The 70,865-nt window shown below is 48.2% G+C and overlaps 1 protein-coding gene, 1 long non-coding RNA gene and 1 pseudogene across 7 annotated transcripts; 1 reads left to right on the top strand and 2 right to left on the bottom strand.

Annotated features, from left to right (window-relative positions):
- Nucleotides 1-33,290: 33,290 nt before the first annotated feature.
- Cd70 (CD70 molecule) lies at nt 33,291-47,702 on the bottom strand. 4 transcript variants are annotated; one of them, XM_085692340.2, is made up of 5 exons: nt 47,628-47,702; nt 47,349-47,510; nt 38,043-43,316; nt 37,319-37,352; nt 33,291-35,148 (listed from the first exon to the last, which is right to left on the bottom strand). In XM_085692340.2, the coding sequence occupies exons 3-5, from the start codon at nt 38,226-38,228 to the stop codon at nt 34,763-34,765; spliced, it is 606 nt and encodes a 201-aa protein (XP_085548466.1). In that variant the 5' UTR covers nt 38,229-43,316; nt 47,349-47,510; nt 47,628-47,702; the 3' UTR covers nt 33,291-34,762. The 4 variants fall into 4 exon arrangements, with proteins under 4 accessions (XP_085548466.1, XP_085548468.1, XP_085548467.1 ...); XM_085692342.2 differs by adding an exon at nt 46,145-46,522 and having other exon boundaries at nt 47,349-47,686; XM_085692341.2 differs by having other exon boundaries at nt 47,590-47,686.
- A 52-nt stretch (nt 47,703-47,754) lies between these two features.
- On the top strand, nt 47,755-61,256 carry LOC125395780 (uncharacterized). Of its 3 annotated transcripts, none has more exons than XR_007230651.3 (5): nt 47,755-47,906; nt 50,663-50,748; nt 51,165-51,271; nt 59,290-60,400; nt 60,945-61,256. It is a non-coding gene; the product is annotated as an uncharacterized LOC125395780 (long non-coding RNA). The 3 variants fall into 3 exon arrangements; XR_007230647.3 differs by lacking the exons at nt 59,290-60,400; nt 60,945-61,256 and adding exons at nt 51,883-51,968; nt 52,115-53,160; XR_007230648.3 differs by lacking the exon at nt 59,290-60,400.
- On the bottom strand, nt 53,223-54,239 carry LOC148121233 (rRNA 2'-O-methyltransferase fibrillarin-like; annotated as a pseudogene).
- Nucleotides 61,257-70,865: the final 9,609 nt, after the last annotated feature.

The following is a 70,865-nucleotide window of genomic DNA, read 5'->3' as shown; positions in this document are numbered from 1 at the left end:
GAACAATGGCAACACCAACGGACAGGCTAACACAGAACGTGGAAAATCTCAAGGGGGCCCTACCCCTAGACAAACAGCTATGGACAAATAGTGACAGCTGAGAGAAGGAGAATTAGCCTCTCCCAAATGCTCAACTCGGAAGTCATATAAAACACAAACAGCACGAACAGAGCAGGCTGTGTTCATGGACCTGATAGCTACAATACACATATGTAACGGTAATGAAAGAAAAAAGAAGCTGTCAGTTTGAGAGGGAGACAGGTGGGGAACATGCAAGGTGATGGAAGGAACAAGGGAAGGGGGTAAAGGATGTAATTATATTTTAGCTCAAATTATATTAAAGCTTAAAAGCATGCGCATGCATGTGCAGTCCCCACGGAGGTCAGAAGAGAGTGCCAGATCCCCTGGAGCTGGAGTTATTGATAGTTGTGAGCCACCGTGCGGGTTCTGGGAATCGAAGTTGGGTGTCCTGTGAGAGCAGCTGGTGTCATTAACTGTTGAGCTGTCTCTCCATCTTCTTAACCTTTCCATAACCTCATGCTTGTATTTGATCCGATGCTCTGCCAGAACCTTCTCTTAGCCCCTCCCACTCATGCCTTCTTTCCATGTAGCCCCTCCTCATGTCTTACATTCTTGTGCAGGTCTTGTGTGGGTGTCTGAAGCTGCTTTGAGCTTATGAGTACAAACAATGGTTGTGTCTACCCAGAAGCCGGTGCTTCCAGGCTGACCACCCACAATCCCTTCTCAGAACTTTGACAAATTGTGAGTCTCTGCATTAGTGCCCACCATGAAAAGAAATATCCGTGACAGGCAGAGGGTAGCAGAACTCTCTAGGGATGAATAAGAACACCTAGAGAATATATTCATGCCTCTTTTTTTAAAACTGAGACTGTGGTTTCCCACTAGGGTCTGTGACTTCCCTAGCCATAGGGTTTTGGATACATTCATAACAGCAGGTAGGTCCTGTCTCCCATGGAGCAGGCCTGAAATGCACTCAGAAAGCACTTGGTTATCCCCATAGCAGCCATGCTCGTATTGCTCCAGTAGAGTTTCCTGTTTTGCATCCACTTGGTCCCAAATACCCAGCAGCTACTTCCCAAATTATCACACAGAGGTTTAATATTACTTATAAATGTTCAACCAATAGCTCAGGCTTCTTATTAACTAGCTTTTACATTGTATGCCCAGCCACATGGCAGTACCTTTTCTCAGTATGATAGACCCATCTTGCTCTCTCTGTGTCTGACCAGTGTCTCCCAACTCCACCCTTCTCCTTTTCATCATCTTTAATTTGGTCACCCCACCTATATATCCTACCTTGCTACTGGCCAGTCAGTGGTGCGGTACAGTTGTCTATATTATGTCAATTATGTTTTAAATAAATTCTGATTGGCCAGTAGCCAGGCAGGAAGTAAAGGTGGGACAACCAGACAGGAAGTAGAGACAGGGCAATGAGAACAAGAGAATTCTGGAAAGGAGGAAGCCCATTCCTCTGCAGTCCTGCCCAGACACCAAAGAAGGAAAATATGACTGCCTCGCTTAAAAAGGTACTGAGCCATGTGACTAACATAAACAAGAATAATGGGCTAATACAAGTTATAAGAGTTAATAAGAAGCCTGAGCGAATGAACCAATCAGTTTATAATTAATACAGACCTTTGTGTGATTTCTTTGGGGCTAAACGGCTGTGGGACCTGGTGGAAGGACAGAAACCAGGCAGGACTGAAAACTCAGACAAGTCAGCATTTTATTAAACCAATTCAAGTGACAAATCTTTACAGTATACAATAGGATTATTTCACACACAGGTTGGAGTTGTCACATGCAGGAGCCAAAGCTGCGTAAGACCATTGTTGTCTTATCCAAAATGGGTGCTGTCGTCAACAGTAAGGCCTTAACTATCTACCTTTGGTGGGCAACCAAGAGTACTGGGTTGTTTTATTTTTGGGATCTTTGGAACCTTGTTGGTCAACAACTCATTGGAAGGTGTCCTGTTGTGGAACATTGTAGGATGAATAATAAAAACCTAGAAACATAATTGGGGTTCAACCTGAAGATTAGAAAATCAAAGCAGCCAAGCCACTAGAGAGCTCTTACCTCTATGAAATCTTCAGACTGAAAGAGAGTGAGGTCCTGTCTCATCCGACCTTGTATTCCTTTCTAGTGCTGGAATTAAAGGTGTGTGCCACCACTGCCTTCCCTGCATGACTGACTAGTGTGACTATTTTGCATTCTGATATTCAGGCAAGCTTTATCTATTAAAATGCAATTTTTGTCTAAAATAAAAGAAAAGGTTATAACTAATATAAGAAAACTATTTACAATAAGTACAATAACTATATACAACATATACAGGCAACAAATACATCAAGAATGTCTAGTCCATTTGCATTTGACAAATTCAGAGAAAATGCTCCATTATCTATCCTGTCTTGGTGAGTCCAAAGTCTTGTACCTAATTTGCTTTCTATCATAACTTGCTTTCTGTGTCTGGTAAACAAGGAAAACTTTAACTATTTAGTCTTCAACTTCCCCAGAGACCCAAGAAGGAAATAACATTAACTGAGTAAGCAGGAAGTATAAGCAAGTGACTTCCAAAGAATATGAGAAATGACCGAAACAGCTGATTGCTTGGACAGTCACCCAAAGTTCCTCTGCCATGTTGGGGCATCTATGTTTGGCCTATAAGCCTAGCATATCCCACAGACCCTTCTGTGAAGCACGATGTCCCGAAGAGCTGTGCTGCCTTGGTTGGTAGTCACTTTCTTTTGTGTCCTGCTTGTCCAGTTAGGACACCTACTGTCAGCAGTTGAGGTAAAGACATTTTCTTACCCAGTGGCTTACCTTCGCCACAAAGGAAGTAAACTCCATGTGGAGTTGCTTCAGTTATCTTCTCTGAAGTAGATTGGTGATGTCAGGAACAGACATGTTTCATTGTCATAAAAAAAGGAACCTATGTTATTAAAACATCTTAAATATCATATTCTGTAGATCTCTGAAGTGTTTCAAAATGGTCTGTCTTCCTAAAATATATCATTTGACTTTGAAAATATACCTGAGCCAGGCAGTGGTGGTGCACACCTTTAATCCCAGCACTTGGGAGGCAGAGTCAGAGGCAGAGGCAGATGAATCTCTGTGAGTTTGAGCCCTGCCTGGTCTACAGAGCAAGTTCCAGGACATGTTCCAAAGCTACAGAGAAACCATATCTCGAATATATATATATTTAAGACTAGTAGTTTTTTTTTAAAAGTAGATTAAGAAATCTACCTTTTGGAGCTGGAGAGATGGCTCAGAGGTTAAGAGCACTGACTGCTTTATCAGAGGTCCTGAGTTCAATTCCCGGCAACCACATGGTGGCTCACAACCATCTGTAATGAGATCTGATGCCCTCTTCTGGTGCGCAGGAAAACATGTTGTATATAACCAATAAATAAATCTTTAAAAAAAAAGAAATCTACCGTTTTATCTCATCATATCTATATCTTCCCTTTTTCTTTTCAGAATAGATTCAATAATCTACCCTTTCATTCTAGCATATATGTATCCCATTTTTTTTCAAAACAAGAATTCTGTTCCTAATCTTCTTTGTTCAACTTTTCTCCTGACCATTACCAGTAACAACTTGTAACCAACTCCCTAAACAATGACAAATATCCAAAATCCAATGAAAGATCCAAAACCAACCAACCTACCTCTTGGGAATGTGGGTGTCATGTTCTTAAATTTACTTCCTGCTGCTTGGGGTGATGGAATATTTAGGGGGTCCTTAATAGAAATGGTGTGGGACCTTGTGGTGTAGAGGGTTCTTCTATATTTGTGTTGCTTTCATTGGTTATTAAAGAAATTGCCTTGACCTAGTTGATAGGGCAGAATTTAGGTAGGCAGAGAAGGCAAAACTGAAGGCTGGGAGGAGGAAGGCAGAAAGGGAGAGCCACCATGGAGCCAGCTGCCAGGTCCGATATACTAAATCTTTCCCAGTAAGCCATGACCTCATGGTAAAATACAGATTATTAGAAATGAGTTAAATCAAGATGTGAGAGTTAGCCAATAAGAGGCTATAGCTAATGGCCAGGTAGTGATTTAAATGAATACAGTTTCTGTGTGGTTATTTTGGGTGTAAACTAGCCAGGTGGGATGAAACAAAGGGGCCCCATGCTCCCTACAACAGTCATGGTCTCTATTCTGTCAATTATATGTTAAATTAATGCTGATTGGCCAGTAGCCAGGCAGGAAGTATAGGTGGGACAACCAGACAGGAGTAGAAGCAGGTCAAGGAGAACAGGAGAATTCTGGGACGAGGACACAGTTGTGGGGCCAGACACAGAAGAAGAAAGATGTGACCACCTCACTACAAAAGGTACTGAGCCATGTGGCTAACATATACTAGAATAATGGGCTAATACAAGTTATAAGAGTTAATAAGAAGCCTGAGCTAATGGGCCAATACGTTTATAATGAATGTAGACCTCTGTGTGATTTCTTTGGGACTTAACGATTATGGGAACTGGACAGGACAGAAACCCCAACAACAAATGGTGCCCATGTGGACAACTTCATCCACATAAATTACTTGGGAAGTAATTCTAGACAAAAAGAATAGATTTAAGCTTGGCTTATTGATAGCAGCATTTTCTCAGGTGTGCTCTGCTTGGTAGAGGCAAGTGCTCTCATTTAAGAGAGGCTTCCTACTCAGCTTTAGCTGCAAAACCTTGCAGCTCTTTAAAGAGGTCCTGCCAAGAAACTCTTAAATAGTGTCGATGAAAAACTGACCACATGTCTTTTGGTTTTCAGCCTTAGTCAAAAAAAAGTCATGCCATTTTAAAATGCTGGCTTTCTGGGCCGTCCTGCCAGCATAAACTCTGAATCTTTCAGGCAGGAGGTCTGGCTACAGAGTATTTGAGTGTGGTTTGTGAGCAGACTGATAATAGCTTGCTTGCTGGTAGGGACCTTGAAATGCCATAGAGTTGTGGTAATAAACAAGGCTACAGCCAGTACCTCTTCCATGAGGCTGGAATCTCAGAAAGCTAAAGAATGGGCTGGATCCAGCCGTCAAAGCCATGGCTTTAATCCTCTCCATATTGCTTAGCAAATTAAAGACTCATGTGGTCAGAAAAAGAGAGATATACAGTAAAGAGAAATTCAAGGATCAAGAAAACCTCTAAATGGTTTACAATGTGTTAAAAATATATGCAGGCTTGGGAGAGAAAAGAAAAAAGTTAAACTCCTTAAAATAAGAAGATAGAAAGAGAGTAGTTGGAAGTGATGGCACATGCCTTTAATCCTACACTTGGGAGACAGAGGCAGGCAGACCTCTGTGAATTCAAGGTGTGGTGGCACACACCCGTAATCCCAGCACTAGGGAGGCAGAGATAGGTGGATCTCTGTGAGTTCAAGGACAGCCTAGTCTACAGAGGGAGTTCCAGGACAAAGATACACAGAAACCCTGTCTCAAAAAGCCAAAAAGTAGAGATATAAGAAATAGAGGTTAAAATAAAGTCATGTAAAGATGAAAAATACACAGCGAATCTCTATACTGTATGTTACTATGCTCTCTCTGAATTGTTTGAATGCTGAGGAAGGAGCAACAGCTGCTAAAAGATATTTGTTTATAAATGCTGCTGAATTAATCCAAGATAGATATTTTGAAAATAACTTGACTTCAAAATTGAAGTCAAAAGGTATGTTACTTTGGAGAAGAAGATTTGCTTTTGTTTCCACAGGAAATGAGAAGCTGTGGATTCTTTCTGAGTTAAGAAAAATCAAGTTTGATCAAGGAAGACCACCTGAGAATCTCTGGTAGGAGCAGATGGCCTGGATGTCTGAGTTCTACATCCATTCAAGATGCTGCCTGAGATGATTAAGTATCACAGGATACTCCAGTCAGGAGTCAGGACTTGATCATAACTCTAAATTTTCTTTAGGTCCCCATAAGATTATCATTGCCCCAACCAGCAGGAAGTAGTCTGAAAAACTATACCCACATTCCCAAAAAATGGACTATAGATGTTCTTGGTTTTTTTTTTGTCAGGGTTTCTCTGTAGCTTTGGAATGGAGCTTGTCCTGGAACTAGCTCTGTAGACCAGGCTGGCCTTGAACTCTTGAACTCACAGAGATCTGCTTGCCTCTGCCTCCCAAGTATTGGGACTAAAGGCATGCCGCCACCACCACCCAGCCCAGGCCGGTCTTTGAATTCTCCAGTGTAACAGAGAGTCCTGCTGGGCTAGCGCTAGAGGATTAACAAGCTTCTTTTTCTAGCCAGTAGCCACATCCCTGGTGGACCACAGCTGGTTTAGCTCTGAAGTCAGCACCCAGCCCTAATTCATCTTTTGTGCTACAGATACCTATGTGAATCCTGTCTGGGAGTTTTCCCTGTGGGAACAAACCCAATGCAAAACTTGGTTTAGAGGAATCCTGGGAAACCATGGTACCTCATGAATCAGGTATTTGCACTTGGCATTGTATTTTTGGAAGCTTCATTCAGTCTGTTTTGAGATATGGAAATCAACTAGCTAAAGTGTAAACACAGGAAAAAATAAAAATGCTATAAGGCTAGGAAAGCCTTCAGTCCACAGAGGTTGAGCCTCTGCGGCCAAGAGGCTAAGTTCATGCTCAAGTGTCTCTGGTCTTTTTCACAGACCCCCATGAAGGCACACACCCAGGCCGAGTTAATGAAAAACAAGTGTCCTCCAGCCAGCAGTGGGAGTTTTATTTAAAAGTTTGTGCTAGGGGCTGGAGAGATGACTCAGCAGTTAAGAGCATTGCCTGTTTTTCCAAAGGTCCTGAGTTCAATTCCCAGCAACCACATGGTGGCCCACAACCATCTGTAATGAGGTCTGGTGCCCTCTTCTGGATAACTGTATACATAATAAATATACTTAAAAAAAAAAAAAAAGCTTGTGCTATCTGGAAGCCCCTGGACTGAAATTCTTGTTTCTTAGCTGGTTAAAGGGTTCAACCAGTGAGGTGGGAAAAAAGGCTTCCCTTTGTTTTCTGGCCTCCACCTCCCCAGTGCTGTGATTACAAGGACCACTGCCATCACTGGGTACAGGGATAGGTTGCTTTTATTTGCTGTGAATTAACAGATGCTGGGCGGTGGTGGTGTATGCCTGTAATCCCAGCATCCAGGAGGCAGAGGCAGGCAGGTCTACAGAGTGAGTTCCAGGGCAGCCAGGGCTACACAGAGAGACCCTATCTCAAAAGAAAGAAAGAAAGAAAGAAAGAAAGAAAGAAAGAAAGAAAGAAAGAAAGAAAGAAAGAAGGAAGGAAGGAAGGAAGGAAGGAAGGAAGGAAGGAAGGAAGGAAGGAAAGAAGAAAGAAAAGAGTTAACAGACAAGAGAGTGTGAAACTCAAGCAAAGCAAAGCTGGCATTTATTCATAGTGAAAGTCACAACACAAGCAAGAGCAAAGTCCTTAGAGAGGACTAGGAGCTGGAGTCAGAGACAGAGTCACAGAAGGACAGAGGGAGAAGGAGCGAGAGACAGAGATAGAGACAGAGACACAGACAGAAGGAGAGAGAGAAACAGAGAGAGACAGAGAGAGAAAGAGAGAGGCACAGAGAAACAGAGAGAGTGAGACACACACACAGAGAGAGAGAGAGAGCGAGAGAATGCACTTGGGGCCTGCTCTGGTCTCTCAGAGTGACCGCTGTCACATCAGAGCCGGCCCCACTCTAACACCTCACTGTGCCGGTGGATAACAACTGGTCCAACAGAGACAGGTGCCGGAGAGTCTTGCTACCGCCGAATCTATTACAACAGCGAACCCGTTAGGATGGGCCCTCCTCAAGTGGGCCCTGAGGCTAATTTCAGCAGAATAAAGAGTTTATCAGAAGAGCTATCCGTGCTGTGGACAGACAGAATGACCACAGAATGGTGGAAACTTTGAGTAGAGTTCAGTCCCTAGCACTGCAGACAGACAGTGGGGCAGGGTTCATGACAGAGGAGAGAGCCTCTCATCACTGAGGAGGGTCACAGAGCGAAGGGGTGGGAAGCAGGGACAAGCTATCTGGACCCCTCCAATTTACTCACTTCTCCAGTGAGGGATCCTGGCACCAGGAACTCACAGGGTCCGTTAGGAGTTTGTGGGAACCCCTGAGAGGCTGCTGGCAGATGCTATGGGCCTAACAGAAGCTAGATTATATTATAGACCTTATAGACTCCAGGAAATTTGAGTTTTCCTAGAAAAGCTTGAATGGACCAGTGATCAGGAAAGGGGTTGGTGTGGCTGTGGGGGGAGGGGGAAGTGTGTGTGGTGGGGGTGAGCTGGGCGTGGGGGTGGGGTGTGAATCTTCTTTTCTCTCCAGGAGTGGAGTTTACAGATCTACAAAGACAGTGACTGGTCAGGGACTCCACCTTGGCGTGGACCGCTTTACCCTCATTTCAGGAGCCTGTAGATGCTATTGAGGAGGGAGTCTCCTGGATCTCTCTTCCCTCTTCTGGATAGCCTTGGCTGTTCTCTCTGTAGGCCAGGCTGACCTCGAACTCAGAGACCCACCTGCCTCTGCCTCCCAAGTGCTGGGATCAAAGGTGTCTGCTGCCCACCGCTTGGCTAGTCTTTTACTATTAAGTTGGCTGTTTAAATTAGCATCTTGAGAATGGGTGGCCCGATCTGGCTGCCGGGTAATAAACTGTGCCCCCACATTCACTAATAGGTGTCAGGTACTTTCACTGTGTCTGAGACCAGATGGCCTGAGACACCAAGGAAGTGGGTGGGTTTGCCAGGGCTCATTTGCATAACGACAATGATTTGGGGTACATTCTGAGAAAGGCTTTCCGAAAGTGGTGGGAGGGCAGGCGCCTTTCCCAGGCCCTGGGGGGCGGACTCCTAACATGCAGTTGGCCCTGCCACTAAGTGGCTGGTGAGACAGCTCAGTGGGTAGAACACTGGCTGGTCTTGCTGAGGACCAGGGTTCTCAGGGGGCTCACAGCCACCTGTAACTTCAACACTTACACTCACATGTGTGCACAGATACATAATGAGAAAGAAAAAATAGTTTCAACAAACAACAGACAAAGCAGGCTAAAATGGCCTCTGCCAGGCAAGGGCTGGCAACTGCTAGGTCATATGATAAAGTGTGCCGGGGGTCCCCGAGTCTGGGTGCTGTGTGGAAACGGGGGAGCTCTACTCCCCTCTACAGGCATGGTTCTCGGATGTCAGTTCATCACTGTTGAGCTTCCCAGGAGGGTGAATGGTTGGATATGTGAAGCCTGCAAGGCCAAGTCCACGGTGGTACCAGGCCAAGTCCACGGTGGTACCAGGTCAAGTCCACGGCGGTACCAGGCCAAGTCCATGGTGGTACCAGGCTAGATCCATGGTGGTACCAGGCCCATCAACCACAAAGTGCAGATGTTACTAGAGTTGAAGGCAGACCTCCCGCGTCTGGGAATTTCCAAAGGCTATGCTGCCCAGGGCAATATGCCAGTTAAAAACAGGGGAAATGACAGGAAACTGAGAGAAAAAGATATACTACCCTCCCCCCGCAATGCTGGAACAAACCCTTAGAACAAGAGACTTAAAAACAGAATGTTTTGATATTTTGTGTGTATGTGTGTGTGTGTGGGGGGTGGGGCTTTCAAGACAATGTTTCTCTGTGTAGCTCTGGTTATCCTGGAACTCACTATTTAGACCAGGATAGACTTGAACTCACAGAGATCTGTCTGCCACCACCTTCCGGCTAAGGAAAGATTTCTTCTGACTCACAGTTGCAGCTACAGCTCCCATGGGAGAAATCGAGGCCACAGGATAGTGAGCCAACTGTGTCAGAGATCAGAGGCGTGGAGACTGGGGCTCAGCTCCACAGGAGAGCGAGCCAGCTGTTCACATTTTCAGTGATCAGAGGCGTGGAGGCTGGGGCTCAGCTCCCAGTCTCCTCCTTGCTCACCAGAATCTCAGCACAGGGGATAGTGCTACCCACATTTAGTGTCAAGTAACACAATCTAGAAAGTCAGACAGGCGGTCAGAGTCACAGGTTTGTTTCCTAAAACTTTGGTGGGGATGGAATGTATGAGAGAAGAATTAAAGAACAAGTTATATGGAGGAGGCAACGGCAGGAGGCTGAGGAGTTCAAGGCCCTTCTTAGCTACACACTGTCTCGGCACCTGCCCTCCTCCCCAAGCTATTATTATGATTCCTATGTATGCTGGTGTGGGCATTTCACCCAGATTTGCATGATAAGCATGCGTCAGCGACGGAGATTCATCCCTAAGTTCCCTAAAATGTTTTTTTTTTTTGTATTTATTTTTTTGAAGCAGGGTCTCACATAGCCCAGGCTGGCCTCAGATTCACAGCAGGGTCTCACATAGCCCAGGCTGGCCTCAGATTCATTATGTAGCTGAGGATGACCCTAAATTCAGTCTCCTGCCTCTGCTTCCCCAGTGCTGGGATGACAGGCATCCGCTATGGCACCTGATTTATGTGGTGCTGCGGCTGAACCCAAGACCTCATGATCGCCAGGCAAGCACTCTACCCGTTCAGTCACATCCCAAGTCTTCTTCAGACTGTAGGTATAACTCGGAGATACAGAACTCGCTTGGCGTGCATGAGGCGTTAGACTCTATCCTCAGCTCCGAATGAATGACGGCATGCATGAATGAACGATGCACCATGCAGGGAATGTTAAAACCATGATACTCAGCTTCCAACAATCCCAGTTCAAATCCTGGCATGTTGTCTCTGAACTGGTGGCAGTGGATGTGTCTTTAGGCTTCCTGGAGTCTAGGTTTCTTTACATGGAAGACTGGGGAAGTAGCAGTGGCAGGGCCACTGGGCTAATGTTGCCCCTGAGCTGGGCCGTGCGAGTCGAGATCCCTTCTCACTGCGTGACCTCTCTGTCCCTGTTTATCTTCTACACGGCGGTGACAGACCACCTATGTACTGTGGCGATTGGAGCTGGTGGTGTGCACAGAGAGCAGGCACACGCGTTGCGTCCCCATCAGACCTGGAAGGTGTGGGTAACAGCAGCGTGGGTGAGGGTTTGTTTTTCTCAGGAGGCTTTCGAGAATTTCTGCTGGGCTTTTACCAAGTTCCCTGGGGAGGGTGGGCACCATTGCACCTGCTCTGCTTGTGGAATGGTCCCTGCAGTGTACTCTCTGTCCCCCTCCCTTCCACTTCCCTTTCCTTCTTCCCCCATCTCCTGCCTGGACCTGTCTCTCTCTATTCTCTACTTTCCCTATTTTACTTCACATTATTTTGTCTGATGGAGACATGGTCTCACATACTAGTCCAGGCAAGACTTGAACCCACTACATAGCTGGATGTGGCTTGAACTCTGAACCCTCCCTGCTCAGCCTCCAAGGGCTGATTCTACTGGAGGCAGGGGAAAGGTGGGCCTGAGTTCTTCATCTGAATGATGCCCTTAAAATAATCCAAAACTGAGGTTTGGGAGTGCTTGGTGGGTGAATTGGTGACAAGACACCTTCACAAAAGCAGTGGAAAGGAAGGGTTGCTCTGACACAGTTTTAGGGTGCAGTCCATTGCTGTAGGGGGCAGCGGTGGCAGGACGATAGCATTTGAGAACCTCCCTCCCTCCCTCCCTCCCTCCCTCCCTCCCTCCCTCCCTCCCTCCCTCCCTCCCTCCCTTCTTTCTTTCTTTCTTTCTTTCTTTCTTTCTTTCTAACTTGCTGTCCTGGAACTCTCTTTGTAGACCAGGCTAGCCTTGAACTCACAGAGATCCGCTTGCCTCTGTCTCCGAGTGCTGGGATTAAAGGTATGCACCACTACGTCTGAAGAGAACCTTGTTTCCCAAAACAAAACCAAACAAAAATGTCAAGCCGGACCAGCCACGTCAGTTACACACCTGCCGTTTGAGCACTTGGGAGGTGGAAGCTGGACCATCAGGAATGTAAGGTCGTTTTGGCTACACAGTGAGTTGGAGGCCAGCCTGAGTTACCTGTGACCCTGAACTCAACAAACCAAACTCTAAATAAAACTGTGCACAAGTGAGAAATTGTAAAAATAAATAAAACTGCCCTTTTCTGGCTTCTGCAGGCATGGCCCTCACACAAGCACCACGTACATAAAAAATAAATAAAACATTAAAGCCAAATTTAAAAGAAAAAAAACCATAGCATTCCTCCATGACACACTGATATTCAGGGCTTCGGGCCCTCTGCTCCAGGGATGTCTTTTAGTCTTTTTCTTCCCAGCTCTGTGAACTTCGATGACTGGAGTGTGGGAAGGGCAGTTCTGAAGGGCAGCTCTGTAAACAGCCCACAGAAATGCCCTGTGGTCGACGGTTTTTTTTGAGAAGCACAGAGGACTGGCCTGGGTGCTCGCAGAGACTCAGGGTGGTGTTTTCTCGCGGGAGGCCTCTGGCCTCTTCCACACCTGGGTCCCAATCCTAACCCCATCCAGAGCTGTGTGGTGGGAGGAAATGGCTCAACCTCTGTGAGGCTCAACCAAGGCCGGGAGCCACGGCAGCTTGCGGTCTCACCCGACTCAAATGTGGGAGCGTTGGGAGAACGGGGACATCTGTTCTTCCGTCTTAGAGGCAGGTCCTGGAGTAGATGGTGTACAGGAATCTCCCCTCTCTGTTTTTCTTTCTTGCTGCCTTTATTCCCCGTCCCTGTCCGCCTAGTTCTGGTTTCCCTTCCCTTCTGCCCCAGGTGGCTACAGCCAGAGTCATTCGAAGGAACCTCAGCAGAGAACCACCTGGATAGATCAGGTTAGCCTAAGGCCATTTTGTGGGGGACTGTCTTGATTGACAGTTGATGCGGGAAGGAGGGCTGGGCCACTGAGGGCAGCTCCACCCCAGGGCAGGTGGGCCTGGGCTGTATAAAAAAGTTAACTGAGCTCAGGAGGAGAGGCAGGTGGATCTCTGTGCGTTTGAGGCTAGCCTGATCTACATAGCAAGTTCCAGGCCAAGTTACATAGAGAGATCCTGTCTCAAAAATAAAACAAAAATCCCTTGAGGTGTGGTCATGCCGCACACCTTTAACCCCAGCACTCGGGAGGCAAAGGCAGGTGACTCTCGTGAATTCAAGGCCAGCCTGGTCTACAGAGAGAGTTCCAGGACAGCCTGGACTACACAGAGAAATCCTGTCACAAAATAAAAATCCCTGATCAACAGCTGGCTGTGCAGAGCCAGAGAGTGAGCCCTTTCTGTGTGGCCCTGCTTCAGTTCCCAGGGCTCTTTCCCTCTGTGGCGGCCTGTGTGATCTGGGATATAAACTAAAAAGTCCTTTCCTGCTTCGGCTGCTTTTCATCATGGTGTTTATCACAGCAACAGGAAACAAATGAGAACCCCATTCCCTTCCCAGAGGAGGTTTCTAGAGGCCCATGCTGACCCTCTAACTCCCCATGGAGTCCATGCTGACCCTCTAACTCACCATGTAGCCCATGCTGACCCTCTAACTCCCCATGTAGTCCATGCTGACCCTCTAACAACTCCCCATATAACCCATGCTGACCCTCTAACTCCCCACGTAGCCCATTCTGACCCCTAACTCCCCACATAGCCCATGCTGACCCCTAACTCCCCACGTAGCCCATTCTGACCCCTAACTCCCCACGTAGCCCATGCTGACCCCTAACTCCCCATGTAGCCCATGCTGACCCCTAACTCCCCACGTAGCCCATTCTGACCCCTAACTCCCCACGTAGCCCATGCTGACCCCTAACTCCCCATGTAGCCCAGGATGACCCTGTGCAGCTAGGGTGCCCTTGAACTGGTCCTCCTGCCTCCACATCCCGAGTTGCAGGATGACATGTGCCACCACACCGGGCTTTAGAGGCGGGTGATGAGGGAGGAGTTGAGCGTTTCCGGACAGTTTGGCACCATTTCGAGGAAGAGTGTCTCAAGCCTTGTCGGGGGGAGTCGCTACATTGTAGTCAGTGCCGAGGTTGCCGGGACCTCAGACTGGGAAGGAGGAGCGACTGAGTTGATGCCCTGCAATTTGAGAGGAAGGAAGTTGGAAGTCTGTGGCAATCCTGCTGCTTCTGAGGCCACTTCTCCTGCCACCCCTCCGCCTTTCTCTCCCCTCATACAACATGCATCAATATGTTTAAACCTCCCCATCACTTCCCTACCTCTTCCTTGGAAGCTGCCTTTCACCTCAGTACAATGAAAACCTCCCCTCTAAAGAATCGCTAAACAAACCAAACAACAGCAAACCGGGACTGCCCGGGTTCATCAGAGACGATTACTTGCCTGAAAGACTATTTTTTTTTAAAAAAAAATATTTTTATTTTAAATTTTAAAAAAAAAATTGAAAAATTTGAGTTTAAAAGTGAAAAATTGTTTCCCCTCTCAAGGTCAAGATGTCTGTCACTTGGTAAATTGTTTCTACACCCCTGGGATCTCTGCAACCTCCCAGGTCTGCCCAGTAACAATCCGCAGGAGGCAGAAGGCAGTTGGCTTCAAAAAGACTAAGCGGCTGGTGTTGTTTCAAACTCTGGAAGTCTGACCCCAAGTGGTTTGTGTCAGGCGTATGGAAGCCCAGCACAATTTGGTGAACACTTTCCTGGTGATAATCGACTCAATCCCTCTGCACAAGAAAGCACAAAGTAAGTAAAGATCAGATGTGACCTCATCAAAACTCTTTGCAAAGTACATGTGACACGTTCCGTAGCCACATCCAGTAACGGATGGAAGTAGACCCAGTGACCCACAGCCAAGCACTGGGCTGAGCACCGGGAGTTCAGCTGAAGAGAGGGAGGAGGGGCCAGGTGGGTGAGGAAGGTCAAGGTCATGCTGGGAAAACCATGGAGACAGCTGACCTCAGCGACTGGGAGCTCACAGACTCTGGACTGACAGCTGGGGAACCTGCATGGGGCTGAACTAGACTCTCTGAATGTGAGTGACTGTTATGTGACTTGATCTGTTGGTGGGGGGCCCTATGGAGGGACACCTTGCTCAGCCTTGATACAGGGGGAGGGGCTTGGTCCTGCCTCAATTTGGTATGCCAGACTTTGTTGACTCCCCAAGGGAGTGGATGTGGGGTGAGATGGAGGGGAGGAGGGGGATAGAAGAAGAGGATGGAGGGGGAACTGGGGTTGGTATGTAAAATATTTTTTTTTTAAATAAAAAAAATGATGAGTTCTGAGATTGACTGAGAAAAGATCACAAGAAGTTTCCGTGGGAGATCAGATGTTGTCTTGGCCACACAGAAAGTACAAAGGTCACCAGACTATTAACCACATCTGCTTCCAGACTTCTGGGCAGATAGCAGGTTATCCGTGCCTTCCTTTGAAGGAGCAACCCTGTGTGTTTAACCTTAGTAATTATTTGTGAGCGCAGGACCTCCATGCCCCCTACACTGGGGAATTGTGTTTCCTACAGGATTGAGGGAGCAATAAGAGCATGAAAATCAAACAAATTGTAACATTAGGAGTATGCACAGCAAATGGTCACTAGGAATACTGAGGGGGTCCTAGGTAACTTTTCCTGGGAAAACCTCTGCTCACCCCATCTAAAGATCTGACCTCAGACCAAAGAAATGATCCTACCAAAGTCCAACTTGATGAACTAATTTGTGTGTTGGGGTTACTTACAGGACCATGGATGACTCAAAGACTGTAATATCAGCAAGCCCATGATATCAGCAGCACGATAACTCTCAAGAACTGCATCCCTGGAACCCCTGCAGGACTTTCTGAGATTCTCAACCTCACTGCTTATATAACTCAGGGTGGGGCTTATGAATGCTATAAGTTTCAGGGACTCCCTGAGACTTGTGAGTTGTTTATTGTTTACTTCCTGAGTCTTTTTTTTTCTTTTCTTTTTTCCTTTTTCTATTTTAAAGACAAGGTTTCTCTGTGTAACAGCCCTGGCTGTCCTGGAACTCTCTTTGTAGGCCAGACTGGCCTCGAACTCACAGAAATCTACCTGCCTCTGCCTCCTGAGTGCCAGGATTAAAGGCATGCACCACCACCACCTAGCTACTTCCTGAGTCTTAATAGCTTCCTTCCAGGACAGAATGTTTCAATGAAAAAAATTCTTCACAACATCCAGATGGTGAGCTAGTTCCCTGGGTATCCCAGGTTCAATGTGAGCCACTATGGGGTGTGAGGGCCTTTTAGTACTAACTTCTTGACAGCCGTGTCCCAGGCTTGTGTGTGTTCATGCAGACCCTATGCAGAGGCCCAAGGTCCGTGTGGGTGCCGTCCTCTGTTGCGGTCCTTGTTTCTCTGAGTTGGGGTCTCTCCCGAGCCTGAGGCTCACTCATCAGCTCTTCCCATTTTCAGTTCTGGAGCTGCAGACCCACATTGCCCTGCTCGGCCTTTTACGTGGTTGCTGGGGGTTTGAACTCAGGGCCCCCTGCTTACAAAGTAAGCATTCTCAGCTACTGAGCCATCTCTCCAGCCCCTCAGATGTCAATCTTGACGCCTCATCTCCAACCCTGCTCTTTGGTCACACATGTATCTTCTGCACCCTGTCTGTCATTCAACCTTTGATGCATCTCTTCGGGAGCATTTGTGTCTGTGGTTAGTGGCACCTCGGGACAAATCTCTGGTGATTTGATAAAGAAGTCATAAACTGGTATTTCTTCTTTTAGCAGGTGAGGCCATCTTCCTCATTTCGATGTGTTTGAGTTAGTGACTCATTTCTAACAGTTGGGAACTGCATTAGAGCTCAGTGATTGATGTGGGATTCCCATTTGTATGCTGTGAATACCATTGGTTAAAAAAGAGACTGTCTTAGGCCTGTGATAGGGTAGAGCAGAGCTAGGCAGGGAAAACTAAATTGAATGCTGGAAGAGAGGAGGCAGAGTTGGAGAGAAGCCATGTAGTCCCGCCAGAGACAGACACCAGAACTTTACCTGGTAAGCCACAGCCTTGTGGCGATACTCAGTTACTGGAGATGGATTAAGATATGAGGTAGCCAGAAATATACTTAAGTTATCGGCCAAACAGTATCACAAATAATATGGTTTCTGTGTGATTATTTCGGGAGTCTGGGTAGCTGGAAAACAAACAAGCGGCCTCTGACAACAAGCGATGCCACTTTGGAGATGAGACTATGACTGTCCCTCACACGCGCACACACGCACATGTAGGAGAGGGGCAGATCTAGGCTCACTCTAGGGAAAGTCAGTCGTCATTTTGCTACCAACCCACCATATGGTGAGGGCACAGCTCCAGATCAGCCTCCTCCTTCCCTTTCTTTCCTCCCCATCCCTCCTCCTTCTCCTTCTCTTCCCTCCCTCCTGCCTCCTTCTCCTTCTCTTCCCTCCCCTCTCTCCTTCTCTTCTCTCCCCTCTCTCCTTTTCTTTCCTTCCCCCTTCTCTCTTCTCCCCTTTCCACCCTCTCCTTCTCTCCCCTCCTCCTTCCTCTCCCTCTTCCTTTGTTTCTGTCTCTCTCTTCTCTTCCTCTTCTTCTCCTCTTCTTCTTCCTTGTCTACACCTTTTCTTCTCATCTATAACCATCAAGTCAGGGCTGGGGCAGGGCCTCAGAACTTTCCCGGGTACCATCTGCCCCAGGGCCTTTGCACCACGATTCCCTTATCCGATGTTTTGGCTCTTGATGCAATGAACTCATTCTCAGGTTTCATGATAAAATATTACTGCCTCAAGAATCTTTTCTGACAGCTGTCCAACTAACTTGGACTGTCCAATATTATTTATCATAGTGTTCCTTCCTTCGGGCCACAGGCCTCCTCTCCCCTCCTCCTCCTCTTTACTCCACCTCTCTCCTTTCCCTTTCTTTTCTCATGTGTGAGTTGCTATCAGATCTTTCACTGCTCTCTGTTCAGCTGGGTTTCCTAGCCAGTGAGTCTTTGTCCTCCTGTCCCAGCCTTCCTGGAACTGTTGTAGACGCTGGATCAGGCTTTTTTTGAGGGTTCTGGGCACAGGTCTGAGCACTCTGGAGACCCAACTTTCTTCCCCATTTTTCCTTCAGTGTTCCCTCACTGCGGCTTGTCTCCTCTGTATTCCACAGATGCAAACCCTTGTCTGTCTTGGTCATTGTCAGTTCCTACCTAGCAGCTTGCCGATACTCAAAGAGTAAATTTTGTTACTGTTGTTGTTTTGTTTTTTTAAGACAGGGCCTTACTGTGTCACCCTGGCTGTCCCGGAACGCACAGAGAGCCGCCTGCCTCTGCCTCCTGAGTGCTGGGCTTAGAAGTGGGAATAGAGGTGTGCACATCACCACCTGGCTTCAAAGAATATTCTTGAGTGGCGTATATGACGTATGTGCCCATTTCTTTTCCCCGTGAAGTCGCATGCCACTGGCCTGCTGCTGCGGTAAAACACGGTGACCAAGGCAACACATTAGGGAAAGGTTTATTTGGCCTTACGGTTCTTTGATGGCAGAGTAGGGTCAGGGAGCAGAGACTCTGAACCCGGAATGGTGCATGACTTTTTCCCCAAGTGTGCCAGCACCCGGTTTCAGATAGAAGTCTTTCAGTCTAAGATCATGTGACTGTGAAGGCTTGTGGGCTCATCTGGCTCCCAAGTCTTCCTTAAGGAGAGCAACACCGTTCTGCCCTGATTCCATGAGCAAACAGAAGCAAAGTGTTCCAAAGATATCCAGACACAGTGGCACATGCCTTTAAGGCCAGCACTTGGGAGGCAGAGGCAGGTGGATCTCCATGAGTTCAAGTCCAGCCTGATCTACAGAGTATGACAAAAAACAAAAACAAAAACAAAAAAACCACGCAACGAACTGTCCACCACCACCACAACCCTCCAAAACTTCCGCAACAATAAAAACAAAACTACAATGAAACCCTTACCAGATGCTTGAGTCGCTACTTTTCCCTTCGCTGTGAGAAAATATCTGAGTTCAAGATGAGCCTTCACTGTGGGACTAGAGTGTTTTGACCATCAGAAAACAACAGAAACGGTTCATTTATATTCATTATTTTATTTATTTTTTTGTATGTTAGTTGATTGGTTTTTTTGAGACAGGATTTCTCTGTAGCATTGGAGCCTGTCCTGGAACTCGCTCTGTAGACCAGGCTGTTGAAGTCACAGAGATCCTCCTGCCTCTGCCTCTAGTGCTGGGATTAGAGGTGTGCGCCACCACTACCCGGCCATTATTTTATTTTTTAGTGCCAAGGATGGGACACAGGACATTGTACACACTAGGCAAGCCCTTTCCCACCCTGTTTATAAAATTAAAAATATATTGTAACTTTACACAGATGTGTGTTTTGCCTACAGGTCTGCTCACTGTGTGTACTCTGGGGACTGCCCAGGTCAGAAGGGGGTTCCGGAGCCCCTGGAAGCTTTGGCCACTGTGTGAGTCACTGTGCAGGTGTTGGGAATCAAGTCCAGTCCTCTACAAGAGCAGCTCGCGCTCCCCAGCCAGAGTGTGGCATTTAAAAGTTTCCTGCTGTGGTTTAGGAGGGTTTCCCAAAGGACACAGATCAGTGGGCAGTGGACTCATAGAGGCAGAATCACATCCTTTATGTGCTGGGTTTTCCCCTTGAGGACAAGCCACAGATGCAAGGAAGGAGGGAGGTGAGGTACCAACAGGCTTTATGGATTAAGGGGAGAACCTGGCATTTCTATTTTTTTATTAATTTATCTATGTGTTATTTTGCCGGGTTCTCCAGCAGAAAAGCGGGGAGGGGGGAGCAGAGCTGGACAACCGGACTTTCCCTGGGGCTGGGAGGGATGGGGAGTGTGGATGCCATTCTGAACCGAACTGTTGATCTGACTCACGGAAGGTTTGTCTGGCTCATTCGCTTCTGCTGGCTTTTGCCGTCCACCAAATTTGATTCTAGGGTCTGCCTTCAGGAGCTTCCTCCTTCCACCATAGTTAACGATTCATCTCTCCTCACCTATTCAGCAAGGGTCCTCTCTTCCTGTTGTGCACCTAAGTCCTGCCTACCATGTGAGCAACTCCCTGCAACACTTTTTGGGGCCACACCATGGTGGACATACTCCTTTCAGTGCCTTTTGGGCCCCACCATGTGGACGATTCTACTTACTAAGATACTTGCACCTCTGCAGCTGCCTCCCCCTTCCTGCTCCTAACCACTTGCCTGTCCCCTTCTACTGGGTGTCACCACAGAGCTCCCTGCCCTGTCTCTACCCTACTAGGTCCCCATCATGTGGATCTCTGTGAGAAGTGTCCCACCTCTCTTGGGACTTTGCACTCTTACAAGTCTCCTCTTGGGGATACACCGATGGAGATTCTTGTCACTGTGCTACTTACAACCCCCCCCCCCTGCTTCCCTTGTGGCTCCTCCTCTCAGCGCCTTCCGGAACTCACCTCCCCCTAAGAGCTGCCTACAGGCTCCAAAGTTCCCCAGCTTCTCTATGCCCCGGTGGCTCCACACTCTTGGAACCCTCTGTCAAGTGGAACTCCTGCTGGTTCCTCCTGGTCTCTCTGGCTACACCGTTCCCTGTCCTTCTTTTCTCCTTGGGCTCAGTTCCTTTCTCAGACCCAGCAGACTTTCTTAAAGCCTGTCTTACTGAGAATGGGTGGCCTCAGTACAGCTCGGCGGCCAGCCACCCCTGGGCAAAAGAGACAAAACTGACCCTGAGTAAGGAATGAGCTCTGTAGCCAGGCACGGTGATAAACGCCTGTCACCCCAGCACTCAGGAAGTGGAGGTGGGAGGATCAGGAGTTCAAGATCATCCTCAGCTACAGAGTGAGCTTGAAGTCGGCTTAGGCTACATGTGACCCTATCCCCCAAAATATTGTGCAAGTCTTATAAACTGAGAGGATTTGGGCTGATATCAAAGGAATGAATGAGCAAGGGAGGCTGTGCAGGTCCTGAATCCCTTCCTTGTCATTAGATTTACCGACCAAATGTTGGTGTGGTAGAATTATCTGTATTCTGTCAATCATATTTTAATAAAACGCTGATTGGCCAGGCAGGCAGTATAGGCGGGAAAGCCAGACAGGAAGTAGAGGTGGAGCAAAGAGACTGGAAGTATTCTAGGAAGCTCCCTCTGCCACTCCCGCGCAGACCACCGAAGCAGCAACATGTAAGCTGGCAGCTGAAAAAGGTACCAAGCCATATGGCTAATATAGATGAGAATAATGGGTTAATATAAGCTGTAAGAGTTAACAAGAAACCTGAGCTAATGGACCAATCAGCTTATAATCTTATGGAGTCCTGTGTGTAATTTTCTTTGGGACTTGCCGGCTGTTGGGTACCAGGTGGGAACAGATACCCCAACAAGCTGGCCCTCATACCCCAACAAGCCGGCCCTCATTCTACACAATGTCATTCATAATTTATGGTAAGTTGTTCCCCACAACATGTAAAACCTTGAAAAACAAGTCCCAAAGACAAACCACAACGGAACTGTAAAATCTGAATGATGAGTGCAGCCATTTAGCCCTCAAAACAGGTTGCCATGATGCTGAAAAAGTCTAGAGTTTTGACTGGCAAAACAGTTCAGTGGGTAAAGAGGCTTGCAACCAAGTCCCCACAAATTACCCTCTAACCACTACACACGCATGTGCACACAGAACCACACACATCAGTGTAACAACAATGTTCAGAGACAGGACGAGGGCGGTGGTACTGCGGAGGGCACCATCCCCACCTGGCTGAGGCCATATTTTTTAAGGCTTATTTTATTTTTATTTATGTGTATTATATGAGGATGTACACAGGAGTGCAGTGCCTGTCAGTGGGGAGTTAGCTGTGGTCGTGAGTCACCTAACATGAATGCTATTTACACTCTTCAACTCTGGGCTATCTCCCCACCCCGCCTACCTCGCCCCCTCACCCCACCCCACCCCCACCCTGCCACTTTAAAAGAAAATTTAGCAGTCAGGTGTTTTGGCTTCGGCCTCTAATTCCAGCACTTAGGAGGCTGAGGCAGGGGGATCATGAATTCAAGACTGGCCTGTACAAATCCCTGACAGAAAGCTGCTGTAGGGCTGGAGAGATGGCTCAGCAGTTAACAGCACCGGCTGTTCTTGCAGAGGACCTGGGTTCGATTCCCAGCACCCACATGGAGACTCTATTACTGCAGCTCCAGAGGATCCAATGCCCTCTTCCGACTTCCATGGACACCAGGTGCACAGACAGACATGAAGGTGAACACTCACACACAGAAGCAAACAAGCCTGGTGGTAAAAATGTGAAAATTAAGTTTTCAGAAGTTTCATTTAGGAAGTAGGAGGCATGTGTGCTTTAGGAAGTGAAAGAAAAAAACCTCCCACTTTTGTGTCTCAAACCCAGTACCCTAGGCATAGTTCTAGGCTGTTAGCAGGGCTGTCTCTGTACATCCAATAAAGGAAAAATATTGGGGTCGGGGTGGGGGTAGCTCAGTGGTTAAGAACACTGAATGCTCCTGCAGAGGAGGGGCTTAGCCCCAGGGCCCACCTGGCACTCACAGCTCTTAGTAACTCGAGTTCCAGGGCTTCTGATGCCCCTTTCTGTCTTCTGTGGGCACCACACTCACATTCGCACCGAAGCCCGCAACCCGGAAGGGGCAGCCCAAACTTCACCTCCTCCTACTGCCTCAGAGTAGAGCCTGTGTAGCTGGTGAGGAGGGCGAGCTGTGGGCTGTCCCAGCTCTCCCAATGCTCACACGGAGACGAGGACAAAAGCGTTTGACTTCCCTGGGGTCTCCAAGATTACGTACCAAAGCCAGAAAGGAGAGTACAGTGAACTGCTACCTTCCAGGAGGCCCTCAGAGGACTGCTGTAGCTCGCTCATAGGAGAGGGCCCAGAAGTACACTGGACCTCCCAGATGCCAGCCCGTCATTCCCGCTGCATCCCCAGCCCTGTGTGATTCTGCCCTCACCGCGCCCTCACCGCACGTGGCCTCAGGCGCGAAGACACGGAGGACACAGGCCTCTTCTGTGCAGCCTCCGTGCTGGACGATCCTTTACAGCGGTCAGTCACTCTCTCCCGTCATCACCCTGCACCCAGGATCTGTAAGTAAGACCCCCAAAACGTCCATGGTTTCCCAGGCTGAACCCTGTAGAGTTGCAGTGGAGTTTGGTAGAGCTCTGAATGGGGCTGGCAAACGTCAGTGTGCATTTGTTCAGGTAACGAACTCCCTTAACGAGCATGCTCTGAAAGTAATTAGTTTTTATTTCGAATTGGTCTGAGGTCTCAGGAGTGGATGGAAAGTCTAGTGCCATCTTGTAGTTGATTTTCTCCTTGTTGACAAAGCAACTTAACAATGGAAGGGTTATTCAGACTCATGCCTGCAGGCTACAGTCTATGCTGGGAACCACCTTTTAGGGGTGACTTTTGCTGCGGTCCTAGCCTCGGAGGGGTTCCCACATTCCAAGGTATTAGCGTGAGGATTAGAAATGTTAGGTAGGGGGAGCAGAGATAAGACAGAAACACAGAGACACAGGATAGAATCGGGAGGGCAACTCAGCGAATACCGAATGCAGAATTCTTGTGTTGAGTGCTGAGTTCTGACTTGGTGTTCACCCCTATTTAATTTTCCATGCACTTTTATACTCCAATACAAAGGGGGGGGGGAAGACAGAAGACGGCTTGTCCACCATGGCGGGGAAGGCATGGGAGCAGGCGCTGGAGGTGGCTGGTCACATCACATCTGTGCTCAGAAGTGGAGACAGTAGTTCTGATGCTCGGTCCAGGACCCCAGCCCAGGGAATGGTGCCACCCACACGCAAGACCTAGGAAGGGTCTTGCCTCCTAGACACACACAGACACCTGAATAGAAACTAAAATAATGTTCTAGAAAAAAAAAAGTAAGATTCTGAAGGGAAGCAGAGGAGGAGTGTGGGGCAGGGGGGAAACTGTAGTCAGGATGTATTGTATAAGAGAATTTTTTTAAAAAGTTAGCTGGGTGGTAGTGGCGCACACCTCTAATTCCATCACTTGGGAGGCAGAGGCAGGTGGATCTCTGAGTTCAAGGCCAGCCTGGTCTACAGAGTGAGTTCCAGGATAGCCAAGGCTACACAGAGAAACCCTGTGTCAAAAAGCCCCTCCCCCAAAAAAGAAAGAAAAGAAAAAAGTCAAAGACAGCTTTCTGCGGCAACTTTATACCCAGCTGATAATGGTGGTATGCGATCAGATACTTTTTAAAAAAATATTTATTTATTTATTTATTTATTTATTTATTTATTTATTATGTATACAATATTCTGTCTGTGTGTATGCCTGCAGGCCAGAAGAGGGCATCAGACCCCATTACAGATGGTTGTGAGCCACCGTGTGGTTGCTGGAAATTGAACTCAGGACCTTTGGAAGAGCAGGCAATGCTCTTAACCTCTGAGCCATCTCTCCAGCTCCGCGATCAGATACTTTTTTTTTTTTTTAAAAAAAAGATGACCTTGCAGAATCATCCTGTTTTTTATTTTTTAAATTAACTCTTTGTTATTTTAGGTGCATTGGTGTTTGGCCTGCATGTGTGCCTATGTGAGGGTGTCGGGTTCCCTGGAACTACAGTTACAGACATGTAGGTATTGGGAATTGAACCCAGGTCCTCTGGAAGAACAGTCAGTGCTCTTAACTGCTGAGCCATCTCTCTAGCCCTGATTTTTTTTTAAATTTAATATTTTTAGTTTTTTGAGTTTTTCTCTGTGTAGCCAAGGGTGTCCTGGAACTCTGTAGACCAGGCTGACCTCAGACTTGGAGAGATACGCCTGCCTCTGTCTCCCAAGTGTTGGAATTAAAGGCATGAGCCACCATATCTGGCCCTCTGATGCTTTATTCTAGCAGGGGAATGATACTGAAGTATCCATTCATGAACAGATAACCCTCCCTTAGAACACTTGGGCACACTGGCTGATGTCTGCGCTCCCCTGTGACCTGTGCCCAGCTAAGATTGCTGAAGAGCAAGCTGAATTCAGTTGAGACCCAGGAGAAGCTTTATACCAGACAGACATGCGGGCCTGTACTTTACAGGGCCAACCGGAAGCAGGCATGAGTCGAATTACAAATGTGCAATTAGCGTGGAACAGGAAGGAGAAAGTGAAAGAGACAAGGCCCTCAATGGGATTCAGAGTGTTTTCCTAGGTGTGCTGGCGAGGTCTTCACATCAGCGGGACACCGACTAGAGCACTCAAGAAGAGACTTGATTGGGACAAAGCCTCCACCAGATTGGCCTGTAGGGCATTTTCTTAATTAGCGATCAATGGGGGAGGGCCCAGCCCATGGTGGGTGGTGTATCCCTGGGCTGCTGGTCCTGGGGTCTAGAAGAAAGCAGGCTGAGCAAGCCATGGGTGAACAAGCCAGTGAGCAGCACCATCCATGGCATCTGCAGCAGCTCCTGCCTCCAGGCTCCTGCCCTGTGTGAGTTCTTGTCCTGACTTCCCTGGCTGTGAGCTGTGAGTTGCTTTTGGTCACCGTGCGTTGCTCATTTAAAGCAATAGAAACTCTAAGACTCTTGGGCAAGTTGTAGTTAGGATGACAGTGAGCAGGTGTGAGTGCTGGGATTTTCCGTGGCATGGGGAGGTGTTATAGGTGCCTCTCTACCACTGATGTTGGTGTATGTGTGCATGTCCTGCATGGGGACGTTCACAAGGGTTGCAGCGGCGGGTGTTTACAACTCATTGCACTGAGGAACAGGAGAGGCGGGCGACAGAACCTCGCCGTGTTGACTCAAGCCAGCTTCTGGTCTGAAGGAGCTGGACACTCAGAAGACTCACTGTATGTACAGTGAACTTCGGGTTTTCTCCCCACCCCAAAGGAGAGCTTCAGGAGTAGATGGGGTGGCCTCCAACTAGTCAGTGTCAGATTTCTTAGGCTCTGTCCCTCAAGACTGGCCCCCATACTTCCCATGCCACCCCACGTTCCTGGTTGGCTTTCTCTGGAGAAGTGGCACACAAGACTCAGCATTTATTGCTTGACCCTGGAAGATGGTACCGGATGAAGCGGTGGCATGTGTCAGTTTTCTCACTGGTATGACAAGATGCCTGACTGAAGCAAGTCAAGGAAGGACTGATGTCAGACCATGGTGTGAAGTTCAGGATAGCATGGCAGGAAAAGCATGTGGGATCTGCTCGGGAAGCACCCACAGTCAGGGAGCAGCGCTGAATGCTTGGCTCACTTCCCTTTTTGGTTCAGTCTGGAACCACAGCCCATGTAATGGTGCCCATGGGTGAATGAGGAGATGGAGGAGGAAGAGATGGAGGAAGGCGTGGGGGAGGAGGAGGAGACGGAGGGGAGAAGGAGGAGGAGATGGGAGAAACGAAGGGGATAAGGTATCTGAGGAAGGAATGAAAGATTAGTGGAGAAGGAGGAAGGGATGGAAAAACAGAAGGATGTGCAGGAGGAAAGAAGGCGATTCCTAGGATGCTAGAGATCTCTCTCTTCAATCCTCAGGAGCTCCCCAGAGGTTACCAGAAAATCCTGGAAGGCTGTGTGCCTGGGCGGATGGTGTCAGGGATGGTTGTTGATCATAAACAGGAGAAATGGATGAAAGGGTGGGAAGGAGAGAGGAAGAGGAAAACAAATCCATGGTGAACAGTAGCAGGTGTGGGGAGCTTGGGGAAGTTTGAGGGTCTGGAGCTCTGAGGGGGTTTTAGAGGGTGGAGCTGGGGACTGGAGATGCTGGCATCTTGGGAAGACCTTGGGCTGTGAGGCTCAAGACAGGTGGAATTGGGAACAATTCTGAGTAGCAGGAATTTCTGCAGAAACTCCAGAGCCAACAAGAAGAGAGAAATTCAAGAGCGGAAACAAGCAAAAATGAAAGTAATCACACAACTGGGCCCTGGGGATTGCACCTGCACCCCAGCTCTGAGGAGCTGGAGAAGAAGGTCATGTGGGCCACACAGCGAGTCCCAGGCCAGCCTGGACTCTAAGAGACCTTGTCTCAAAAATCAACCAATCAACCAAATAAACAAACAAAACCAAGATAAACCAACCAATCAGAATACATAGGTGGAAGCTGAAAGTTCACTTATGAAATCAGGGTTCTAGGTGTGAGCCCGGGCTGGCTTACAGGGCGACATCTATCTCCATCCGGCCATCCATCAATCCATCCATCCATCTATCCATCTTTATCTGTCTGTCTGCTGCCTGTCTGCCTGCCTGCCTGTCTTTATCTCTGTCTGTCCCTCTATCTGTCTGTCTGTCTGTCCATCCATCCATCCATCCATCCACGCACCCACCCATACATAATCTATTCTCTCTGTCTCTCTTCTGTCTGTCTCAAAGACAGTAGACAGTGCAGCCTGGGCATAAGCATAGACACATCCATCAAAGGAATGGGATTGAGACCCCGAAGGAAACTGACTTCAACAGTGAGCAATGGTTTCATCGATCAATGCTAAGACACTTTAGAGCCACCTGCTGAAGAACAAGACAGACCCTCATCTCGCATCTGCACAAGTACAGACCGAACTCAGATGGATATGGACTTGAATGTGAGGCACGGATCTGGACAGGCTATGTAGCTCATAGAGATCCACCTGCTTCTGCCTCCCAAGTCCTGGAGTCAAAGCTGGGCACCCCCACACCTAAGGTTTTGGTTTTTGGTTTTTTGAGACAGGGTCTCTCTGTAGCTTTGGAGCCTGTCCTGGAACTTGCTCTTGTAGACCGTACTGGCCTCGAACTCACAGAGATCTGGCTGCCTCTGCCTCCCAAGTGCTGGAATTAAAGGTGTGCACCAACACTGCCTGGCCCCACACCTGAGATTTTTAAAAATGATGATTTACTTATTTGGTGTGTGTGTGTGTGTGTGCGTGCACATGCACATTCATGCTCACACGTGGCCATGCGTTCACATGCAGGTAACAGGGCCTACGTGGAGGTCAGAGAACAAATCGTGAGGATGATCTGTCCCCTCCGTCCGTCACGCGGTCCTGGAGTTCACACTCAGGTCAGATTTGGTGGAAGTGCCTTACCTGCTGAGATATCTCTCTGACAAAGGTTTTTCAATATTAGTCTTGTCAATGATTTTTTTAAAGTTGATACCAAAACACAGGCTACAAAGGCATAAACAGAAATGTGAGTTCTTCCCCCATCCAGAAACAGATGGAAGCAGATGCAGACATCCACGCCTAACCACTGGGCTGAGCTCCCTGAGCTAATCGAAGAGAGGAAGGAGAGATAATGTGAACAAAGGGGTCGAGGTCACGATGGGGAAACCCAAGAATCAGCCCACCCGGACCAGTGGGAGCTCACTGACTCTGGACTGACAATGGGGGAACCTGCATGGGACAAACTATACCCCCTGAATGCAGGTGACAGTGGTGTGCTTGGGCAGTATGTGGAGCCACTGGCCGTGGGACCGAGATCTAACCCTAATGCGTGAACTTTGTGGAGCTGAGTCTCTGTGGAGAGATACCTTGCTCAGCCTAGGTATGGGGGGGGGGCTTGGTCCGGCCCCAGTGAGGTGATGAGATAGATTTAGTTGACTTATCTCTGAGGAGTGGATGGGGATGGGGGTGGGGTGGGGAGCAGGTGGGAGAAATGTGGGAGCAGGAGGAGAGGAGGGAGGGGGAACTGGGGTTGAAATGTAAAAACCAAAATATGAGTTCTCATTAAACAGAAAGGCTCTGCCTGTCAGAGGGAACAACACAGGGCGCAGGGAGCCCTAATGTCCGAAACACACAAGGAACCCGTCCAACTCAACCGCAAACCCCGAGTTGAAAACAAACCACTTCAAAACAGGCAAAGAAACCTGGCTAGATATTTCCTTTGGTCTTTTATTTATGGATGTATTTATTCGCTTGTTATTTAACTTTTTATTGCATTTTTTGTATTTTTACCTTTTAATTTAGCTAAACACCTTCATTAGCTTACGATCATGGCGTTTTATTTGTCCCTCTGTCCCTGTCAGTTCCTGCCCTCCTGGGCACCCCATCTACTGTGGGGGTCTCACGAGTATGTTGTGTGCATGCTGCATGGAATCTGGGTCCACGGATGTGGCACCTTTCCAAGTGGGGCTCGTGTCATGTCACATGAGGGCTTCCAGGTCTATTCATTTCCTAGCAGATGGCATAAGTTCATTCTTTATTTAACTGTGCTGGCTAGTTTTGTGTCGTCTTGACACAAGCAGAGAGAGTCACCCGTGAAGCGGGCACCTTAACCGTGAACCATCAGGATGGTCCATAGGCAAGCCTGTGCATCATTTTCTTGATGGATGGTTGGTGGATGCTGTCTCTCTTGTGTATCTCTCTCTCTCTCTCTCTCTCTCTCTCTCTCTCTCTCTCTCTCTCTCTCTCTCTCTCTCTCTCCTGTGTATGCACTTGTGCAGAGGCCAGAGGAGGATGTCTGGTGTCGTGCCTATTGCTCTCCACCTTGAGCCTGGCGCCTTCTATTTTTTGGCCAGTCTGGCCAGTCCCAGCGATCTCCCTGTATCTGACTTCCCTTAGTCATGCCTGTTGTTTATGTGTGTGCTGTGGATCCCATCTCAGGCCCTGAACTTGTAGAGCAAGGGAACTTACCGCTGCATTGCCTCCCCATTTGTTGCCCAGCACTTAGGCTGGCCCATATCCTGGCTACCGTATGGAGCGGCAGTGAGCACCCTATGAAGGTGTCGGCCTTTTTTGTGTGTTGAAGTCACACTACAGTCCTAATTTTGGGCTCTGAGGAACACGATCCCCAGAGATGCTGTCCTGGCTTGTAGTCATGTAGTTCACTGGAGCCCCCACTCCTTTCCTCGGTGAGAGGATCAATTTCTTCTTCCTTCCTTCCTTCCTTCCTTCCTTCCTTCCTTCCTTCCTTCCTTCCTTTCTTTCTTTCTTTCTTTCCCTTCTTCCTTCCTTCCCACCTTCTTTTTTCCTCCTTCTGTCTTTCCTTTCTTTTGTTTCTTTCTCTCTCTCTCTCTCTCTCTCTCTCTCTCTCTCTTTGGTTTTTAGTTTCAGGTTTTGGTTTTTGAAGCCAGTTTTTCTCCGGGTAGCCCTTGTTGTCCTGGAACTCACTTTGTACACCAGAGGCCTCCTCTGCCTCCTGTGTGCTAGAATTAAAGGTGTGCTCCACCACTGCCCAGCTTCAATCCATTTCTTAAGCACCAGATATGGGCAGTGAACATGCAGAAGGAGTCCAGCGGCAGCAGCAGCAGAAAGTGCTAACCAAAACCACAGAGGACTGTCACCTCATAACTGTGAGGGTGACCCTAGAAAAGATCAAAAGAGGCTGGAATGATGGCTCAGTGGTTCGAGCATCGGCTGCTCTTGCTGAGGACTTGGATTCCATCCCCGCTCCCACACAGAACTCTCAGCTGTCTTTAGTGACTCCAGCTCCAGAACACAGCCCTCAGGTACAGACCACCACAGGGACACATACAGAAATAAGTCTTCAAAAGAGGAAATTTGCTCACTGGGGCCAGCCTGGGCTACATGGGAATCTGTTAAAGAAAAGGTATGGGGTGGGCATTGAGCTGGCTGAGGGTGAACGCAGACCTGAGTTCTAGCCCTGGGACTTGTGTGGTGGAAGGAGGGAGCTGATCTTCTCATCTGCCCTTTGACCTCATGTGCTGTTACAATCATATACACACCACCAACAAAAGAACTGCATGCTTTAAAAATTTTAAAAAGACTCAAATTGTATTATTTTCATGAAAACAGATGGAAACGGAGGTCATTATATTAAAACAAGTCAGTCAAAGGCAGATAGGCAAATGCCACCTTCCCTCCAGTGTGAGGCATTTGGACGGAGAAATGAATGCATGCACGCCATTGGGCAGAAGGGCATTCTGTGGAGGATGCAGGGATCTTGAGGGAGGGAGAGGGAGGAACAACAGAGCATTGTGGGGGTGAATATGGACCAAGTTCAGTGAGCCCCATGAAGAAATGTGTTGTAATGAAACCCTGCATTTTCAGCTCCGGCCGAATCGACTGATGGAGTCCACAGACGTGATAAAGTAGTGTTTGGCACGGAAAGACGCACACTGCACACTGCTCCCTAGATGTGGAAACTAAGAGGGTTGAATTCCCTGGAGTCCCAAGGCATGTGGGACACTGCTCACAAGTTTCAGTTCTGTATCTATGACTCAGTCGGAGGCCCTGGCCGAGGGAGACCATGGCAACTTTCATAAATAACAATGAGAATAATTTCTACAAAAAGAGAAACATGCCAGCAGCAAAACAGTCAGCTGAGGTGGCGGAGTGAAAGAAAGTGACGGCTCTGCAGCGCTTGTGTCCCACGTTCTGTTGTATAAGTGATACCCAGCCAAACCGCTGAGACTAATGGAGATGTACTGCTCCCTGACCCCACCCTCGTTCTCTCTCTCCTTCCCTCCACTCTTCTGCTCTTTCCCTCTCTTCTTCCCCAGACCCCTTTTCCCCTCCTTTCCATCCACACTTGTTTTGGGTTTGATTTGGGTTTTTTTTTTTTTTTTGAGATAAGACTACATAGCCAAGACTGGCTTCAATCTTGTAAACCTCCTGCCTCAGCTTCCTGGGAATGATGGGATGGCAGCTATGTGCCGTGATGTCCAGTTTTCTACTCACAGGTTTTCAGAAACAGGATAGAGAGAGCTGGCATCCTAAGGGGAGATGCACCGTTTTCCTGGCAGTCACACACCTAGGGCCCGGGAGTGGTTCAGTCCAGAAAGTACAGAGACAAGGATCCAAGGTTCATCCTCAGCACCCACATAAAAGGCTGGTGTCTGAACTGGGTGGTGGTGGCGGCACACGCCTTTAATCCCAGCACTCAGGAGGAAGAGGCAGATGAATTTCTGTGGGTTCAAGGCCAACCTGGGCTACAGAGCTAATTCCAAGACAGTTGGGGCTGTTACACAGAGAAGCACTACCTCAAAAAACCAAAAAAGTAAGCAAGCAAGCTGGGTGTTAGGACCCCAGCCCTGGCAGGAGATGACTGAAGGGCCCTGGGGCTACCTGGCCAGATGACCTTGTTTTCTTGGAGGGCTCTAGGCCAGTGAGACCCTGCCTCAAATAAGCCAATAGCAACGTCTGAGGAATAACACCCAAGCTTACCCTCCGCACCCCACACAAATGTACACACACACAGACTGCACATATATCGATTTAAAATTGTTACTTTAAAAAAATATTTTATATATCTTTTTATGTGTCTGGGTGTTTTGCCAGCACGGATGTCTGTGTACCATGTGTGTTACTGGTACTGTATACCATGTGTGTTACTGGAGGCCAGCAGAGGGCGCCGGATCCCCTGGAACTGGAGTTACGGACAGCTGAGCTGCCATGTGGTTGCTGTTTCTTGTTTTTATTTATTTACTTTTTGTTGTTGTTTGAGACAGGGTTTCTCTGTGTAGCTCTGACTGTCCTGGAACTCTCTCTGTGACCAGGCTGGCCTCTTAACACCCAGACATCCTCCTGCTTCCACCTCCTAAGTGCTGGGATTAAAAGCCTGCGCCACCACTGTCTGGCTGGAGCGATTGCTCTTCACAGTTTAGCCAGCGCTCTGGATGTCACCTGTTAGCACATTTTCATTAGTCTATTTTGTGCACATGCGTGTAATGTGGGTGCGCATGCGTGTATATGTGGGTGCGCATGTGTGTATATGTGGGTGTGCCACAGCCAGTGTATGGCGGTCAGAGGACGACTTCTGGAATCAGCTCTCTCCTGGGGCTTGGCAGAAAGCATTTACCCAAGGCGCCATGCTATTGGCCTGCTGAGTCCCATTTCACACTGCGCTCCGCACTCACTCTCACAGGAGGGAGACTGCTGTAGACAGAACCAGCAATGCTAATAAGCATCTGTCAGTCACCCGAAAACTCCCAGATCCAGAAACCCACTACTGAGAATTTCTCCTAGGCAACAGGCACCAAAGGTTGTGGGAGCACCTTCACCTCATGCTCTGTGGTCATAACCAACCAGCAGGGCTAGGCATAGACACCTTGTTTCCAACCCCCTCCCGAAAAAAAAAAAATAATAAAACTAAAAAGGAGGCAGTGGTGTAGAATATTATTTTAAGCGGTGCTGCTTTTGTTTATACTGCATTTGTTTAACCCTGCGAAGCTGCGATTCTTTGCCTGTCTAAAACACCTGCTGGTCTTGTAAGGCCATAAACGGCCAACAGCGAGGCAGGAGAAAGGATAGACCGGGGTGGCGGGCGGAGAAATGAGAAAAGGGGGACGTCAGGGGTCAGTCACCCTGCCAGCCACGGAGTAAGAGTGAAAGTAAGACATACAGAAGAAAAGGGAAAAGCACAGAGGCACGCGGTAAGCAGGCGAATTTAGCAAAACTGGCAAGAAACAAGACAAGTGGAAGCTGGGCTTTCCTAAGAATAGGCCTCCGTGTATCTATTTGGGAACTGGGTTCCCAAAACTGGGTTGGGATCCCCAAAAGAGTACGGAGTAAAAAGAGTAAAAAACAACAAGAAGGAGAAAAAAAAAAAAGAAGAAAGAAATGGCCGCTTCGATTGGACTGGCACCAGGCCGGGATCTCGTCTCGTCCAGAGCTGTGGCTGCAGGCACGAAGCCCCAGGCCTGGATGTTTGCATGGCTGCTGCTGCCCTGGACTCAGCCCCTCCTCATATCCCTGTCTAGTGGGCGTGGGGACTGGCAAATTTAAACTCCTTTTTTGATTTTATCTATTTTTATTTTGACGAAATCCAAGTCACATAAAATATACCACTAACCAAAGGATACTATCCAGTAGTCACATTTCTGTAGGCAGAGAGCCACTGACACCCCCTGTCTGCCCTCACAAAGTGTCCCCCAGCCCCAGCACCTTGACCAGCTTCTTATCTGTGTGAGTCTGGACCCCTGGGGCATCTGTGGGAAGGCCTGCAGCCTGCTGTCTACTGAGTTTGGCTTGGAGCTGGGCAATTCTGAATGCCTTTCCTTTTTATGGTGGAGGGGCATTATGTGTCTGCTGGCTTTTTCTTTTTAGTATTGTAAATCAGGCTCCTCCACAGTTGGGTGTCACCAAAGGGGAAGTTTCACGGCTGTACCTGTTGACATCATCTTGGTGGACTCTGGAGATTCCCCACTAGAAACTCTGGCCTTATTAACCCCCAGTGCTCAAACCTTGAAACCCAGAGTCCTTTTCCCATCACAGTTTGTTTCCACTGAGGTCATTTCTATTTCACGTAGGAACACGTCCTTTTACGGTTTAGACTAACTGGAACACGGCAGAGAATGCGGTTTAGCTATAACCCATGTGCCGTTTCTGGCTGTAAGTATTTGCCATGGTCTAAATGAACATGTTCCCAGAATCCAAACATGGGAACTGGCCGGCCCGTTGAATAGGAGGACCAAGAAGTAGAGGGGCTGAGCAGACCTGTGTTCAGAGGTCCAGCAGCCTTGTAAACTCGTGTGTGATGGTGACTGTCTGTAACCCCAGCCCAGGAGAGAAAGGAGGAACCCAGGAAGCTCACCGGCTAATCTAGTCTAGCCAAATGGGTGAGTTTCCGGTTCCCGGAGAGAACCTGTCTCAAAACAATAATCAGGGCATCTTGCAAGCAAACTGCAAGTGTTGATCATAGACTGCAGCACACATCTGGTCTTGGGAAAAGATGCGCCGGGGAAGGGATGTCTTCCAGATCTCTAGCTCTTGGACATTTACAGTCCCCCGCTTCCCCAGGCCAGGCAGGAAGCACAGGAAGCGGAAGTTGCTGCTGCTGTGTTAGCCTTGCTTCATCTTCACGTCCCTCCCTATTTATTCTCTACCACTGTCATGGAAAAGGCTCTAGGCCCCCAGCTGGTGGGGCTATCTTGGGACACTGTGGACTCTTTGGAGGCGGGGCCTAGCTGTGAACTAACACAGGGGGACGTTGCTACCTTCCCAGTCTGAGGCACATAGGGGCTGCACAAGGCTCCTCCATGGTGCTCAAGAAGTTAGTAAGAACCACAATAACAACAAAATATAAAATTCAAAAACGGACATGAAGCTGGGAGGGAGATGGGGTAGAGGTGCGAGGGGGAGACGGAAGGAAGCATCAGCGAACAGATATGTGTACTATACATTTATAAATAAGTAAAACTTGCATGAATAAGCATTACTATTAACAAACTAAAAGGCCTCACAAGCCATCCAGGAGTTGTGATCAGGGGTATACCCAGTGGACGCCAAAGAAAGTCTCCTCAGCATTGCGGGACGGCAGCAGAGGCAGGGTAAGGTTGGTGCAGAGGACATCCCCGACGGCCAGGTGAGTCAGACGCTGGGATGCCACAGTACAGCTCTGTCCAAAGGGCAGGCGCAGCAGGCTGATGCTGTGGGCCGCAGGGGAGCAGATGCCCACCGTCACGGTGGCCCTGTGCTGCACGGTGCCGTATGCGGAAGAGCAGTTAGCCAGTGTCACTTGGATATGCAGCCTGTAGATGCCGGCACGGTGAATATACAGCTGCCCCTTCTCCAGCCCTGGTCCATGAGTGAAGGATCTTCCCAAGGTTGGGCCAGCTGCCCAGCGCAGTATGAGGTCTTTCCGAGGAACTGGGGGCAGAAGATGAAGGGAAGGAGAATGGAGGTTAGACAGGCAGTGGCACTTAGAACAGGGGACTTAAAGTGAGGGAGGAGAAGAAAAAAGAGAGGGAGGTGGATGGGCACACAGGATGCTGGGGGAGGCAGAGAGATGGAGAAAGAAGAGATGGAGAGAGATTGAGAGATGCAGAGAGAGATATGCAAAAAATGATACAGAGAGGGAGAGATGGGCACACACGTATATGCAACTACACATGTATGGAAAGACAGATGGACATAAGGAAGGGAGAAAGTCAGAGAGACATGGTACAGGGAATGCCTAGGGCTCTGCTGTGCCTCCCTCTGGTGCCTGGGAGCTCTCTCTCTGTCCCATCAAATTCCAGTCCCTGCTCCATCTCCAGCAATACCCTTGGCCCAGTTCAGAGGGCTACAAGGTTTGGGCCAGCATGGTCATGTTTCCTGGGCAAGGGAAACTGGTCATGGGTTGGACACACGTTACACCCTCCACCAGGATGAGGTCTAGAGTCACATGGAGACAAACCTATCACCTGTTCTACGGATGATGCTAACTGAGGTGGGAAGACAGGTTCTGAAGGTGGAGGTCTGGTGTCATGGGGGGCGCACAAGGAGAATGTGCTGAGTGCCCATCTCTCCACTTCCCGGCAAGATGGGAAGTGACCTTGGTCTCAGCTTCCCCTCCAACTCCCAGCCACGGTGGCTGAAGTCCTTTCTCCTTTAAGCTGTTTTTATTTGTTATTTGGTTTTGTCATTTTGTTCTAGTAATGAAAAAAAGTCATGACTGTTGACTCAAAGATGTTGGCTGCCAATCAGAGCAGCTAACTGGGAGTAGGGTAGGGGAGAGGAGAGGGAGGAGAGGAGGGAAGGAGGGGAGGGAGGGAGGGAGCGAGGGAGAGAGAGAGAGAGAGAGAGAGAGAGAGAGAGAGAGAGAGAGTCCTTTAATTAGTTATTGATTTTGAGGAGACCGGATCTTGCTATACAGGGTACCCTCAAATTCCTGATGTTCCTACCATGGGTTGCTAGGCACTAGAATGACGAGGGTGGACAGACAGGATGGATTTATTAAAGTTAGGGTTAGTTGGTTACTAGTACCAAGGTCCAAGGTACTTATCTAAGTACTAATGCTATTACTAGAAGTTTTTAAAGTTTGAGGCAAAATCTTGCTTGTAGCTTGAGCTGGCCTGGAACTTATAATGCCTGTGCCTCAGCCTCCTGAGTGCTTGGACGGCAGATGTGCATCACTGTGCCCCGAAGCGCCTCACTTGGAAGGACAGGGCCAATCCTAGCATGCCACAAGTACTGTTTTGGCTTAATTCTCTTTGCCTAGTTTCCAGCACCATGTCTTTCTTGGCTTGTTTGTAGGAGTGTCATGAAACCCAGAATCTCCATGTCACGAAAGTACTCAGCCACTAGGTGACGTCGGCAGCCCCTCACTGGGGGATTCTAGGTGGGGCTCCATGCCTGAGCCCGCCATTACCCTTTTCACTAAGATCCAGCCTGCTCATAGATCTACCCCACGGATGGAGAGAGCAGGGTTGTGAACATCTGGATCACAGCAGTTGCTGGTGTTGTGCCTGCGTTTTGTGAGGAAGGGAGAGGGTAAGGAAGGCGGTGTGTTCCTGGAATCACGTGTCCCTGGCTAACTCTAGCCCCTCTCTACCCCTTTTACAGCTTTCCTTTTTCTCTCTCCCTTTCCCAGGCTGGCCTTGAAGTCAATGACCTTGAGTTCCTGGGTCTTCTGCTTGTCCCACCCCTGTGTTTGGATGCCAGGTGTGCACCGCCACACCTGGTTTACTGGGCTGAAGCCCAGGACTTGTGAGCCGGGCAGCGCTCTAACACTGAGCAACATCCCATAGTGCTGTCTTTCCTATTTGTTTTACTGAGATGATCCCACGTAACTCAGGCTGGCTTCAAACTCCCAACACGTCAGAGGATGACCTTGAACTCCTAACCCTCCTCTCTCTGTTGCCCAAATGCTGGGATGGCAAGTGTGGACCAGCAACCTGCCTCATGTGGTGCTGAGGATGAAACCCAGGGCCTCCTGGGTGCTGGGTGCTGGCTCTGCACTACTAGCTCAGGTCGAGGCAGGGGCCACTCCCTTCCTATGTTCCTCCCTCCATCTTTCCTGTCCCCACCTCCCACCCCTCTGGAATTCCAGCCTTACCTGTGAGATTCAGCTGTAACTCGGCTACATGCACCTGGAAAAAATACCAGAAAACAGAGAAAGCTCTTGAGTTGGAAGGGTTTGAGAGACTATTGGTCCCATGTGCCTGCTTGCTGCCGTCCATCCTGCATTCCCACCGGCCTAGTCTACGACTTTTTTTTTTTTTTTTTTTTTTTCTGCTATAAAGTCTTACCCAGGCCGGTGAAAAGTTTCAGTAGCAAGATCTCTTTGTTTTCCTAGAACGGGTACGGAGTTGGGGGGGGGGGGGGGTGGACTCAGGCCATCCTTCCTACCACTTGTGGGACCTTTCAGTCCTGGGAAACTCCAATCCTCGCCAGCTACCCCCCCCCCCCCACAACCCTCCTGCCCTAGATTTGTGAGGACCCCAGCAGTCTGACTCTCCATCGCGGGCAGGCGTGGTCGGAAACGCCCGGGCCGGGCTGAAGCATCCCCGCAGTTTAAGGCTGCATCATTCTCAGCCCGGGATCCCCCGTGTGCTCCCAGGCAACCGGGGCCGGCCTGGCCTCCCTGCTCAGCCTTTCCTGTCTTCTATCTGTCCCATCTTCCACTTTTCCACCTATTTCGTTCCGATTTTGCCTCTTTTACGCGTCCTTTGCTTGCGCTCTGGCGCATCCTCTAAGTGCATCCTCCCTGCGCCTGTCGGGTCCCCTCCAGAGCACCCCAGTGCTTCCCTCCCCTCCTTCCCCTTCTTTCCTCCTCTCACCTCAAGCGGCTCCAACTGCGTCTGCTGTGGTCTCCCGAACTGGATACAGTAGGTAAAACAGCCGATCATAAAACTGATCAGTAGCAGCAGGGCGCTAAAGCGCAGGACGGTGGCCCAATTCAGGCGAGGCAGCACCCAGGGGCGAGGGCGACCTTCCTCGGCCATCCTTGCCGGAGGGTGCTGCATCCTTTGATGGCAACGGCCTGAAGACAGCAGGAAGCTGCAGCCTCCTCGGCTGAGCTTTTGTGGCTTCTGCCTGCCTTGGCCTGCCCTTAGAACCCCGGGGGATATCCGACGCAGGGGAAGAACTGGGCCTCTTCACAGGGGGGCAGGGAAATCCCCTGGAGCTTGTGGCACCCCTGCCATCTTGTAGACAGGCCCACCCCAGTCTGTCCCTCAGGCACAGAACATTCTGTACTCAACCCTTGCTGCTTCTGCCTGGTGTTCATTCATTCATTCATTCATTCATTCATTCAACAAACCATTTATTGAGCATCTATTAGTGGTTCAGCACTGGATTAGGTTGCTAGACAATCAGCAAGCGTCCGCATCCAGTGAGATTCCGCGTGCTCCCCCAAATATTTGGACACGACTGTAGGCACCTCCATGGGGGTACGTTATAAACATCCCACACTGGAACGCACTATATATAGCCCAGGCTAGCCTAGAACTTGTCATGTTGCCCGGAGTGGCCTGCATCTCAAGTAACCCAGGCAGGTGTGGAACATGCAGCCCAGGCTGGCCTCTGACCTCGGGTGTGAGTCACCACAGCTGACTTTGTCCTGATGGCTAGCATATTCAATAGCTACTGCCCCTTTCCCATGCCCGCTGGAAGCTGAGAACATGACCCTATCTGAAAGGAGACAGAGTTGTTGGTACTCATAAGCACACTGCAGCTAGTTATTAGCACAGATGCCCCGCCCCCACGCAAGGTTCGTCATGGATGGGGTGGGGCCTAGAGACCCTCTCCTTCCTGTGGCTTTCCAGTAAGTTGCCGCTAGTCCAGAAGACAGGATTCCTCCCAACACTCAGTGCAGCACACACGGAGCAGCTGAGTGTTTCCTTAGAGCCAGCAAAGAGGCAGGAAACCATTCTGTAGAGAGGGGACGGAGCTGGGCGGCAGTTACCCCAGCCTGGCAGGCCTGGGGAATCTATCCTTCCTGTCCCTGGTGTCCCTTCCTCTGGGCCTCCCTGGGGTGGACACTCCAAGAGAGCAGTGTGTTCTTCATGGAAATCCATTTTACCCAGAATCCTGACTGTTCTATAAGATGTTGGACACATCTACCAGCTCACAGTCCCCTGAAGTTGAGATGTCCACTAGAGAAGAGGGCAACGGGGAGAGGTTGCCTCTGAAACAGGTTTGAGCCGGCCCAGCTTAGAGGCCGCCACCACCTTCATATCCTGTTTTGGAAGGAACTTGTTGGCCAGTGGCCCCTGAATTTCAGATGTAGTCAGATGAGGATGGTGCAGGTCTTGGTGGTTAAGATCGAGACCCTTCCAGAGAACTCAGTTCCTAGTACTCAAGTGGTCTGGTACTCTCGAGGTCCAGTTCCAGGAGGTTTCGGTATCTGGTTTTCTTGGGCGCCTGCACTCACAAGCGCATAACCCCCACCACATAAATAAAAGCAAACCTTTTAAAAATATGGTGTGGACCGGGGAGATGCTCAGCGGGTAAAGGCCTTGTTGAGCAAGCATGAGAACCCCCAAGTTTGATCCCTGAAAGTGGGGTACAGCAGTGCCTGCCCGTAACCACAGCCTGCTGGGAGGTAGAGACAGGAGGACCTTGGCAGCTCCATGCCCAGGCTAGCTGAAATGGAGAGAGCTCCAGGCTCAGTGGGAGACCCAGGAGAGGGTGGGGGAAAACCGTTGGTGTCAACCTCCTGCCTCCACAGGCAACTGCAAGAGCAAATGTACCCTACCTCCCACACATGCACATGGAGCAAAGAGACACCTGGGACATAGGGACTTGGGACTTGTGCCATCGCCACCCAAGAGGACAGAGTGACTGACTCCCCTCCAGCCTTCAGAAGGTGTGTAACCTCCCTGGCATCTTGTTCCAGAGCCTTAACCTTCACACACTTTGTAAAAAAAGTTTGTGTGTGGGTGTGGGTGTGTGTGCGTGCACACATGAGTGCAATGCCCACCAAAGCCAAACAAAAACGGTGTTGGAGCTGGAGTCACAGATGGTTGTGAGCCGCGTGATGTGGGATCTTAGACCCAGACTTGGACCCTCTGCAAGCATAGCAAGTGCTTGTAACTGCTAAGTCATTTGGGGAGCTTGAAGTCATCTACAATGTGGGCGATTTCATGCTAGTGTTTCTATTGCGATGAGCACCATGACCAAAGCAACTTGGAGAGGGGTAAGTTTATCCACCTTACAATTGCTCATCACTGAGGGAAGGCAGGGTAGGGGCTCAGGTGGGGCTGCGGCAGAGGCGAGGAGCGGCACAGCTTACAAACTAGCCCAGCCTTCCTTCTTGTACACACAGGAGCAACTGTGTGGCCAGGAAAATGTGTTGAGCCCCTCCTGCTGGTGTTCTGGTTGACAGGTTCCATTGAAGAAAAACGGTTCTTTCAAGATGAATTTCAGGTTCAGCAAAAGTATCAGGCAAACCAACTCCTGGCGAACTGCGCGTTGCTCTCTGGAAAGCTTCTTCCCTGTTACACAGTTTACACCCTAACAAGCGATTTCTGCACACCATGACCTCTGACCTCTCATCTGGAGCTGGTTCTGCACACCATGACCTCTCATCTGGAGCTGGCTGAAGGAGCCATTTGCCTCAGCAGTCCTCAGCTGGAGACCTCCTGGTTTGCCAGGTTGTCTCATCACTAAGTTTCGCAAAGACTCTGGAATCCTTCAGGAAGGACTCAGATGAGAAACACTGACTGTAAACACAAGGCAACAATCACTGACTTTTTAAACAAAAGTCTAGGTACTGTCACTCTGGAAGTCCAGCCAAAGGCTTTGTGGACTCTCTCCCTACAGCTCCACCCTTCTGTTTAAGATATAATTATGTTGAAGATTATGTGGTCTTACAATAAAAACAGCCTTTCCCCCCTATTTTGTTTCATGATTTTAGGCAAATAAGCCAAAAATATATTTTAATGCCAGTAAAGATTTTACTGCTAGGACAAGGGTAGTAATCGCTAGAACAAGAAATCTGCTAAAGTGATATGCAGGGCTGAACGAGACTGACGCATCTACAAGGCTTTCCATACACCCATTTCTGTCACATGAGGTAACCCTTTTGAAAAAGTTTCCTTCGTTTCTTGCTATAAATCATAAATCATTTAGGGGAATTAGGGTGACCCATCAAATGCATCTTAAATTCTTCCCAGCCATGCTTGCTATTGCTGAACGATTGGATGCAGCATTCCAATCACATTTTAATTGTGTCTATTCCTCCAATATTTCTAACTGACCTCCCATTAGGATAACAGGTTTGTCTCAAATCAGCTGCTTCATTAACTACCTCACTATTTTGTTGAGCCCACGGTTCTATAGGATGCGTATGCCAGTCTCTAATGATCTCAGCATTTGAGTTTCCTTATGACACACCAGTCCAGCTGTTGCAGCAGTAGCAGCCAATGCAATGATGCCCCAAAAGGCAACAACTAGTCCAAGCGTTTGACGAATTTGCCTTAATATTCTTTCAGCGACTTTCTGCACTAATCACCACAGGTGAGTGTTGCCATGGTCTCGGCAGCTTCACTGGTATTCAGATGGCTGGCCTTACTCTAAGGATGTACAGACATTCAGAGGTTACATCTGAAGACATCCAAGAATTAATACAGGTATGAAGAGTACAGCATTCACCACTGATGTTGTAATTATTAGGGTACCACTGTACAGGTTCATTCAGTACCAAATAAGGTAACGGAGCATAGCAACCAAGGGATGACTTTGATTTAGTCTAAAAAATAAAGGAGACTTATCATCCCTAATGTTTAATTTTCCTCCCCATGCTTCAAGAAGATGTTAGGCACTTGCTAATTTTCACAAATTAGTCTGGACTGAATTGCCAAATTGCAGGAGAAGACCTGACATTCCAATTCCATGCCATTGAATAGGTTCATTAACAGTAGAGCTAATTCCCACAGTGTCATTTGAACTACATCTGTGCATCTTAATGCTGAGTGAGAGTATTTTCCTTGAGAAGAACCATAGGGCTCCAATCAGTGACACCTCCATGGGAGATCTTTACTGATAACACTTGAGGGTTCTTGTAGGCAGAGACCAGTGCCAGTTAGTTGCAGAAGGCCACTTGTTTGTTCCCTGCTGCCCAGACCACGAAATAATCACACAGAAACTATATTACTTAAATTACTGCTTGGCCTATTAGCTCTAGTTTCTTTTTGAGTTTCCTAAACTAACCCATCTCCATTAATCTGTGTATCAACAAGTGGCTGTGGGTTACTGGGTAAAGTTCCGGCACATCTGTCTCTGGCGAGGCTCCATGGTGTCTCCCTGACTCCGCCTACTCCCTGTCTATCTTTTCTGGCATGGCTAAACTCTGTTAAGCCATTGGCCAAGAGCAGCTTCTTTATTCATTAACCAATAAAAGCAACACACATACAGAAGGACTTCCCACACCAGGTTCTCATTCTTACATTGTTGCCAGTGTACCCAGTCAGACTTCTTGTTGGTGACTCAAATCTTACAGGCAGTAGTAGACTTAGGGAACTAGTGGTATTAATCTCTTGTCCTCTAAAACCACATGCATGAAGCATATAACATTTATAATGATCCTGGCTAGTATTAACTACAGATAATCACACTTGAAAGGTTATATTTAGACACTGAATTCCATTATCCATACAAATGGCAATTCCTTGCACTCCCACCATATAGTTTATGATGTCCTTACCCTCCTTCATAGACTGAGTAGGTCCTCAGTTGTTATAAGGACCAGGTAGCCGAGAATATTTATTAACCACCACAAGAATATCCATATTTCCCCAGCTTACTCCTGTTAATTGGAGGATTAGGAACATATGCCCAAGATGTACAGTTACCACAAATAGCAGAATAAAGAACAAAGCTGTAGCATCCAGAGGTTTTTCTGGTCAGTCAGACTAATGCTCCCCCTTTGCCACACAAAGTCTTAAGGTGTCCCCAAGGTGAAAGGATCAACTGTCTACTTCAAAGCCTTCCTGTATCTCTTCTTTCCCCAAGTCAAGTCACCCACGTCAGCAGCCAAAGCATCCAAGGGACTTCTCTAGCTCATGTCAGATTTTTTATCAACTCTGATGGTATCCACAAATTTGTGTGTCCTGTAGGAACAAAAGCATACGTCAGTCCACTGTAACACTTTCCCCGGTTTCCATTCTGATGGTAAAACATCTTTATAATACACAGGCCAATTCAATTCAGCAGTTTTCTCCCATGGTACGGCGACTTCCAGCAACTGTTGTCCCTGCCTCATTAACACTAAAAAAATTAAAGTTAAACCGTGCGGTGGTGGCGCACACTTTTAACCCCAGCACTCGGGAGGCAAAGGCAGGCAGATCTCTGTGAGTTCGAGGCCAGCCTGGTCTATAAGAGCTAGTTCCAGGACAGGCTCCAAAGCTACAGAGAAACCCTGTCTGGAAAAACAAAACAATCAAAAAAAATTAAAGTTAGTAAAGCATTTTGAAATCCATTCCTGGAAGTCCTTACATGCCCATTCCAGTTTATAAGCATCTCTTTTAGGGCGTGATTAGCTCTTTCAACAATTGCTTGTCCTGGACGATTATACAGTAGCCCTCTTACTGAGCTGCCAGCGCAGCTTAGATGCCGAGACTGGGGTGTGTGTGTGTGTGTGTGTGTGTGTGTGTGTGTGTGTGTGTGAGTGTGAGTGTGTGTGCCGGGATTGAGACACAGAGGCTTCTTTTCAGGTGGAAGAACAACAACCTTTATTTTGCCCCAATCTAAAGCCTTTTATACCTCTACTGCTTCTGTGGAAAACCACCAGCAAGAAAGAACACAAACATCCTTGTCAATTACAGACCACAGGAAGTTCTGCTGTCAGTTGTCAGTCGGCGGGAGTGAGGACAGCTAGATTACAACATCTTGTAACTAGCTTTCTGTTATAATGTGCAGGACATTGCTTCATTTTCCTGAAAATACAACCTGGGGCCTTAGTAGTTTTGATTTGTGTCAGTGTGTCTATTGTAGCCATTGTCTCTAATAAATGTGAAATCACAGAATCAGGCTTTTCAGAACTTAAAGCAAACAAATGCCTACTGAAATGCAGAGTACTACTTTTGGTATGTTTAAATCATTCACCTTGCAAATTTTGAAAAATTACTTAATTCTTGAGTAATCAGCCCAACAGTGGGGTACCACCAGTTAATATCACCCAATAATGTTTGAAAACCATTAAGAGTGTGTAACTCATCTTTTAAAATCTGTACCTTTTGTGATTGGATTTTCTGTTTACTTAATTTTAATTTAAAATAATTATGAGAATCTCCTCTTTGCATTTTTTCAGGAGCAATCAGTGATCCCCAGCAAGGTAAAATTCCTTGTACTACATTAAACATTCTTTCTAAGGTGTGAAAACTAATGGTCCTGTAACACCTACACTTCAGGACCAGTTGTACAAGCCGGAAACTGGCCTGGAGAATTAAAATCACAGATAGACAAGAGACACGCACACATGGGTCATCCTTGATACAAGAATGCCAAGTTTATTGTGCTCAGGGGAAGCTTCTATAGGGCCCTGGCCACGCCCCAGCTCTTGGGATCTCTCAGCTGCACCCCCATCAGCCTGCCATCAAGGCTGCTCAGAGCAGCTGCTCACAGGGAATTCAGGGTCCAGGGGGTCCACAGCCCCCAATAGTTCCCAACACTAAGGTACCTGTATTAACCTAAATACCCCTTGACCAAAGAATGGATAAGGAAAATGTGGTACATTTATACAATGGAGTACTACACAGCAGAAAAAAATAATGACATCTTGAAATGGATGGAGCTAGAAAACATTATTTTGAGTGAGGTAACCCAGACACAGAAAGACAATTATCACATGGACTCACTCATAGGTGGTTTTTAAACTCAAAGCAAAGAAAACCAGCCTACAAATCACAATCCTAGAGAACCTAGACAACAATGGGGACATTAAGAGGGACATACATGGATCTAATCTACATGGGAAGTAGAAAAAAACCAAGATCTCCTGAGTAAATTGGGAGCATGGGGACCATGGGAGAGGGCTGAAGGGGAGGGGAGAGGCAGAGAGGGAAATAGAGAAAATTATAGAGCTCAATAAAAATCAATAAAAAAGAAAAAATAATAATTTTTAGACTCTTTATCAAAAGAAGATTATTTCTATGAGTTTTGCCTTAGCAGACATATTATTTAATAATATAATAACCTGTTGTTATAGCTGTTATATTTTAATAGCATTTAGCCAAGAGTCTCCAAAAAGCAACTTGAAGAGTACAACCAAATAGGCAAGAGCACACCCAATGTTAGTTTAAAATCGTGATTTTTGTTCTTTTAGTTCATTTACTATGAAAATTAAACCTTCATTCAAGCATTAATCAGATGATTGGGAAGATTGGGGAAGAGAACACCCTCCACAAAATGAATGACTAATATCTATGGCAATTTTTTTTTTTCAAGACAGGGTTTCTCTGTATAGCTCTGGCTGTCCTGGAACTTGCTCTGTAGACCAGGCTGGCCTCAAATTCACAGAGATCTGCTTGTGGGCCTCCCAAATGCTGGGATTAAAGGCGTGTGCCACCACTGCCTGGCATCTATGGAAACTAAACAGCATTGGCTCAGTACTTGATGTCCTGGTTGTGACTGTTTTGTAGTAGAAGTTGAGCCTGTTTTCATTTTTCTTCCATGAAGGGATCAAGTGAGTTATTCTCCACTATTAGGGAAAAAAAAATATTTCCCACAAAGGGATCTTCAATATTGAGTTAGTCCCATTCTAAAGGAAAAATGAAAAACATTCAAACCCAAATCAATCAAACATGAAAATTCTAGGCCATGGGCTGGCTGTGCTAGCTCATACTGCAACGGTGGACCCCTGCCTGCCTGTTATTCTTTGGGACGTTTGTTGTTGCTCTGCGCTGGTCAGAATCCTCACATACGTGGGCGTACTTCTTACCTCCAGTTCTCGAGTGTTGGGTCCGTCCTTTCTCAAGCACCACCACACTGGACACCGAGTGCCGGTGTTCTGTTCTGTGTGGGTCCAAGGGTCACTCCGAGATGACCCTTTTCTGCAGCAGGGAGGTCCATTCTCTGAGGGACTCAATGCCCCTTGCTTCACCAAAAGTCATTTTGTTGTGGTGGTGGTGGTTGTTACACAACTTAAACCTAACAAGCAATTTCTGCACACCATGACCTCTCATCTGGAGCTGGCTGAAGGAGCCATTTGCCTAAGCAATCCTCAGCTGGAGACCTCCCGGTTTGCCAGGTTGTCTAGTCACTAAGTTTCGCAAAGACTCTGGAATCCTTCAGGAAGAACTCAGATGAGAAACACTGACTGTAAACAGAAGGGAACAATCACCTACCTTAAACAGAAGGGAACAATCACGATTTTAAACAGAAGGGAACAATCACCGACTTTAATCAAACGCCTAGGTGCTGTCACCCCCAGAACTGAAGCCACGTGCAAGTGTAGAATCTCTCACTACGCCTCCAACATGGGACATCAGTGAAGAAAAAACGCAGGCTTACAGGCCAAACCCGTGGGGGCATTTTCTCAACTGAGGTTCCCCTTCTAAAATCACTCTACTTGTGTTAAGTTGATATGAAACTAGCCAGGTCACTGGAAAAATAAATTCACAGGTAACTACAGCTGGAGGACTCTGAACTTTATAAACAGTCCATGTACCAATCAGTTAAATCATGATTTATTTATTTTTAGATTATTATTATTATTATTATTTTGCAGTTTTGAGGATGGAAGCTAGGTTAGTATATTGTTGGTAAGTATTGCCTATTCACGATTCATCCACACCTCATGCTCCTCACTGGGCTTGGGGCATGATTCAGGAGTAAGGACACCCTCACCCCACCACATCCCTCCATTCCCACCTAGAATCCCCCAGTGAGGGGCTGGAGGCACGAACAGGGGTGGAACACCGCCTAAAATTCCCCAGTGAGGGGCTGGGATGTCAGAGGTGGAACCCTGCCTAGAATGCCCCAGTGAGGGGTTGGGGGCAAGGTCAGGGGTGAAACCCCTACCTAGAATACCCCCAGGAGGGGTTGGGGTCATGGTCAGGGATGGTGGCTACCCCATCCCGGGCTAGAATCCCCAGTGAGGGACTGGGTCTCTACAGGATAGAAGGGTTGGTCTAAGCACTTACCTAACATGTAATACAAGGCCATGGCTTTCATTCCCAGCCCTGCTGGCTTTCTGGTTCTTGGGGAATCTTCTGTCTTGCTTCCAAACTGGAAGATGAGCTTACTGTCCCTTTTAGAGGCCCTCGGTGGTTAGTCTGCCACAGCTTGGGCTGAGCCCTTCCAAACTGAAGGGAAAGGAAAAAAAATCACCTCAGGAATTCCATGACAGTAAGTAGCAGGGAAGTCACAAGGTTGCTTGGTAACCTTTATGGGATGTGTGCCAAGAACAGGGCTTCCCCCACCTGCAGGCCTCTGAGACACTGCCGGGTTCCCCTGTGAATTCTGAAGAGCCAGGGGTGGGGTGTGTGGGGGGAAGGTGAGGGGGTGGGGTAGGGCTGAGACGATTGGCTCAGGGTACCACAGGAACAGGAAGTGTCTATTTCCTTCTGGAAGCCTAGGGCCGCCAGCCAGCTTCAGCTGCCTTCTGCTTGCTCCCCAGGACGGCTGGAAACCTGATGTGATCAAAATACATTATGCACCGGCAAGGAGGAGCAACTTGGAGTCACCCCGAGAAGGGAGAGGTGAGGAAGAGGTTAAGTTTGAGCAAGAGGAAACAATAGTTTCGATATTTGCTTGCTGCCTACATGTGTCATGCGCTTACACTAATAATAATAGTGAGTGATAGAGCAAATACTTGTGAGCTGTTTTATATATAGACAATTTACAGCAGTATAGATTCTTGTATATTGATACAAATTCAAATTATTTTTGTTATATTGAATATGCTCCTATTTCTGTTTACAGTTGTTAAGTTGGGAGCGTAACCTCAGCCCCTGGCATCCATGCCAGCCCCCTGGCCTGGGAGTTGCATTGGTCTGCATTCTGGGATTTGGAGTCCAGACCAATGCAACTCCCAGGCCAGGGGCTGGCATGAAACACGTGGTCCCGGGTTTGCATGTACTCCCTGCTTTTCTGTCTCCCCACCATGCTCTCGGCCACCAGAGAGCGCTGCACTTAATAAAACATGGCCTTTTTAATTTGGTTTGATCTGTTTTAATCGGATTTTTGTGCACTGGTGGGGCGACTTGCCTTAGGATTTTTTTCCTAACAACAATATTTGTACACCTCTGCACAGTTATTTTGTCATATTGTATGCATGCTTGTTTCTACCTCTGATCAAGATACTTATACATTGTTTACATTTTGAGGCCATTGTACTTATTTGCCACACAGTTGTTTAAAGATTGTCTAATAGTCTAATAGAAAGTCTTAGTCTTTAAGCTATATAGGTATTAAGATTCATAGGTCAATAGTCACCCATGTTTGTCATACTTATAGTTAGACTAATCCAACTCTTTAGATATATAGTGATTGCATTCTGCATAGATAGGTAATCTTCACCCACTTCAAAAAGCCATAAAATATGGCATTTAAATAATTTAGGGTTCTGTTGATGTGAGACACAGTTGCTCCTGACAACACTGATCTATTCCCAAAAGAATGATGAGTCCCAAAGAGACTCCATTTGGAGCTTGTTTTCTTCTTGACAAATCTGGCCTTTTGGGCAAGAAATGGCCCATGCATCAACCACTGACAAAATGCACAGTGCCTGGACTGGACAAGCAGGATACAAGAAGAAAAAAAAAAAGACTGCCAAACCTTGCCATGCCAGGCTAAGGCCATTCTGAAAATGTTCCTGCCTCTGAAAACGGTCTGCCAGTTACTATAGGCCTTAGCCAAAGTTGGTTGCTCCAGCGTTGCAAATGAGACTTTGGGTGATCGCCCAGGTAGCCAGTTATCTCTGTCATCTACTGCGCATTTTGGAAGCAGCTTGATTGTACTTCCTGCTTACTCAAGTAATATTATCTCCCTTCTCAGGCCTTCAATGGTGTTGAAGATTAGATAGTCATAGATACTTTCTTCTCATGACTTAGCCAAGCCACTTCTAATACAAGACTTAGACTCCTTAGGATAGAATAATTATTAAAACATTTAACATATGTTTCTTGCTTAATGTTATTTATTCTGGTTGTAATTCTAATTCTTATACTTGTTATCTGTTCTTATTGGATATAGTTTTGTATTGGGTTTGGAACTCTCTTATTTAGACAAAGGGGGAGGTGATGGGGAACCTCTTTCAGCCAATGGCCTTTAAGAGGCTGGATCAGGTTGGGCATGACCTTGGGTACCAAAAAGGTGAGTACCTGCCCCCCCCCACACCTCTTTCTCTTCTCTTGCCTGGATGCTGGATTCGATTCCTGTTCCCCATTCATACAGGGGACTGTGATCTGTGAGTCCCCCTAAATAGAGAACCCCCTTATTATACTCAATTCTGAGTTAGTGTGGGATTACTTTATTCACATTCCCCTTCACATCCCCATCCCCATGCCCACGTGGAGGTCCCCATCCCCAGGCCCACGAGGAGGCCCCCATCCCCATGCCTTGTGGAGGCTGCCGTCAGAGCTACTGGGTGTGGACTCTCAGAATCTGTTTCCTTAAGAGGACTTTGTGATTGTGTCAGCTGCCAATGTTTGATAAGCGCTGTTAGTATAAAACAAAGATCCTATCAGAGACAAGGGCCTGAGTGTTGATAATGTTGAGTCCTAATCTGCAGATGTCAGGATGCTGTGACTTTTCCCAGTGGTACAGTATGAGCACATCATTGGGGACAGACACCTGGCACTCACATGACAGAGATGTCCCTATCACAGGTGTGCTGTATGTTGCCAGGAAGGCAGCATCATGGAACCTGTGACCAGGACTTCACAATCAGGGCTCTGTACATTTGCCCTATGTTAGAAATTGGGCAATAATAATAATAATGACAATTAATAATACTAATAATAGCCGTGAAAATAAGAGGAAGAGCAGCTGGGGGAAATGGGATGGGCAGGCATGGGAGGGAGAGAAAATGGGGAAGAGGGAGATATGGTCATAACACATTGGGTATGGGATTGCCAAGAAGGATGTTCAATTAAAAATTAAATTGGGAGCTGGGGAGATGGCTCAGTGGTTAAACCCAGGTTATGTAAGTACATTTTTTGGTGTCAAATGTTTCCTATTTCATAAAGGAAAAGCATACAAGATTGACACTGAATATAGAAACTCACAGAGACGGAACGGCGTGGCTGCTGGCATGACTGTTATGGGGGTGACCATTCGCTCCTTAACCTCATTTGTGCTTGCTCTGTAGGAGGGATCCCACACCTACTGCTATAAACACCCAGTCCCAAACCCAGGCTGAAGAGGCCTTACACCCTCAGGGTGCTGAAGACTGCCGTTTGATGGAGCCGACACCCTGTCAAACCACCTTCTAAATATCTGTTTCTATCCACAGGCAAAGGCAAGAACCCCATCTTTGCAGGGAATAGAGAGGTGAATGCAGAGACTCACAGCAGCACAGATGCTGAGAATAAAAGCTGGGTAAGTGACCTGCCCTAAACAAGGCTATTTATACCACCCCATGGCTGGGTGGGGGAGGTCACTGGAGGAGGAGGTGGGGCCTGTATAAGAGCTATAAGATAAGAGCCCCAAATGTTCCTGGGATGCTGGGTTTTGGTCCTGGTTGCTTTGAGGCTCATGGGAAGATGGAACCTCAGGGTTGAAGCCTGTGGTGGTTAGAACTGCTCCTGTAGAATGAAGAGGTGAGGGTGGAGGGGGAGAGAGAGAGAGAGAGAGAGAGAGAGAGAGAGAGAGAGAGAGATCAACTGGGGAAGAGAGACAGAGATGGGAGAGGGGAGAAAGGAAGGTGGGGTTGCAGACACACTAGTGACAGACTGTTTCCTTCAAGGGCGCCCCCCTTAGTAACCTACTTCTTCCATCTGGTTCCCCCTCGCTAGTTTTCTGCCATCCCTGGGATCCAGTAAGCATTGAGGACAATGATTGGATCAGAGGAGGTCAGAGTCTCCGGGACTCAGTCACCTCCTATGGGAAACTGCTGTATCAGGTACCAAGCCTTCAACAGCACAGCCTGGCCTGAAGTTCACCATCCACCTTCCTAGGTGTCCTGAGGGCTGAGATGAGATTTGTGTCACCACATTCCACTAGCCCAACCAGAAACATCTTATTTACATATGTGTGCGTGTGGGTGGCTTGTGAACGCGCACATACCATGGCATGGTTCTCCCATCCCACCAAGTGAGTCCTGGGGATCGAACTCAGGAAGTTAGACTCGGTGGCAGGCACCTTTACCTGCGGAGCCCTCTCGCTGGCCCAGCCAATTTTAACACATAAACTTTTGGGGGAATATTTGAGGCCTGATCTTTAAGGAAGGAAGAGAGGAGGAGCTTATGGGGTTGTTTTAGAGCAGTGGTTCTCAGCCTTCTTACTGCTGGGACCCTTGAACACAGGTCCTCATGTTGCGGTGACTTCAAACTGTAAAATTATTTTGTTGCTACCTCTTAACTGTATTTTTGCTACTGTTATGAATCGTAATGTAAATATCTTATACACAGGATATCTGATATGTGACCCCTATGAAAGGGTCATTTGATCCCAAAGGGGTTGCGCCCCACAGGTTGAGCACTGCCCGTTTAGAGGTCTGTTTCTGGCTTTCAGTTCTCATTGCTGTGACCAAATCTCCGAGAATGGCAACTGAAGGAAGGTTTACTGAGGTTCACAGCTCCAGGGTGCGGCTCAGCATGGTGAGGAAGGCGGGGAGGCAGGAGTGAGGAGATGGTGGTGGTGGAAGCAACAGTTTCTCCCGCCCAAGGAGGGTGGGGGTTCCCCCCTTCCCCCACCCTGGAGGTTGCCCTTCTGTTAACAAGGTGACACCGTTGTGTCCCTGCAGGAAGGTTCTGAGGCTGCAGTGTCTTGGTCTGTGCCGGGAGAGCTGGTGCAGGGCTGTCCCGTGTCCACGGAGGCGAGCGCGGGGCGGGAAGGAGACTGAGAGCCTGGCGAGCTCCATCCCAGCCAGGCCGTCTACAAAACCGCCTCCCAGCAGCGCCACCTGCCGACCACACCCCGCACTATCCCGTCCCCCTGACAGGCTTCCTTGAAAAATGTCTTAGGGTGTTTGTGTGCGCCTGTGTTTGCAGACACGTGTTCTTATGTGTGTTTGTGTGTGTGTGTGTGCACGTGCATAATACACTATGTTCATGTGTGCGCGCGCATATATGCATGTGGTCACGTGTTAGGGGTTATGTGGGTATGTATGTTTATTCACAGCTACAGGTCAGTGTTGGGTGTCTTTCTTCATTGCTCCCCACAGTTTTATTTTTATTTTAAATTCTGTGCGTGTGTTTGTGTATGTTTGTGTGTGTGTCACTCATAGCCCTAGACTCCACAGCCCAGAAAGAAAACACTGAGTTCCTTCAAGGGCAAAAACTCTCAGCTCCTCCCCCACAACACCATGATGCCAGAGATCAAAACTAGAGTCTCTCTGGGCAACTGTTTCTCTTGAGTTTTACATCCAATTCCTCTGGAGTGCTTCCCCACCCTGTCTTTCTATCTACTTCCATCTTCCTCCTTCCCTCTCTCTTTCTGTTTGTCTGTTTCCCTCTCTCTCTGTTTCTGAGGGAGCTCATACTGTAGGGTGCTCCCTTCTGGATCCTGGATCAGGCTCAGATGGCCCCAAACACCAAGTTCAAGCCCAAAAGAGATCCTTTATTAAGCAAAAAGGAGAGAGACTGGGTGGATGAACCTGAACAGGCAGACATCACAGACAAGGGGAGAGTCTGTGATAGGGCATGCTGGTCAGTCATGATTGGACCTCATGGACACTGTAGCCAAATGAAGCACTTTGCTAGCTGAACCTTGGTGGCATTAATTCCAGAGATTGGGAGGGCTGACCCAAATCATCATAGCCATACGAATTAAAGCAAGCAATCAATTAAAGCGAGCTTTTTCATTCATGTCCACAGGCCGTCTCCCCTACAGCGGGGTACCTATTCATGCGCTCAGTTCTTCACCTTGGGAGGTGGCCTGTACACACCTACAACCACAGCATGGTTTGTCCTTTCCTAGAGCTCTAGCGTCAACTGCTCCTGGGGCTTCCTGTTTGCCTGTTGCGTTTTCCTCACTTCCAATGGAAACACAGCAGCTACCAGGCTGTGGAGTCAATGCAGTTAGTTGGCCTTAATGACAATCACAAAATGTCCTCCATTCTGCAGAAGGGTGTAGGCATTCCGGGCCACACTCTGGGTTTGGTCTGGCTGCGCCATGTCAGCAAAGATCACATCCACAATCCTAGCGTGATTTGCGTGGGTGAGCATTTTAAATCACAGGAACAGTGTTGGTCCTCTTGGCCAAGTCGATGAGGTCACGGCCAGAACGGTGGGAGAACTCAACTGCATAGACCAGACCACATCAGAGACGTGAGGTTGCCCCAAGCTAGAGCACCTTGGCCCCCAGCTTGATGTGGTTGTGGTCTACAGCCTAGGATTGTTGCTGCCAGCTTGAAGTGGAAGGGGTTCCAGGCTCGGTACTCGGTTTTTCATCTCCTTCTGAACTAGAGACTCTCTTCTCCCCCTACACAGATTCTCCAGGGACCAGCTTTGTAACACGGCCTCCTCCTTTCCGTGAGAGATAAAGACTCCTGGTGAGGGGAGCAGAGAGGGGCTGAGGCCTCAGAGTGCGGTCGCGGTCGGTCCTCTTCTAGCTTCAGTTGCCCCCTGCCTCCCCCCGCCCACACACACTCGCCTTCATGCCCCTGTGGTTCCACCATCACATTCTTCCCTGACTGGTTTTCTCTTGCCTCCCCGACCACCACCCTGCCCCCGCTGCCCCCAGACTAGAAGCCTCCACCTCGTTCACCACCTTCTCCATCTCCTTGACCCCTGAGGCCTCTACCTCCATCTCGACCTTCACCAAAGCCTCTTCATCCCCTGCCAAAGGCCTCCTTGTCCTCCTCCTCCTCCTCCACCGCCTCTGTCACCACCCAAACTGCCCCCACAAGGGCTGAAACCTGGTTCCATCACTGCATTCTGGTCGGGCAGCTCCAGCAACCTTCAGAGTCCCCCACTCCGCGAGTCTCAGGCTTTCTGGCTTTAAACAGTTTTTGATAAGTTTTTTTTATTAATTTATTTATTTGTTTATAAAAATTTCCACTTCCTCCCCTCCTCCCCATACCCTTCCATTTCCCCCACTCCCTCTCCTCCTCCCCCCCCAACTCCCTCCCCTCCTTCCTCTCCAGTCCTAAGAGCAGTCGGGGAAGTTGTTGTTTTTTGTTTTTTTTTTTGATTAAAGACTGCTGCTAAAAAGATTTTCTTTGGACCCAGACAGTCCCAAATATTAGAAAACAGTTGGAAAAGTTAGAAAAATTTAAAGGTGTAAGTAGGTCCCAGTTGCTGGGGGTAGCTCAGGAGGTATTTAACAACAGAGAACTGATTGGGACAAGACCTTTCCCCTAGACTAAAACTTTGCTGCTGCTGAGATGCAGTTAGATTTACAGAGAACCAGAAGAATTTGGTGTGTGTCAAGAATATCTCCTAGCTACTTCCCATCAAAAGATACAGTTAGACTATCTCTCAGACTGACAACAAAGATTCTTGGGGGTATGGGCAGAACCCCGCCCCACAGGACTGGCCCAACACTAAGCTCCTGCAATTGTTCAGCTAACCAGTTCAGTTACCCCTGTCTGGATTAGACAATACACAGTGACCCTGGAAACAAAAGGGGAAAATGAACTCCATATTGTCTGGCTTGAAGAGATAAGAATGCTGGCACTCTGCTGGTCATCCTGAAATACAAAATATGCTCTCCTGCCTAGGAAGAAACCTCACGAGTCTGGTGTAGGAAGACAGGCCTACAAGGCCAAGAGATGAGCCAATCTGGAGTCTGTCTGAGAGCCTAGCAACAGGCGCTGTGAGAGGTCCTGATCTTGCCTAGCCAATGAGGGATGACCACGCAATGTCAGTGGATCGGAATGCAGCCTGCATGCTGGGAGGAGGGTATATAAGGCTCTCTTCCTTGCTGAATAACTGAGTCTGCTGTTTACCTTTTACCCAACTCCTGGTGTCTATGCTGTTAACACCACAACTTTCTCACCCCCTCCCCGGAGGGAGCTACATCTGGTGCCTGAAGAGGTTCTAGTCGCCTTCCTCTCCTCACTCACGGTGCTGGACAGTGAGAAGGCCTCTTGATGTGTGTTTTCAGTCCCTTTGGCAGAAAAGCATCAGGACTTTCTTCCTTCCTTCCTTCCTTCCTTCCTTCCTTCCTTCCTTCCTTCCATCCTTCCTTCCTTTTGTGTAACCTGTTGTGTTTGTCTGCCTGTCCAATTAGGAAGGTACATTTTTTTTTTCTGTTTCAATTTGCCTGGTGCCTCCACATAAGGGCTGATCCTCCAGTAGGTGGAACCAAGGCTCAACTCCCGAATGCCATCTCTTGTCCAGAGACACCATGTGGGCATATGGCCAATAGCCTGACCGTGGATCAGCCTGTTTCCATCAAGGAGGGAATAACCCAGGATGGGTGATGTATATACACCCCTTTTTGCACTCATGGCCCCCCAAACAAATTGATTTATTATTAGAGGAAGAGATTTGCACTTTAAATACCTTGATGAGACACAGTTGTGACCCATGCTTTTCCGCCTTTTGAGATGAGGAATGTTAGTTCAGCGTGCTGGGAGATGGCTAACTATATTAAGGGCCCACGGTCAACTAATTTTCTATATTGTTCTTTGCAGCTAACACATGAAATTTTTTCAGTTAGATCAGATAAGGGCAGAGGTTATGGCCTTTGACTCTTCATTTTTTGAAAAAGTTTGGCATAATATAAAAAGACTATTGGTCCCTCCTGGATGCTCACATATGCCTTAATTGGTGGGGTGGGATTGTTAATCCTTGTTTTTTTTCTGTCTCCCGTAGCATATTTGACAGCAGAGGGCAGCAACTGAGGTGACTCTTCAAATGTTAGTGGCTCTCAGGCATCCTTGCAGTCCTCTGAAGGAGGCTATGCATGCTGCATTATCTGAAATTCGAAAGACTACCACCTAGCTACCCCACCCTGGTAGATAATATGTTGATTGCAGGATACAATAAGGACACTGTTTACAACTATGTGGAGACAGTAATTGATACCCTGGTACATGATGGCTGAACCATTAATAGAGACAATGTGAAAGGGCCAGATACCTCAACAGAGTTTCTAGGCATGTTATGGACACCTGAAGGAACCATGATCCTATATGGCTTATTGCACAGGATTTTAGATATCCTCCACCCAGGTATGAAACACAGATGCAGCATCTAATGTATGTTTGCTTACTGGAGGAACCACATACCGCGTTTACAGATTATTATGAAATCCCTCTATAGGGTTACTAAAAAGGCAGCTGATTTCCACTGGAGACAGGAGCAAAGAGAAGCTTTTGAGACCGCCTGCTAGCTCATCTCTGTGAATGCAATTTGACCAATATTGAACAAGATGATACCCTAATTATGAATATCATATTTATTGGTGAATATGGCAACTAGGGACTCTTTATAAAGCAAAAGGGAATCCATCAACATTTGCCCGTTGACTTATATTGCAAACACTTCCCATATGTGGAGAACAGATACTCTCTCTTTGAGAAGCAAATCTGGACATTTTTTGAAGCATGCAGAACCCTACACTCAGCCATGACTCACACCAACTCACACCAACCACCTATGGTCATAAAGGTACCCTTTACAATGATGGATTGGATCCACTCACAGACAGAGTCTCTCACAGGCTTAACTATAGAAGGAAAGGTATTACAGTGGAAATGGTACCTAACTGAATTCCTTCATAACCAGGATGTGGCAGCAAAGGGGTCTGTGCCTTCACGCACTGAGGAAATAACTCAGTTGCCCATAACACCCATCCCTAAACCAACCCAAAAGAGGCACCTATTGGACTGTGGGGATCAATGGCCACAGCAGTTGGCTAACACATGGTTCACTGATGGCTCATCAGCCCCTGATAGGACCAAAACTAGATGGAAAGCAACAGCCTATAGACTAAGGGATGGAACGGCCACTTACTGAGGAAGGAACCACAAAGCCAGTGCGACACACTGAAGTAATAGCAGCACTGGCTATAAGACAAGGAAGGCAAAGGGGAAATCTACTTATTCTCCAAAACATGGTCTGTGTGCTATGGTATAGCTATATGGTGGTCAAGATGGAAAACCACTAGCTGGAAGATAAATGGTCAAGAGAAGCATGGATGGAAATGAATGGAAAAGAAGCATGGAAAGCATGAAGAAAAACATCAAAATTTATATGGCCCAGGTAGATACTCACACAGGCAAGACAGACATCTAAAAGTAATGAAATAACAGACAAATTGGCACTGTGTTTAACTAAGACTAACATACTAAAATTTACTAGGGAACAAACTCCAAACTGTTGTAGGATGCTCTATCACACGGTGTGAAGATGGCTTGCCATTTTACTTCACCTGCCTAAAGCATCCGATTGGTCTAATAAAGAGCTGAATGGTCAATAGCTAGGCAGGAGAGAATAGGTGGGACTTCCAGGGAGAGAGAGGAGCCAGAGGTTAGGATCTAGTGCGGCAGGAGATGCTAGTGAGACACGGAGGAAGTCGGAGGCCCTGAATGGAGGAGAGGTCAGAAGTCAAGTGGCAGAGCACAGATGAGTGGAACCAGGTTCGTTTAAGTTACGAGAGCAAAATTGGGGATGAACTTAAGCTAAATACCAAGCTGTCATAATGAATAATAAGTCTCCGTGACATTATCGGGGGGGGGGGGGGGTTCTAAAGGAAGTTTGATGAGAAAGAGTAGCTACACAGAACAAATCAGCAAAGATGGTAGATTATGCATTTAATAAACCTGAAAGTTTGCCCCAACACTATAAAAATGAGGTGAAATGGAGAACCTGGTTAAATCAGGACAACCTTGTGCAAATAACTATTAAAAGGAACCCAGACTGGAAAATTAAAAAGCCCAAGAGCATTGGAAGAAATTCTCGGACTATATAAAACACGAGAACATTCAGGGGCACGTGCTTTGCTCCAGTGGATTAATAAAAGGGACCTCAAGGTATCCTGGCAGGCCGGCAAACAGGCTACAGAGACTGCCACCTTTGTCTAGCACTTAACACCGGAGTCAGACATCAAGTGCGAGCTGCAACATGGTCTCTTAAACAATTTAATTATGAACTATAAATAGGTTTCTCTGGAACCTAGAATGCTCACAGGGGCCTACATGCCTGCACCCTTGTAGATGTAAGTGCAGGGACTAGATTTGCTGAAGAAAAGGCATAGACCAGACCAGTTGGTAACAATGTACACACTCTGGGTTTGCTGAAGAAAGGCATAGACCAGACCAGTCGGTAACAATGTACACACTCTGGGTTTGCTGAAGAAAGGCATAGACCAGACCAGTCGGTAACAATGTACACACTCTGGGTTTGCTGAAGAAAGGCATAGACCAGACCAGTCGGTAACAATGTACACACTCTGGGTTTGCTGAAGAAAGGCATAGACCAGACCAGTCGGTAACAATGTACACACTCTGGGTTTGCTGAAGAAAGGCATAGACCAGACCAGTCGGTAACAATGTACACACTCTGGGTTTGCTGAAGAAAGGCATAGACCAGACCAGTCGGTAACAATGTACACACTCTGGGTTTGCTGAAGAAAGGCATAGACCAGACCAGTCGGTAACAATGTACACACTCTGGTGTTGGAAAGCCAGATCCGGCTGCTCAATAATTATCAAGTCAGATCAAGGAACATACTTGAAGGTTCTAAAGTCCAGAGGTGGTCTGGGACTATGAGCATACAATGGGCCTTCCATCTAGCCTATAACCCAACTGCAACTGGAAATGCAGAAAGACAGAAGGGACTGCTGCAAACCAAGTTCTTACCACCTTGGAAAGGGCTATTGCAATCACGTGCTATGAATTAAATACTAGACCGAGACTGAACAGAGCTTCTCCCTTAGAAAAAGCTGTTAAATCAGACTTAGAGCTAGAACAACCACCAGACATTTCTGGACCAGGCAGAATAAATCTCCATAAAATATGTTTACAGGGACAGAATACCGGAGACTTAAAGAAGAGAAGTCATGGCAAGTAAACCAAGGGTAAAGTATGATGTTGGTGACTTACCTTACCACATCTTGGGTGGGTTTCTATTAGAATACTGGGACCACGAACATCTCAGCCTCAGATGCCAGGAGAGCATTCTATGCTCAGCATGCTCACTGTGAAGATTTAGGGAATGGCTGTCACTGCTTCCTCATGTGGAACATTTTCTATTGGATAAAGGAAAGACTTCGGCTTTTTGTATACATCATATTGGCTTTTCTTGGCATGCAAACTCCTTCTGATCCGTTGGAGCTTGTTTAGCAAACTTCACTTCTGGAAGAACTGTGGCAGTGAACCCCAGAGACTATCTCACCAGCAGGGACACAGTGGCTATGCATGATTCCAGCAAACACATCTGTCCAAACTGTGACCGGAGAGCCTTCTTTGGGAGATGCTTCATTTCCTCGGTGACATTACAAACCAGGACTATTATGTTCTGTATTCTTGGTTCTACCCCAGCAAGAAAATGTCATTTCTGTCAGAAGAGGCGGCCTGTATATGCTGGTATCAGACCCAAGATGGATGCTTCCTGAGATTCACCAGACTTTCCGATGCTCTGTATCCACGCCTGCTTTACCATATTCATCTACACGAAACTGAGAAACAGCATTGGGAGCTAATTAGGAAGCCCACTGTGCTCTCGGTTGCTCTTTTCTCTAGCAAAAGAAGAAATGCTTGGCCCACAGCCTTGACCCACATGCTCCTGCTTGACACTGCGCTAATGGGATGATGCTCTACTGTGACTGGCTTAGCTTAGTCTGACAGCCCCAACCCCGCTACACCCCCTTAACTCTACGACATTTTTGTTTGAAAGTGATCGCATTACCTTTTATTTCTGACTGTGTTTTTCATCTTGACTGTATCAAACCTTGAGAAAGTACAAACTTGGAAATTTACGTGTCTTAGTCGGGGTCACTGTTGTGGTGATGAGACACCATGAGCAAAGCACCTTGGGAAGAAGAGGGTTTATCTGGCTTCCACATCACTGTGCCTCCTGTGGGAAGTCAGGACAAGGAGCTCAGACAGGACAGGAACCGATGCAGAGGTCATGGAAGGTACTGCTTCTAGGTTTGCTCTCAAGGCTTGCTCAGTGTGCTTTCTTATAGAGCCCAGAACCCCAGCCCAGAGATAGAATTATCCACCATGGCTGGGCCCTCCTGTATTAATCACTAATTAAGAAAATACCCTATAGGTCCCAGGCCCTGTCTTATGGATGTATTTTCTCATTTGGGGCTCCTTCCTCTCTGATGATTCTAGTTTGTGTCAAGTTGACATAAAACTAGCCAGGACAGTATCCATAGGCCAGAGGAATAACTACCAGTCTCTTCTGCTGCACCACCAGACACTGGTTCCATCTTGTTCTGCAGCCTCCTCTGTCTCCCCATTACCCCGGGAGCCTCCACGGGTCTCTCAGATTCCCCAGGACTGCTCCGTGGTGGCCGGTGCTCCGTGGTGGCGGGTGCTCCGAGGTGGTGGGTGCTCCGTGGTGGCGGGTGCTCAGCAACTCTATGCTTTGTTGCTTGAGATTTATCTTCTTGAATTTGTCTATCAGTAACTGAATGTTCACGGTATGCTTTCTCCCTTTTCTTTTGTGGCCAGGATTTGCAGCTTGCAGTGAAACTATGATGGTAAGGATTCTGAGGTGTGCATAGGGGCGGCGGCCTGGAAGACCAACCACGTGCTGGCCTGCCACCCAGGCCCAGATCCAGCGCTTTGAGTCATGCACCCCAGCCATGCACCCCGAGTCATGCAGCCTGAGCCATGCAATCCGAGCCATGCCCCCCCCCCCAACGTTTACTCCCTCTACAAGTTGTTGGCGCGGGGGGAGGAGCCAGCGCTGCAGAACCAGTTCCAGGAACATGTCATCATTATGGAGGCTGAAAACCTGAAGCATGACTATGATCAAAGCCGGCACTGAGAAGTTCTGGGGAGCCCGAGAGACCCACGGAGGCTCCCAGGGGTGACGAGGAGGCAGAGGAGTCTGCAGATCCTACAATGTCCCTGGGAAAGCGAGAGAAGGGCAGGTCTATGGGAAGGTACTTTTAAAAAGTGGACTCAGGAAATTGGAAGGAAAGCTGTCAGCACAGATTTGGATGCATGGGGAATAACGGTGAAGCTACAGACCGCGAAGCTACAGACGGTGATGCAGTGGTCCACGCTGTAGCCAGGAACCATGTGGAAGACCATGACAGTGCAGCCGCTGACTGTAAAGGGTGAGGAAGCTTCTTCCGCAGCAGTGTGGATGACTGCAGACTCATGGCTGAGAAATAGAAGAGTTCTGTGACAACACCCCCTCTCCCGCCTCCCACTCCCCCATCCCCCCACCTCCCACCCCCCACCCCCGCAAACAGTCTAGACTGGAAGCCATTGAAGAGACTTCTTTAAACTTGTGATAAAGATGCTGAAGTGTAGCTCTCCACAACTGATGGCTTCCGGGAGGGGTGTGGGTGGGGAAGGACTCAGTTTTCTCTAAGAGTGGCCACTGGGAGTTTCCCCATGCTCCAGTAAGTATAAGGACAACATAAATTGGACTTGGTATTTCTTCTTCTCTTGTTGGGGGGGGGTCATAATAGTGAGTGGGTGGACCTGGAAGGACTGAGAAATTGATGGAATCAGAGTGCATTATGTGAAATTTCCAAAGAACCAATGAAAGCGTTACGTTAAAAGAATTCTCATTTGTGGTCCTCATCAGCATTGTGTATGCCCCAAGGACCAGGGGATGGACTGTGATGGGCATAATACAAAATGCCCTTTAGACATGTCAAAATATCCCCAGGCTGTACCTGATAACCAGAACCCCGTGACATCACTCACTCAAGAGATCCAGACACAGGACTGGAACTCCACAGCGCCCGCTGGACAGTAATATAAGCAGGGATCAAGAGCAGTGCGGTGTTCTGCACATTTTCAGGACGGCTGGAGGGATGTCACCGTGACTGACCCTGTGACTGGAGAGTCTCCTATGGAATCCTGACCCTTCACCGAGACTACTGTGAGAGACTGGACCCAACCTTCAGCTAAGAGATGTTGCACAGATGAGCGGCCTTGGGGAGACAGGCTTAGGACCGTAGTCAGGAGCTTGGAGTAATGAAATAGAACTTGTTAGACCAACTTCCCTAAGTTCCTCCTTGCTTGTGACAGAAGGGAGCAGGAGTGTGGCCGAGTGGAGGGAGGAGAGGAGGGGGAGTCTGGTAGAGGGGGAGCTCCAGTTCTGGGGAATCTGGCACCTTCTTCTGGCCTCTGCAGACAATTGCAGTCATGGCCACAATCCCAGACATACACGGAATTAAAAATAATAAAAATTAATCCTAAAAAAATCCCCAGGCAATTACAGTATATTGTTTGAGAAAACAGCCATAGTAGACTCTCCTCTAGGGCCCTCCACCTCTTCAGCAGCTGGTACTTAGGCTAGCGTGCCTGGCGCGCATTCTCTCCTGCCGAGTGGGGCTTAAGTACAGTTAGCCGCTGGTCGCCTCCAACAGGTAAGTTCCATTATTGCATCCTCGGGTTTATCTTGCCGTGCCGCCCTTTGCTGTTATTCACAGCCAGGTAGGTGTTCTGCTCAGGGTTACTATCCTTGTGATGAAACGCCATGGCCAAAGCAACGTGAGGAGGAAGGGGTTTGTTTAACTTACATCTCCACGTTGTAGTTCGTCATTGAAGGAAGCCGGGACACAAGCAGGCCGAAACCTGGAGGCGGAGCAGACGCAGAGGCCGTGGAGGGTGCTGCTTCTGGCTTGCCCCTCATTGCTTTCTTATAGAACTCAGGATCAGTCCAGGGATGGCACCGTCCACAGTGAGCTGGGGCCTCCCTATCAGTTGCTAATTAAGAAAATGCCTTCAGGCTTGCCTACAGCCCAATCTTAGCGAGGCCTTGTCTCAGTTGAGGCTTCCTCCTCTCAGGTGTGTTAAGTCGACATGAAACTAGCCAGCACCGTAGGGCTACGGATTGCTTTTTTTCCCTGGCTTTGCGCCGCACCCTGAGCTACTACGAGAGCCTGTCCTCAGAGAGTACCCTGTGTCTGAACTCACGGTATGGTCACCAGTAAGATCTTCCCTTCAAGTTCTGTGGTGAAACCAAGAGTGTCTGAGCAGCCAGCCAGAGCTGCTACGAGATTCTAGCTCAGCTAGGTTTCTGCTCATTGTGAAACGTAAGCTTCTGTTTCTCAGAACTGACCTGTGCCCGTCCCTGTAACTATCCGGTGTCCTATAAGGAATGTTTGGGGTGGCCTTCCTCAGCTTCTGGTCTCATTTCTGTGACCAGGCTTACTTGCAAAATACCCTACCCTGAAGTTTTTCCCTATGGAGGGAGCTTGAGAAACTAGCTCAGGGCTACTCTCTGGAACCCACCTCAGGGGACACAGCCACTGATTCAGCTCTGGTGTACACAGAATTGAGCTTTCTTTGATTTGGCTCTAATTTGTGATCAGTGGTCTTTTTCCTTGTGCCTGTGGAATTAATGCATTGGCCCTGACATGTAATGTTTGGAGAGACTCTTGGGCTCCCCTGAAGAACAACTTGAAGAGATGTTTCTCATGTCTGGTGCTGGGGATTTTATTAAATTGTTTATGACTGTTGTGGGGTGGGCATGAGGACTCCAAGTCTCATGACTTTATTTAAACCACACTCACACTTTTCCCTTCTCCTTTCTCCCTCTGAATTGCACTTCCTCCCCACTCCCCAGTTACATCCCCCCCAATTTCCCAATTCCTCCTTTACAGCGGTGTCCTAACTCTCCCCACTTCTGCAGCTCCTTCTCCGCCCCTCGCTTCCGCCATGGTCCCTCTGTGTTGTGGGATATTTGTACGCTGTGTGAAAATATATGGCTATGACTGGTTTAATAAAGAGCCAGGCAGGAGAGGAAGTAGGAGGAGAGAATCAAGGCTCAGAGGAGATGCCAACGAGGCATGGAGGGAGTTGGGCATACGGAATGAAAGAAAAGTAAAACGTCCCATGATAAAGCACAGATTAATAGAAATGGGTAGTTTAAGTTATAAGAACTAGCTGGGAAACGCCTAAGCTATAGGCTGAGCTTTCATAACTAATAGTAATAACTATTAGTAAGTAACTATTCATAACTAATAGGATGTCTCCATATCATTACTGGGGAGCCGACTGGCGAGGCAGAGAAAGACTTGTTACGCCTCTGTTCTTTCCTGGGTCCTGTGTATAGTCAGGTTTTCTACTCAGTCTGAAAATTTAGAGCTAGGATTCCTCCCTACACATACAAAGTACCTTTTTTGTTTCTAGGCCTAGGCTACTTCAGTTAATATGCTGTTTTCTATTTCCACCCATCTGCCTGCGAAGTTCATGATTTCATTTTACTTCATAGCTGAATAGTTATCCCATAGTGAATATGTACCACAATTTCCTTATCCTTTCATCGTGGAGGGACACTTAGGCTGCTTTTATTATCTCCTAGCTATGGTGAATAGAGCAGAATTCACATAGCTGAGCAAGTGTTTGTGGGTTAGCATGTCTAGTCCTTTGGGCAAATACCAAGGTGTTGTATAGCTGGGTCATACGATAGATTCATTTTTAGCTTTCAGAAAACTTCCCACACTGATTTCCAGAGGAGCTGCACCAGCTGGCCATCCACCAACAACGGATGGGGGTTTCCTCTCCCCGCACCTTCTTCAGCATTTGCTGTCCGTTGTTCTGTTGTCTTTCCCATTCTGACCAGGCAAGATGGAACCCCACAGTTGTTCTGATGCTGAACCCCTAAGTTTAGGGACAGTGAACATTTTTTGAGCTGTTTCTTACCCACTTTCATTTCTTCTTTTGCGAACTCTCTGTTCAAATCCATAGTCCATTTGCAAATTTGGTCATTTGTTTTCTTGACTCTGTTTTTTGAGTTCTTTATATATTCGAGTGCTAATCCTTTATCAGATCACAGCTGGCAGACCCTGTCCCACTCGGTGGCTCCGTCTGTCCTTGCTGATTGTTCCACTTTTAGTTCTGTGAGGTCCCAGCTGACAGTTGTCGGCCTCGGTTCCCCAGTGAGTGGAGTCCTCTTCAGGAAGCCTTTCCCACCCCGTCCTGCAGGGCGCTGCCTGTGTGTTATGTATGAGAGCTACAGGTGAACGTCGCTCTCACCCATCCTCAGAGACCATCTCAGAAAACCACAAAATACAGTGAATCAAGTGACCATGCACGCCCTGGCCCTGCTGATAGGTCTGCAATGTAGCCCTGACACCCAAGCTTGGCTCAGGGAACATTGCAGAAGGGGCAGGAAGGCCTTTTGCTAGAGAGTGTCTTAGATGGACAAGGAAGCTGCATCCATGACACTTACCAGTACCGGAACAGTGGCAACACTGGTTGACGTGCTGGTGTGGACGGGGAACGTTACGTGGGTCTCCACTTCAGTGGAGAGCTACGGTCAATTAATGGGTGCTGAGGGAAGGCAAACTGGTTATCTCCAGGGATGAGCCCCAGGATTGGTTATCCAGTCCCAAGTATTCCATCCTAAACACATGAGCAACACCAGATGGGCTCAGCTGGTGTGTATGTGAATATATGGTGTATATGCATGTGAATATATGTATAATGTAGGATATATATGTGTGAATATATGTGAGTGTGAATATATGGATGTGTGAGCATACATGTGTGGATATATGTATGTGTGTATATGTGTGAATTTATGTAAATGTGTGTATGTGTGAATACATGTACATGTGTGCATATGTGTATACACATGTATGCGTGCATAAATATATGTATGTGTGAGTATACATGTGCACAAATATACGTATGTGTGTGAATATACATAAATGTGAGACTATGGATGTGTACATGTGTGAATATATGTATATGCGTGTACACATTTCTGTGTGTATAAATACATGTATGTGTGAATATATGTATGTGTGTGTCTGAGGTCATGAACCTGAGAGGGCATGGGGGATGGGGGCAGAGGAGGAGGGGGAGAGGGAGGAGAAACTAATGTAAATACAGCATCCATAAATGAGTTTAATTTTTTTTAATTAAAATAACAACAAAATCAAGAAAAGAAAGAAAAAGGTAGGAAGGAAGGAAGGTAAGGAGGGAGGGAGGGAGGGAGGGAGGGAGGGAGGGAGGGAGGGAGGGAGGGAGGGAAAGAAAAGGAAGGAAAGGAAGCGAGAGAGCAAAGAGCCCAAAGGAACCCATCTCTGGTGTCAGAATTCAAAGCTTCCCATCCCTCGGAGGAGGAGTCACCAGGAGGGTGTGGAGAGCTAGGTGCTTGGCAGAGTTCACGGAGGGGAAGTGGAGGGAGCCTGTGCCCGCCGTGTGCAGGACGGCCTGCAGGGGGCGAGAGAGGGCGCTCGCAGCCTAGTGAGGAGATAGGCTTACACCGGATGGCGGCGATTCTAGGAGATTAAACACATAAATCATAATTAATAAAGGAATTAAAAAATAGGAGAAGACGGCACCATTTCTGAACTATGTGGAAAAAGAAAAAAAAAACAAAATGGACTGAAGAGCAGGAATTCAAACAAAACAGCAAAGAGAAAGATCTAGAAAGGTACTGGGATGGGCAAAGCTCACGCAGGTGCAGAGTTCTCAGTTCCATCTTCAGCTCACACCGCATCCTGAATTCAGGGCAGGACGGTGAGGGATTGAAGATCGTCTTTGTCTGCAGAGGGATTTCAGACTAGCATGGGCTACTCAAGGCCCCCACATGTGGCAGCACCGATATACAAGGCCTCCATGATCATGCGTGTGCGCTCATGTGCACAAAACCCCAGCATAAAATCTGTTTTCCCAGTCCAAAGATTAAAATATAATAATTTAAAAATTTTATAATAATTTTAAAAGCACTAAAATTTGTTTAGCCATTTTATTTTATTTTATTTTTTGAGTCTGGGCCTCACTATGCAGCCCTGGCTGTCCTGGAACTCTCTCTATAGATCAAGCTCACCTCAAACTCAGTAAGATTCCCCTGTCTCTTCCTCCTGAGTGATTAAAAGGTGTGTGCTATGACTGCCCAGCTGTTTTACCACTTTGAATAAAAAAAATTATGAGTGTAGGGGTACACGCCTTTAAACCCAGCACTTGGGAGACAGAGGCAGACCAACCTCTGTGAGCTGGAGGTCTACAGAGTGAGTTCCAGGACAGCCAGTGCTACACAGAGAAACCTGCCTCAAAAAAAGTGTGTTTTAACCACGTTAAAGTAAAACATAAAAACATCAATTTTTCATTATTATAACTTCCACTGTATTTATTCATCTTGAAAACTATAATACTTTTACTTGAAAATTTTACACACATGTGTGATTCATTATTATCACATTTTTGTCTCTGTTTCTCCCCTGGAATCCCCAACGAAGCCCCCTGCTCAACTTCACGTCCTTTCTTTCTTTTGATAGCATGCTGAGTTCAGTTCGTGCTGCTCACAGGTGTGAGACTATGTGGCCAATCCCTGAAGGAATCTAGTGGTCTCTCTCCAGCAGCCCTCACCTGGGATGGAGATGGGGCTGGTGAGCTCCTCCCTCACCCGGGCTGGTTGATCTTAAGCAGTTGACCATAGTCCCAAGACAAACACTGCTAGACTGCATAATAAAATATAATATGGGCTGATGAGAAGCTCAGTGGGTAGATTGGAGGGGCTGAGTTTGAATCACCAGAACCATGTGAAGCTGAATGTAGGTAGAGGAGACAGAGAAGATGGAGGAGAAGATGGATGGATGAGGAGATGGAGGGGATGGAGGAGGAGGGGATGGAGGAGGAGGAGATGGAGGAGGGGATGGAGGAGGCGATGGAGGAGGAGATGGAGGACGAGGGGATGGAGGAGGAGGAGATGGAGGGGATGGAGGAGGAGATGGAGGAGGAGATAGAGGAGGAGGAGATGGAGGAGGAGGAGGCGGAAGAGGAGGGGATAAAGGAGGAGGAGATGGAGGAGGAGGAGATGGATGAGGAGGAGATGGAAGAGGAGGAGATGGAGGAGGAGGAGATAGAGAAGGAGGAGATGGAGGAGGAGGAGATGGAGGAAGGAATGGAGGAGGAGATGGAAGAGGAGATGGAGGAGGAGGAGATGGAGGAGGAGGAGACGGAAGACGAGGAGATGGAGGAGGAGGAGATGGAGGAGGAGGAGATGGAGGAGGAGGGGATGGAGGAGGAAGGGATGGAGGAGGAGATGGAGGAGGAGGAGATGGAGGAGGAGGAGAATGAAGAGGAGGAGATGGAGGAGGAGGAGATGGAGGAAGGAATGGAGGAGGAGATGGAGGAGGAGGAGACGGAAGAGGAGGAGATGGAGGGGATGGAGGGGATGGAGGGGATGGAGGAGGAGATGGAGGAGGAGATAGAGGAGGAGGAGATGGAGGAGGAGGAGGTGGAAGAGGAGGGGATAAAGGAGGAGGAGATGGAGGAGGAGATAGAGAAGGAGGAGATGGAGGAGGAGGAGCTGGAGGAAGGAATGGAGGAGGAGATGGAGGAGGAGGAGATGGAGGAGGAGGGGATGGAGGAGGAGGGGATGGAGGAGGAGGGGATGGAGGAGGAGATGGAGGAGGAGGAGATGGAGGAGGAGGAGATGGAGGAGGAGGAGATGGAGGAGGAGGAGATGGAGGAGGAGGAGGGGGTGGAGGAGGAGGAGATGGAGGAGGAGGGGATGGAGGAGCAGATGGAGTAGAAGGAGATGGAGGAGGAGATGGAGGAGGAGGAGGGGGTGGAGGAGGAGGAGATGGAGGAGGAGGAAAAGGAGGGGATGGACGAGGATGAGGGGATGGCGGAGGAGGGGATGGTGGAGGAGGAGATGGAGGAGGAGGAGATGGAGGGGATGGAGGAGGATGAGATGGAGGAGGGATGGAGGAGGAAATGGAGGAGGAGGAGATGGAGGAGGAGGAGATGGAGGAGGAGGAGAATGAAGAGGAGGAGAATGAAGAGGAGGAGATGGAGGAGGAGGAGATGGAGGAAGGAATGGAGGAGGAGATGGAGGAGGAGGAGACAGAAGAGGAGGAGATGGAGGGGATGGAGGGGATGGAGGGGATGGAGGAGGAGATAGAGGAGGAGGAGATGGAGGAGGAGGAGGCGGAAGAGGAGGGGATAAAGGAGGAGGAGATGGAGGAGGAGGAGATAGAGAAGGAGGAGATGGAGGAGGAGGGGATGGAGGAGGAAGGGATGGAGGAGGAGATGGAGGAGGAGGAGATGGAGGAGGAGGAGAATGAAGAGGAGGAGATGGAGGAGGAGGAGATGGAGGAAGGAATGGAGGAGGAGATGGAGGAGGAGGAGACGGAAGAGGAGAAGATGGAGGGGATGGAGGGGATGGAGGGGATGGAGGAGGAGATGGAGGAGGAGATAGAGGAGGAGGAGATGGAGGAGGAGGAGGCGGAAGAGGAGGGGATAAAGGAGGAGGAGATGGAGGAGGAGGAGATAGAGAAGGAGGAGATGGAGGAGGAGGAGCTGGAGGAAGGAATGGAGGAGGAGATGGAGGAGGAGGAGATGGAGGAGGAGGGGATGGAGGAGGAGGGGATGGAGGAGGAGGGGATGGAGGAGGAGATGGAGGAGGAGGAGATGGAGGAGGAGGAGATGGAGGAGGAGGAGATGGAGGAGGAGGAGATGGAGGAGGAGGAGATGGAGGAGGAGATGGAGGAGGAGGAGATGGAGGAGGAGGAGGGGGTGGAGGAAGAGGAGATGGAGGAGGAGGGGATGGAGGAGCAGATGGAGTAGAAGGAGATGGAGGAGGAGATGGAGGAGGAGGAGGGGGTGGAGGAGGAGGAGATGGAGGAGGAGGAAAAGGAGGGGATGGAGGAGGATGAGATGGAGGAGGGGATGGAGGAGGAAATGGAGGAGGAAATGGAGGAGGAGGAGATGGAGGAGGAGGAGGAGATGGAGGATGAGGAGATGGAGGAGGAGGAGATGGAGGAGGAAATGGAGGAGGATGAGATGGAGGAAGGGGAGATGGAGGAGGAGGAGATGGAGGAAGGGGAGATGGAGGAGGAGGAGATAGAGAAGGAGGAGATGGAGGAGGAGGAGATGGAGGAGGAGATGGAGGAGGAGGAGATGGAGGAGGAGGAGGGGGTGGAGGAGTTGGGGATGGAGGAGTAGGAGATGGAGGAGGAGGAGATGGAGGAGGAGGAGATGTTGGAGGAGATGAAGGAGGAGGAGATGGAGGAGGAGGAGATGTTGGAGGAGATGAAGGAGGAGGAGATGGAGGAGGAGGAGATGGAGGAGGAGGAGATGGAGGAGGAGTGGATGGAGGAGGAGGAGATGGAGGAGGAGGAGATGGAGGAGGAGGAGGGGGTGGAGGAGGAGGGGATGGAGGAGGAGGAGATCGAGGAGGAGGAGATCGAGGAGGAGGAAATGGAGGGGATGGACGAGGAGGAGGGGATGGCGGAGGAGGGGATGGCGGAGGAGGAGATGGAGGAGGAGGAGATGGAGAGGATGGAGGAGGATGAGATGGAGGAGGGGATGGAGGAGGAAATGGAGGAGGAAATGGAGGAGGAGGAGATGGAGGAGGAAATGGAGGAGGAGGAGATGGAGGAAGGGGAGATGGAGGAGGAGGAGATAGACGAGGAGATGGAGGAGGAGGAGATGGAGGAGATG

The sequence above is a fragment of the Myodes glareolus genome, chromosome 8, assembly GCF_982192425.1.
Source record: "Myodes glareolus chromosome 8, mMyoGla1.1, whole genome shotgun sequence".
Taxonomy (NCBI): Eukaryota; Metazoa; Chordata; class Mammalia; order Rodentia; family Cricetidae; genus Myodes; species Myodes glareolus.
Note: the sequence above shows the minus strand (reverse complement) of the source record. Positions and strands in the feature narration are given on the sequence as shown.

Bases quoted from the DNA above. Each gene is read 5' to 3' on its own strand.
- Cd70 (XM_085692340.2), bottom strand. From the start codon at position 38,228: ATGCAGCACCCTCCGGCAAGGATGGCCGAGGAAGGTCGCCCTCGCCCC. The intron at 37,353-38,042 runs GTGAGAGGAGGA...TATTTTTTCCAG, and splicing joins CGCAGTTGGAGCCGCTTGAG to GTGCATGTAGCCGAGTTACA. The intron at 35,149-37,318 runs GTAAGGCTGGAA...TTCTGCCCCCAG, and splicing joins GTTACAGCTGAATCTCACAG to TTCCTCGGAAAGACCTCATA.